The sequence below is a fragment of the Camelus bactrianus genome, chromosome 27 (assembly GCF_048773025.1).
Source record: "Camelus bactrianus isolate YW-2024 breed Bactrian camel chromosome 27, ASM4877302v1, whole genome shotgun sequence".
Taxonomy (NCBI): domain Eukaryota; kingdom Metazoa; phylum Chordata; class Mammalia; order Artiodactyla; family Camelidae; genus Camelus; species Camelus bactrianus.
This window is the reverse complement of record NC_133565.1, coordinates 32,820,294-32,888,327: the sequence shown is the minus strand read 5'-3', so window position 1 is coordinate 32,888,327 and position 68,034 is coordinate 32,820,294. Positions and strand designations below refer to the sequence as shown.

At 54.8% G+C, this 68,034-nt stretch overlaps 3 protein-coding genes across 12 annotated transcripts in view; all 3 read left to right on the top strand.

Moving 5' to 3' along the window:
- CYP1A2 (cytochrome P450 family 1 subfamily A member 2) overlaps positions 1 to 3,562 on the top strand; it is a 5,825-nt gene extending 2,263 nt beyond the window's left edge. For both annotated transcript variants that reach the window (XM_074353965.1, XM_074353966.1), the window contains exons 3-7: positions 224 to 344; positions 812 to 901; positions 1,172 to 1,295; positions 2,124 to 2,210; positions 2,900 to 3,562. In XM_074353965.1, the coding sequence (XP_074210066.1) occupies positions 224 to 344; positions 812 to 901; positions 1,172 to 1,295; positions 2,124 to 2,210; positions 2,900 to 3,197 (720 nt within the window). In that variant the 3' untranslated portion in view covers positions 3,198 to 3,562. The remainder of the gene's footprint in view (positions 1 to 223; positions 345 to 811; positions 902 to 1,171; positions 1,296 to 2,123; positions 2,211 to 2,899) is intronic.
- Positions 3,563 to 26,089: 22,527 nt separating this feature from the next.
- Positions 26,090 to 44,366, top strand: CSK (C-terminal Src kinase). Of its 2 annotated transcripts, none has more exons than XM_074353886.1 (13): positions 26,090 to 26,751; positions 39,154 to 39,233; positions 39,587 to 39,700; positions 39,804 to 39,916; positions 40,272 to 40,491; positions 41,297 to 41,390; positions 41,579 to 41,644; positions 41,728 to 41,827; positions 41,925 to 42,015; positions 42,704 to 42,777; positions 42,864 to 43,059; positions 43,167 to 43,253; positions 43,497 to 44,366. In XM_074353886.1, exons 2-13 carry the CDS (start codon positions 39,219 to 39,221, stop codon positions 43,677 to 43,679), a joined length of 1,353 nt encoding a protein of 450 aa, XP_074209987.1. In that variant the 5' UTR covers positions 26,090 to 26,751; positions 39,154 to 39,218; the 3' UTR covers positions 43,680 to 44,366. The 2 variants fall into 2 exon arrangements, with proteins under 2 accessions (XP_074209987.1, XP_074209988.1); XM_074353887.1 differs by lacking the exon at positions 26,090 to 26,751 and adding an exon at positions 30,183 to 30,542.
- Positions 44,367 to 48,974: 4,608 nt separating this feature from the next.
- LOC105069188 (complexin-3) lies at positions 48,975 to 66,781 on the top strand. 8 transcript variants are annotated; one of them, XM_045516849.2, is made up of 14 exons: positions 48,977 to 49,216; positions 51,450 to 51,604; positions 51,719 to 51,826; positions 51,916 to 51,974; positions 53,460 to 53,559; positions 53,941 to 54,061; positions 54,844 to 54,899; positions 55,502 to 55,634; positions 55,940 to 56,091; positions 57,158 to 57,225; positions 58,097 to 58,220; positions 58,786 to 58,913; positions 62,513 to 62,600; positions 64,258 to 66,748. In XM_045516849.2, the coding sequence occupies exons 1-14, from the start codon at positions 49,039 to 49,041 to the stop codon at positions 64,480 to 64,482; spliced, it is 1,695 nt and encodes a 564-aa protein (XP_045372805.1). In that variant the 5' UTR covers positions 48,977 to 49,038; the 3' UTR covers positions 64,483 to 66,748. The 8 variants fall into 8 exon arrangements, with proteins under 8 accessions (XP_074209990.1, XP_045372805.1, XP_074209989.1 ...); XM_074353888.1 differs by having other exon boundaries at positions 48,980 to 49,216; positions 58,097 to 58,238; positions 64,258 to 66,745; XM_010955246.3 differs by lacking the exons at positions 62,513 to 62,600; positions 64,258 to 66,748 and adding an exon at positions 59,963 to 60,263 and having other exon boundaries at positions 48,985 to 49,216.
- The last annotated feature ends 1,253 nt before the right edge of the window (positions 66,782 to 68,034 follow it).

The following is a 68,034-nucleotide window of genomic DNA, read 5'->3' as shown; positions in this document are numbered from 1 at the left end:
TACCCACACCAACCTCCTTTGAAACTAGACCCCTGGGGTTATTGGGAGGAAGGTTCAGTGAGGCATGAAATGATTCTCTAAGCCCTACATAGAGCTGCTACCAGCTCCTGCTGTGAGCTCAGCCCCCTGCCCAGAGGCCAGCAGTAGTGCCAGATGGGATGGGGTACGGTCCAGCCTTACACCCCAGAAGTGCTGGGGTGCCCCTAAGCTTGTGCCCTCTCAGAACAGGGTCCAGGACATCGTAGGCGCCCTGTTCAAGCACAGCGAGGAGAACTCCGGAGCCAGTGGTGGCCTCATCCCCCACGAGAAGACTGTCAACCTTGTCAACGACATCTTTGGGGCCGGTAGGAGCCAGCCCCTTGCCTCTTAATCCCTCAGTGCCTGCTGTTCACCCACAACCTTGCCCAGCCCCCAGGTCCATTAGAAACTCACCAACCACATGCCAAATGGTGCAGGACACAGAGACCTGACCCAGACTCGGGGTCTGAGCCCAGGCTGTACCCCCAACTCCCAGTGAAAACTCAACCAAGTCTCTCCTCTGCGAGGCTTGCTTCCCATCCAAACAGTAAAGCCCTTTCTCGTCTGTAAGTCCAGCCCCTCATAATTGCAGGGGCTAATTATGAAACCAGGGACTCAGGCTGGTGTGGAGACCCAGCTTCTGCCCTCAGAAGACAGGGGGGATGTAAGAAGGTGGGGACAGCGGGGGAAAGGGGCAAAGAAAGACAATGCTTGGTACATACATGTACTCAGTAAATGCTGGCTTCTTGTTCCTATCTTCCTTTCTTCCTCACCTTGCCCCCCTGCTACCCAGGGTTTGACACGATCACGACAGCCATCTCCTGGAGCCTTATGTACCTCGTGACAAATCCTGAGATACAGAGGAAGATCCAGAAGGAGCTGGGTATGTGGTATCCCCCAGTCCTCTGGCAGAGAGAAGCCTTGGGGTCCCGGGTCATTTGTTCAGTCTAAATATAGGTGCTAAGTGCCTACTAAGTACAGTCTGGGCATGCAATGGTGCCCGCCCTTCCTAGAAGATGCTGGGGGTCAGTGGGTGTCAGATCTGTAACAGACATAGTGCCACATAGAGTGACACCTGGTGTAACAGGGAACACAGATGCCTTAGAGCAGTCAGAACGGTCCCTAAGCCTGGTCTGTCCTCTGTGCTCTGCAGACACAGTGGTTGGCAGGGTGCGGCGGCCCCGGTTCTCTGACAGGCCCCAGCTGCCCTACTTGGAGGCCGTCATCCTGGAGACCTTCCGACACTCCTCCTTCGTCCCCTTCACCATCCCCCACAGGTGAGATCTGCCTATTCCCCCCTCCCACCTCTGAAGTCCGCCATGTTTTCTCCTTCCAGCTCCTCAGCCCTGGCCCTGGTCAGACCTTGGCATCTCCTTCCTGGCCAGGACACTGGGTTCTCCACAGACCCTCAGCCTCTGCTCTGTCCCCATCCAGTCCAAATATGATCCAACTACCTAGCTCTCAGGAGAAACTCACACTCCTGACCTCAGCTCTCATTCACCTCTGCTCACATTCCCTCCCCGCAAGGACAGCCTGGACAGGGTGTCCTCACCATCCCTCACAAGCACAATCCAGCCAGCCTCCAGCTGCGCTTATGCTGGACCTTCTACTTGGAATGCCTTCTGGCCACCAGAATGCTATCCTATCCTATCCTGACACAAACTTACCCTCCCCTAGAAGCCTTTCTTGGCTCATCCAGCTGGCACAGCTTCCTTCTCTGATATCTTATATGGACTTACAGCCATTTGCCCTTGATCGTGTCCTGGGATTTTAACAACGTCGAGAGAGTTAGTGAACACTTACTTCTGCCCATATGTGGGTCTAGTTATTCCCAGCCAGGCTGAGAACTCCCCAGGACTGGCCCAGATGGCCTGCTTCATGGGCACAGCTGAGCACAAACAGAAGTTTAGTAAACATTTGTGGAAGGTGAAGGGGACTTCCCCGAGGAAGGGGAAGTCTCATTTCACCCCTTCCCGGCTCCTGACGCTCCCTCCCAGGGCAGGGTGTGGAGACTATGGTGGGCAGGCTATTGGGGTGGGATGGGGGTAGGAGCAAGAAACTCCCAGAGACACACCCCTGGGCCTGACAGAGCCCTCTTCCCTCAGCACGACAAGGGACACGACGCTGAATGGCTTCTACATCCCCAAGGAACGCTGCGTCTTTGTAAACCAGTGGCAGGTCAATCATGACCAGTGAGTACACGTCCCCCACTGAAAAATGTGTGAAGTTCAGCAGTCAGGAAGGCTGCCTGTCCAGCTAAGAACTGGTTATATAACAAAGTAATGGTGCCTCAGTTGCATACAGCCTGCTCTAAGAGACAAAAGGTAGGTCCACATTTCTCAAACTTTAGTGCATTGACCAGAGGCTGGACAGATTGTGGTGCCCCGTCTCCCAGGATTCCACTTTGGTAGGGAAGCTGGAGTATCGTTAAGTGATTCTGGTGTGAATGGCCTAGGGATTTCTCCTTGGAAAATCCCGCTTTAGTCTCTAGATAGGGGGGTCATGAAATTTAGTATCCAAACTGGGGTACCTCTGAATGTGAAGAGGGAGGCTGTCAATAATTACCCCAAAACAATAAGCATAAAACAGGATGGACTGTTGATCCCCCTTGTATATTGAGTAGGATAGAGACAAGCATGTGTTCCTTCTTTTAATTTCTTTAAGTTAAAGCAGTATTTATTTAAAATAACAAATTAATATTAAAAAGCACTATTTTCAAGGCTAGTTGTTTTAGGGAGAGGTATGTAATAAAAATAAGCATCAAAATACAGTTTGGCCCCTTTGCCCACCCTGCTTTCTTTGCCCTAGCTCTATTCTAACACTGAAGTTGCCCCCCAGGCCTTTCCCCCTAGAGATCCTATCTTCTCCATTCCTCTTGCAGGAAGCTGTGGGGGGATCCATCTGAATTCCGGCCGGAGCGATTCCTCACTGCCTACGGCACTGCCATCAACAAGACCCTGAGTGAGAAAGTGATACTCTTCAGCATGGGCAAGCGCCGGTGCATAGGGGAGGTGCTGGCCAAGTGGGAGATCTTCCTCTTCCTGGCCATCTTGCTGCAGCAGCTGGAGTTCAGCGTGCCACCAGGCGTGAAAGTGGACCTAACCCCCATCTACGGGCTGACCATGAAGCATGCCCGCTGCAAGCATGTCCAGGCACGGCTACGCTTCTCTATCAAGTGATGAGTTTGCTGTCATTCTGAGGCAGATGGAAAGGTGGAGGTCACTGAGGAACCCTTGTTTCTTTCTTTCTTTCCTTTTTACTAACAGCCTTATAGAGATATAATTCATATACATATAATTCACCTCCTTAAAGAATACAACCCAATGGCTTTTAGTATGTTCACAGAGTTGTGCTTCCACACCGCAATCAATTTTAGAACTTTCTTATCACCCAAAAGAGAAACCGATGCCCATTAGTGGTCATTCCCATTTCCCCGTAACCCACCGTCCCTATTCCCACCAGCCCTAGGCGACTACTAATCTGCTTTCTGTCTGTTTAGATTTGCCTGCTCTGGATATTTAATAAAAATGCAATTATACAATAAGTGGTCTTTTGTGACTGGCTTCTTCACTTAACATAATGTTTTCAAGGTTCATCTGTGTAGCAGCCTGCATCAGTAAGCCCTGGTTTCTTGAGTCCTGAAACTAGACCCAAGTCTGTTTTCTCAGTTATTGAGGGGTACATCTCTCACTGCTCTCTCTTCTCTCCTGTCCTGTATGATCCAAGTCTTGGAACACTTGAAGGGAACAGGGAGAGGGGGACTCAGCCTTGTGGGCCAAACCCAGATGGGTGACGGGGGATGTCTCACGTCCAGTCCTCAAAAGGTAGAGAATATCTGCCTTCTCCCAATGTCTGATTTGTTCATCCACAGCTAGGGAAGGATAAGCTCCCCAGAAGTGCTTGAGTTACCTGCAAAAGGCCTGGTTTGCTTCAAAGGGGACTATCAAAAGAGTGAAAAGATAAGCCACAGAATGTGAGAAAATATTTGTGATTCATATATCTGATAAGGGATTAATATCCAAAACATACAAAGAACTCCTACAACTCAACAACAAAAAACCAAACCGCTTAATTCAAAAATGGGCAAAAGAATGGAGATTTTCATTTTGTAATATACAGAATTATCAAATCACTATGTTGTGTACCCATAACTAACATAGTATTGTAGATCAATTACACTTCAAAAAACAAACAAACAAATTTCATAGAAAAAGAGGTCAGGCTGTTTACTAGAGGTGGGGGTTGAAGGGAGGGGGATTTGAATGAAAGCGGTCAAAAGGCACAAATTTCCAGTTATAAGATAAATAAATAAGGACTGCAATGTACAATGTGATTAATATAATTAACAATGTTGTATGATAAGTTGCTAAGAGAGGAAATCCTAAGAGGTCTAATCACAAGAAAAAAAATTTTTCCTATTTCTTTAATTTTGTATCTGTATGAGATGATGGATGTTCACTAAACTTATTGTGATAACCATTTCATGATGCATGGAAGTCAAATTACTATGCTATGTACCTTAAAATTATACAGTGCTGTATGTCAACTATATATCAGCAAAACTGGAAGAAAACAAACAAACAAACATGGGCGAAAGGCTTGGACAGATAGTTCTCTAAAGAAGATATTCAAATGGACAAGCACATGAAAAAACACTCAACATTGTTAGTTATTAGGGAAATGCAAATTAAAACTACAATGAGGTATCATTCACACATACCAGAATAGCTGTAATAATAATAAAAAAAAAAACTAGACTGCTATGAATATAAGTTACTACATGTAAGCCTTATGGTAACCACAAAGCAAAAACCTATAGCAAACACACGAAAAAAATAGAGGAAGGAATTCAAGCATACCACTACAGACAATTAACAAATCACAAAGAAAGACAGCAAGGGAAGAAAGGAACAGAAGAATTACAAAATAGCCACAGAACAATTAACAAAATGGCAATAAGTCCCTACTTATCAATAATTACTTTAAATGTAAATAAACTAAATTCTCCAATCATAAGACATAGAGTTGTTGAACACATTAAAAAAAACAAGACCTATCTATATGCTGCCTACAAGAGATTTCACTTCAGATGTAAGGAAACATAGTCTGAAAGTGAAGGGATGGAGAAATGACATTCCATGCAATATAAACCAAAAGAAAGCCGGAGTGGCTATACCTTGTCAGACAAAACAGACTGACAACTTCAAAGACTGTAAAAAGAGACAAATGTCATTACATAATGATCAAAGGGTCAATCCAACAAAGAATATAATGTTCATAAATATTTATGCACCCAACAAAGGAGCACCTAAATATATACAGCAAATATTAACAGACCTAAAGAGAGAAATAAACAGCAACACAATAATAGTAGGGAACTTTAATACCCCACTTTTATCAGTGGTTAGGTCATCAGACAGAAGACCAATAAGGAAACACTGGCTTAAACAACATATTAGACCAGATAGACTTAACAGATATATAAAGAACATTTCATCCAAAAACAACAGAATACACACTCTTCTCAAATGTTCGTGGAACATGCTTCAGGATACAACACATATTAAGTGACCCAAAAAGTCTTAATAAATTTAAGATAAATTAAAGAGATAAATTAAAATGGGACTACAACATACCAAAACTTACGACGTACAGCAAATACAGTTCTAAAAGAGAGGTTCGGCAGGGAGGGCAGAGCTCCAGTGGTAGAGTTCATGCTTAGCATGCACATGGTCCTGGGTTCAAACAAATGAAAAAGAGGTTCATAGTAATAAAAGCCTATCTCAAAAAGAAGAAAAATCTCACAAAAATACAACTTACCTTTACACCTCAAAGGAATAGAAAAAGAAAAACAAAAAGCCCCAAAGCTAGCAGACGTAAGCAAATAACAAAGATCAGAGTGGAAAACAATGAAATATAATATAACAGGAAAAAATCAATGAAACTAAGAGCTGATTCTTTGAACAAATAAATAAAATTAACAAACCTTTCACTAGATTCACCAAGAAAAAAGATAAAGGACTGAAATAAATAAAATCAGAAATGAAAGAGGAGACATTACAATTGATCCCACAGAAATATGAAGTATCACAAAAAAGACTACTATGAACAATTAGATGCAGACAAATTGGATAACCTAGAATAAATGGATAAATTTCTAGAAAAATACAACCAACTAAGACTGAAATATGAAGAAAACAGAAAATCTGAACAGAATAATTACTAGTAAGGAGATTGAGTCAGCAATAAGAATTTCCCAACAAACAAAAGTCCAGGACCAGACAGCTTCACTGGTGAATTCTACCAAATATTTAAAGAAGAATTAATACCAATCTTTCTCAAACTCTTCCAAAAAATTGAATAGGAAAGAACACTTCTAAGTTCAGTTTACGAGACTAACATTACCCTGATACCAAAACCAGATGAAGACCCAAGAAGAAAAGAAAATTACAGGCTAATCTCTCTGATGAATATAGATGCAGAGATCCTCAATAAAATATTAGCAAACAGAATTCAACAATACATTAAAAGGATCTACATCATGATCAAGTAGGATTTATTCCAGGGATGCAAGGATGGTTAATCACAAAGCAAATCAATCAATATAATACACTACATTTACAAAATGAAGGATTAAAATCATACAATAATCTCAACAGATACAGAAAAAGCATTTGACAAAATTCAACATCCACTTATGATTTAAAAAAAAACTCTCAACAAGGTGCATATGGAGGAAATGCACCTCAACATAATAAAGGGCATGTATGATAAGCTTACAGCTAACATCACACTCAAAGGTGAAAGCTAAGAGCTTCCTTCTAAGATCAGGATCAAGACAAGGATGCCCACTCTCACTGCTTTTGCTCAACATACTATTGGAAGTCCTAGCCAGAGCATTTAGGCAAGAAAAAGAAAGAAAAGGCATTCAAATTGGAAAGGAGGAAGTAAAACTGTCACTAAAAGCAGATAACATAGAAAACCCTAAAGACTCCACCAAAAAACTGTTAGAAATCATAAACAAATTCAATTAAGTTTCAGGATACAAACTCCATATACAAATATCTGTTGCACTTCTGTACATCAATAATGAACTATCAGACACAACATTGTAAACTAATCATACTTCAATAAAAAAAATTATACAAAAAAACCCCACAAAAATGCAGCATAGACATGCAGTGGAATATTATTCAGCCATAAAAAAGAAATGCCATTCTGATGCAATCTATAACCTGGGTAAAATTTGAAAACATCATGCTAAGTGAAATAAGCCAGATACAAAAGGACAAATATTGTATGATTCCACTTGCATGAGGTATCTAGAATAGAGAAATTCATAGAGAAAGAAAATATAGTAGAGGTTACCAGGGGCTAGGGGGTGGGGAGCGGAGAATGGAGAGTTATTGTTTAATGAGTACAGAGTTTATTTGGGATGATAAAAAAAGTTCTAGAAATGAATGGTAGTGATAGTTGCACAACATTGTGAATATACTTAATGCCACTGAATTATACATTTCAAAATGGTTACAATGGTAAATTTGACTTTATATGTATATTTTTTACCACAATGTTTAAAGGCAAGTACACAATAAAATACTGTGTGCAACAAAAAGAAATAAGTATGAAAGCCACAAACAGACATGGAGGAACTTCAAATGCATATCGCTAAGTGAAAGAAGCTAATCTGAAAGGTTACCTACTTTATGATTCCAACTATATGACGCCCTGGAAAAGGCAAAACTATGGAGGCAGTAAAATGATCAGTGGTTGCCAGGAGTTCAAGGGTAAGGAAGGAGGGGTGGGAGGAAAGATGCACAGGTGGAGCACAGAGGATTTTTAGGGCAGTGAAACTATTCTGTATGATACTGTCACGGTGGGTACATGGCGTTACACATTTGTCAAAACCCACAGAATGTACAACAGGAAGAGTGAACCCTAATGTAAACTACGGGCTTCAGTTAACAAAAGTGTATCGGTATTGGGGGGAGGGGATAGCTCAGTGGTAGAGTGCTTGCTTAGCCCCAGTACCTCCACTGAAAAATAAAAGAATAAACCTGGTTACCTCCCCTCAAACAAAACAAAACCAAATGTATCAATGTTGGTTCATCAATTGTGAAAGTTGTACCTACTAATGCCAAGATGTTAAAAATAGAGGAAACTGGGAGCAGGAAGAACAGGTACATGGGAACTCTCAGTACTTTCTGCTCATTTTTCTATGACTTAAAACTGCTCTTCTCAAAAGTGTATCAATTAAAAAAAGAAGGCAAGTAACGAAATACTGCCAAACATTAGAAGAAAAGGCCCAGCCCTACCCTCTCTGCACGTGGCCCTGGGGGTGGAACACTCATTGTGCTCACTTCCTCAGTGGCAGAGCCCCCTACTTTTCAGCTCCGAGGCTCCCTAATTTCACCTCCAGTGTTTCCACCTGCAAAAGGAAGGTAGAGTTGAATTAGTTGATCTCGTAAGAGCCCCCAGCTCTAAGTGCATGGTAAGTTTGCTTTGGTCTTCACAAAATGAGAGAGCTGTTCATTATGTTTTATGTGTGCAAGCAAGGCTCCTGCCACTAAAAAATGGATACAGAAAAGCGGAGCTGGAGGATGCTGAGACATGGGCTTTGTCCTTTCCCACACGTACATCTGAACTGACCACCTGCCTCCTTAATGCCCCTCCAGCCTGAGGCTCTTTCCAAGGACACACCTTTAGGCTTGGAAGGATCAGCCAAGCTGCAGTGTGACTCCGGAGTACTCCCCTGGTGGGCAGAGGATGAAGGAAGGAATATGATAGAGGAATTCTCAGGGAGGGTCCTTGAAGGAGGTAGGAGAGAATGACACAGAAAGAATGGCTGGGCCCACACATTTATCCTGACCCTCTTTCTGGAACAGCTTCACCCAGCCACACGGGCAGTGGAGCAGATCTCCACAAAGTGAGTCCTGTTTTCTATCGCCTTTTATTACTATACTAGAGATGTGTTCTATAGAAAAAACAGCACTAATAGTTCAGATAGAAAATTTAGTAAGAAGATGGTTCCAATGGTGACCAGCCCCGGGTGTCGCAGCCCTGGGAGAGAGCTTACAGAGGTTTGACCCTGCAGCGCCCCTTCCTGAGTAGCCCATCCACGGGGCTGCTGGACCGCACTTAGCACCGCTCCTGAGTAGTCACCGCAGGACTCACTGGGCTGAGCTGCAAGGCCACCCTTGGCCAGTAGGAGCTGCCACCCAATACATGCCATCTGCACTCCCGCTGACGCAGTCCTCGGGTTTGTTGTTCGCTTTCTGTTACTAATCAGGAGCAGCCTTCGCTGTCCTAGAAATCACCCTTCTCTGAGATGAGATGGAAATGAGCCACACCTCCATTTCCCAAGTGATCATCTGGTGGCTTAACTGTCCCAGCATTCTGGAAATGAGCATGGCTGCCTGTGGCTTCGAAGAAAATAATAAATTTAAGATCATAATCAACTGGATTCTGTGCTTAAATCCAGTACAGGGGAAGGACCTCACCTGAGCTCCACCTGTCTGGGTCCAGGCCTGCCCTCAAACCCAAAGCAAACTCTTCAAGGAGCCTCCATCTGAGAGGAAACTCAGCTCACCTGTCAGACGAAGGAGGCACAGCTCTGTCCTAGGGGAGCCCAGCCTGAGGGGGAAGGCAGTCCTGTCCTGAGAACCTGAGGCTGAGCAGGACATGACCCTGTCCCAGGCTGAAGGGGGAGACACAGCCCCACCTGGGCTCCAGTCTGAGGGGGAAATGAGCCTGCTCTGACGTCCCAGTCTAGGGTGGGGGTGCAGCCCAGTCCTGGGAATCTCGGGAAGCATGGTCCTGTCTCAGAAAGGAGACGGGCCTTGTTCTGGGAGCTCCAGTCTGACAGGGACAAGGACCCAGCCTTCAGAGCCCCTACCTAGGGGAAACCTCCGCTGATGCGCCCCGGAGGCGCAGACAAAGACCCCAGCAAACAGCACAGACGTTGCCATACTTTCCGAATCCAAGGCTCAGCCAAGGCCCAGCTCCCCGGGGAGCTTCAGGCCCAGTGGTCACCTGGGGTCGCTGCCCTGGGATCAGGAGTTGGCCTGAGCTTCTCACGCATACCTGGCCAATCTTTAACTCACTTGGGTTGGCTCGAGGCCCCCCTCTGGCCAGAGCCAAAGGAGGAGAAATTGGGCATGGAGACTTTGCCCCCCCACGCACCATTTTGCCTCCCGCAACAGGTGGAGGCAGACGGGAACAGCCCTGTCCTGCCCCTTCCTAGCTGGCCCTGGACACACAACAACCATGGGAGGTAGACACCACTATAAGCCCTTTAGAGATAAGGAACACAAGGCTCGGAAAACCTGAGCTGGGAATTGGTGGAGGAGAGGGATCAGGGCAGGGTCCCCTACACCGTGTGCAGAGTCTCTTCCCCTGCCTCTGCCTCGCCCACCACCCCCCTTAGCCAGTACCATGTGGATAGAACAGGGCAGCTCAGAAACGCAACACGATCTCTGAACCGTGTGGAGAGTTGGAAAGAACACTCAGCTGGAGGGCTGGGAGCCCTGAGCTCAGGTTCTAGGTGTGGGTGACCTTGGGCAAGTCCCTCTCCCTCTTGGGGCCTCGGACCCCCATCTTCAGTTACCTCTGAGGTCTTCCCCAGCACCATAAACGTGAGGATCAGGCCACTGGCAATGACCCCCTCACCTGTTCGCCTCAGTTAAGGCTGTGGGCAAAATCCTGTGAGAATCTGGCAAACGGTGAAGTGCGACGCTCTGGGAGGGGTAATTTCGTGAAGATGAAATGGTGGGAAAAGCCCTGGGCTGGGAATCTCACCTCCACCTCACAGGAAAAATTAACCTCCCTAAGTCTCCCAGCTTTTCCACTTCAGACCCTCAACTCCTTTGACCTCAAGCATCTTCCACTAACCAGCTTCCTTCATATAGCTTAGTTTAGGTTTTTGAGAGAGGAGTCTGACTGAACCAGGCCCTAGAGGCCAGAGGTCACAAGTCGGTCAGTATTGGGTCCCCTGGGAGCAGTGTCCACCTCTGGTCCAAACAGTCAGTGCATACAGGCTACCTTGGCAGGTGGGCCCAGCATATCAGGCCCAGGAAAGACAGCAGCACAGGGGGAAGCTGGCAGAGCCACACGTGAGTCCCCACTCACCATTTCCCTGCCCTGCCCACCCCTCCCCACACCTTCAGTGCAACGCAATCCTGCCCTCACTCTGTCCTCCTTGAGATTCCAAAAGGCTGTTTCTTGAAAGATTAGGGGGAAAAACCACTATTCTTACTTCAGGCCAGATCACCCCTCCTCTGAAGGGAGGTGTGATGCTAGGCCAGGTGGTCCAGCCTGTCCTCTTTTCTCCTCAGGGTGATCTCCTCCCAGGATCCCCTGAGTCCCTATGCAAATGAACCTAGTCACTGGGGACCTCCTCCTCCCACAGGTCTGCCCAGATAAGTCTCAGTCCTACAGCGACTTGCTCCCCAAGGAAGGATTTTCCAATTGACCAAGGGCTCTGAGGAGGGGGCAGACTGTCTGAAAGGAGGGTGGTGAGTGCACTGTCTGGGTGGGGAGACCAAGCACAGGCTGGGTTTTCTTAGTCCAAAGTTTACGTGATTCAAAGAGTCAGTCCATGAGTCAGCCCTCCACCTTATCCCTGTCGTTGGCTCCTGTCCCTGAGAGGGGGCTGCCACCAGAGGCCATCATACCCTGAGCCAAGACCCCCATCCCTCCGCGATCCCCTCTCAGAATTAGCCACCCCCACCCTGCACTTTGGTTACCCCTCTACCACGAGGACATACTGCTAGCTTGGCAGGATGCCCCCCAGAACCGGGGCCCTAATCAAGGATGTGCTGCCGTAGTGATGGGCTCTCAAGCCATGCAGGGGAGGGGACACTTTTGAGTAGGGAGCCTGCACAATGCTCCTCACCCCGCACGAACGAGAGAGGCAGCCTCTGATCCTCACTGAGGCCACCTGCGCCCTCCCTGCCGGCCCTCCGTGTCAGCAGAGTTCTCTGGTTTTAGAGGATGCTATGGTAATACTTGATGTGCTTCCCCAGGCCACCCCTTCACCTCTGCACCCCCCACGCCATCCTGGGCCAGCAATTAGTGATAAGTGTCAAATCCCCAGCCGGGCCTGGGAAATGGAAAGGGGATAAGGCAGGAGGCTCACAAAGAAAGATCTAAATCCCAGCTCGCCCACTAACCCTGGGCCAGTTGCATAACCTTCCTGAGTCTAGATTTTCTCATCTTGCAGCTGGGGATGTTAATCCCACCCCACAGGGTTGGTGAGAGACCTAATGAGATGGAGTGTGTAAAGTGTCAGGTATAGATCAGTGCTACACACACACACACACACACACACACACACACACACACACACCAGGAATGCTGGGAAAGGTGGTCTCGGGGCAGGACTGAAGCCAGGACTCGTATGTGGCACGTGCAGCTCTGCGTACACCAGGCAGGCACATATGTGTGAGCCGGCATTCCCAGGCCTCTGCACCCTGTCACTGGGGTCCTGCCAGGGCCTGGTCTCAGCCCACTTCCTTCCACTGCTCCCCCCACCCAGCAACTGGGGAGGGCTGGGGGTGCTGGCGTGCCAGGGAACAATGGGCCCCGACCCCTTCCGGCCCATTGCGTGAGAAGGAGCTGCCGGAAGGAAACTCACCTCCCAGTGGGACAGGCCACCACCCCACTGATGACTGCCCCAGGGAAGCCTGGAGACCCCCTATGCTGCTCAAGAGGAGGGCCTCTGTGCACTCCAGGCCTGTCATTCTTGGTACATTCTGTCCCTGCCACCTGGACTGGCCTCCCCCACCCTCTCTTTCAGAGGCATTCCTGACCTCTTCCCCAGGGGCTGGGCTGGGTCCTCCTGCAAGAGTCCAGGGCCCTGTTCTCATTCATCTCTGTGTCCGCAGTGTGTGGCCTGGCTGGAGCAGTCTCCATCAGTGTTGACCAACTGACTGACTGACAGAGTGCAGGAAGCCACTCCAAGGATGGTCAGGGCCCAGCACCTGAGCCAGGAAAGATGAGAGAGAGAAGGATCCAGCTCGGGGCTCAGCCCAAACTCCTACATTGCAGATAGGGATGAGGTCAGGGCCCCGGAAATCCCTGCAGAGAGTGCAGGGCATGCTGCTGGGGCCAAGGATGTCCTCCCTCAAAAGCCCTTGCAGTCCTCAGGGCTTCACTTGTGTAGCAGCATCTTCACCTGCACCCCAACTTTCTCTCTCTCTCACACAATCACCCTCACTCCAGGTGGGTCCAGCATCTCCACCATCAGACTAGGAGCCCTCTGACCAGGAGGGAGGGGGAGGCCTTCCACCACACCCGTCCACACCCAGCAGGATGTCTCAGAGGGTTCACACGTGGTGGGCTGCTGTCCAGAGGCTCTGGACAAGTCACACCCTGTCTGGGCCTCAGTTTCCCCACTCAGTAGCCTGTGTAGGGAGTGGACTGGATGAAACTGTCCCTGAGGCTGGGCCCTCCGGGCCTGGCTGTGAGGCAGATGCTTTGACCCAGCACACAGCTGTGTCTAATGTGCTGGCAGAAGCTGCGGCTGCCTGCATCCGGCTCCACTACCCCTTTGCACACCACAACCCCCCAGAGCTCTGGGCAGGGTCTCCATTCCTGCTGTCCAGGGAGGTTCAGGTCTCCAGGTTCTCAGGTGTGACCAGTGCCAGCGAGCAGGAGGAGCAGACACACTTTGTAACCTATCTGATTACTCCACCGGCCTTCTCCCCACAGCCACCCCCACCTGGGAGGACGTGCTAACGTGGGGCCCGAGGGATTCCTTGATTCCCACAGCAAGAAGGACTCTCAGGCACGCGAGCAAGCAGCTCCCGTAGTCCTGAGGGCACAGGAGTCGGCAGGCACACCTGCAAACACATGCCTGGCTGCAAGCACGCACACACCTGGCTGGCGTGCTGAGCCACCTGAACGCACACCTGGCAAATTCATGTACACGTATACACCTGACCATGCCAGGTTCGTGCTTGCTCATGTGCGTCCCCCACCGAGGGTGGGTGCCCCCACATCTGCAGCCTTATACACCCCCCAGGACTAGCTTTGATATGCATGCTCACCTCCAGCCCACTCCCCACCGGCCCACAGTACTCTTGGCTGGGCCACTCCAGGAACTCCACTTTCCTGTCGACCTCACAGCATGTCCCTAGGAGGTTCCAAGGACACTAGGAGTGTGGCAGGGCTTTGGGGATGAACCCCAGGCAGGGCCCGCGGGTAACAATGAGGTCTCATGCTGCATAGCAGATGATAGAGCAGTGAGTCTGTTCCCAGCACTGCTACCAATTCACTCATTCATTCACACAAGTTTTTACTAAAAAGTAACATTTCAAATCAGTGGAGAAAAGATATGTTATTGAATAAATCATATTGAAAATAACCTTTCTCCTAACACCAAAATAAATTCAAATGGATCAAAAGTTAAATGTTCGTAATAAAACCATAAAAGACCAGAAGGAAACATGAAACTGATTTTTTAAAATAATCTGAGAGGAAAAAAACCCTTCTAAATTTGACTCAAGTCCAAAAGCTTTACAAGAAAAGATTGATTCTACTACTTTGCAGGATCACAGTGACCAGGAACAGAGGTAAAGGGGGGGAAGAAGTTAGACGCTCCCCTGGCTCTTTCCGCCATCTCAGGGACTGAGGGAGAGGAAAATTACAGGCTTCATGCATGTGCAAACGTGCACACACACACACCAGAAACACCAACCACAGCCCAGACCGCTGAGCTGCTGACTTACTACGGTCACCCTGCGCCTGGGGTCGGACCCCCTCTACTTGCCCCAGACTTTGAAACGTGCCTCTTCTAAAACACTGCTTCTGTTGTGTGCAAACCTCAGCACAGGCAAGCATGTGTGTCCCCAGGTATCTGCAAGCTCAGGTGTGAGCAGTCTCTGTCTGTCTGTCCTGAGCGCTGCCCGAGGGCAGCATCCAGTTCCCATTTTCCTCGTTGTGTAACAATAAGTGAACCCTCAGGACAGTCCCATGGGGCGCACACTATTAGTTACCCCCTTTTACAAATAAGGAAACTGAGGCCCAGAGACATCACATAACTTGCCCAGCAAGTAAGTGGCAGAGGAAAACTCAAACGCAGTGGTGTGGGATGGCACAGCCCTTGCCCTTAGCTCAACACTAGATAAACATGCCACTAATGAATGAATAAGGAAGCCTCATGGCACAGATGGGGAAACTGAGGTCTAGACAGACACCCAGCAAGCTGATGTGGGCAAGGCTAAAAGACCAGCCTTTCTTCTTCCTGGCCAGGCCCCTACCCAGCCGCCACCCATCCAGGGCTGCAGGATCCTGTCCTCCTCCGGCCAGGCTCCCACACGGCTGGGCAGGCAGGCAGTAGGCAGGACTGGGCAGGGTCTCCTCTTTGCCATCCTGGAGTCTGGCTGAACTCTCTGGCCTCTGACCCATTTCTTCAAATTGGAGCCCAGGGAAGTCCCGGGGCCCTCTGCCCTTCACCCCCAGGGATGCATCTGATGAGTGTGACAAGGGGCTGCCTTCTCCCAAGGCTACTCCCCCACCCCATCTCTTCACCCAGAGAGGACCCCAGGCCCCACTCTGAGAGCCGGTGGAAGTCCTTGTGCCTTAGCCTCAGCCGTGCCTGTGCTAAGCCGGTGCAGGGCCCAGGGGAGCAGCTGAGCTGGGAAGAGGTAGGCCCACCACACACTCTGCTACTCACTACACACAGACCTGCTCCTCCACACATCAGTGCCCCCTCAAGTCTTCTTTCCCTGAGACGTCTGTCTCCCTGGAGGGCTGTACAAGCCCAGGACACTGGACAGCCTGCACCACGGTCTGCCTCCCCAGGGGACGATGAGAGGGGCCCTAGGAAGGGCCATAAGCTGCCAGCTCAACTCCATGCCTGGAGCCCAGCCTTCCTGCCTCCTATCTAGGGGTCAGCACTGCCCCCAGGCTCCTCTCTTCCTGTGCTCTACCTTCCTCCCAGAAGCCAAATGCTCGCATTCTCCTTGCCCCAGAGGAGGGGGAATCTGTCCTCAATGCCAAGCTGGAAGGCTTCCTAGACACTGGCTACAACTGTTGTCTTCAAATTCTGCATTTTTTCCTCACTAGCTTATTGTTCAGAGAAACTTTCCCACCTTCCCCCCAACCAACGCCGCCAAAAAAACGTCAGGCTTGTGATTGGCGGGGAGGAGGGTGGCCCTTCCCCACAAGTGTTGCTCCTCCCCGCAGCTGTCCAATTCTGCGCCCCTCTTCCTGCCCTGCCACCCCCATTTCAGGTCAGGAACCACCCCCATCCTCCTGCTTGGAGCTGGAGCAGCGACAACGCAGTCTTGGCTGCCACCTCGTGGACACTCTGAGAAGCACATGCTTCCTGAATCTGCCAATCGGTCAACCCTCAGTCCTGGAACTCCATCCCAAATAAACAGACAGTCTAAGGAAAAGTAAGCTTCAAGGCAAATGCAGCTTCAAGACAAGTCTCAAGTCCTTCCTACCTAGAAATTCTGGAGGATCCACTAAGAATGGCCAGAGGACTCCCCCCACGACCTTGGTCTTCAGAGACCCACCTGAAATACAAATTCCTTGTCCAGCTTCCTGATAGGAGTTCAACTTCTGTTACTTCCAGAGACAGGGAACTCACTACCCCAAAGCTGACCATCATCTTTTCTGTTCTGGAGGCACCAGGAGCCCTGATAGTATAGAGCCACCCCGATATCCTGGGACTCACACTGCTCACTCACCTGCAGCAGCAGGTGAGCAAACGAGGGTTACAGGTACACTGACTGGCATGGAGATGGGCATGGCCAATGCTACAAAGACCTACGCCCGCATCTGCCTCTTCTCAGGGGTCTTGTAGTCAAGGGAATTAAACCCTAGAATCTTAGAGATGCCTGAAGTCTGGCTGCCCCCTTGATTTTGCTTGAGAATCAGCCAGATTTCACTGAGCACTTGCTCTCTGCTAGGTCCCTCCTGGTGCTTTGCCCACTCAGGCCTCACAACACTCTATGAGAGCAGTGCACTCACGCCTGCCCGGCAGATGGGGACCAGGTGCAGAGACGGAGGTCATCCGTCCAGGATGACATGGCCAGTCGTTTGCAGAGTCAGGCTTGACCTCAGCTTTGCTGGTCAAGGCCTTGCAACCTTGCTGCAGCTCACGCAGGATACCCTGCCCCAACGCATGACATCTGGGCCCAAGCCAGGCCTGCTGAGAAGGTTTGGGGCAGACTGTGAAGCCAGAAGTTTGATCCCAGCCTGCCCCTTTGTGCCCCTCCCTTCCAGCCCTGCCTCCACCAGTGCCCCCATCTTGGGGTCTAGGGCCATCCCACCCAGACCCTCCTGCCCTGCATCAGCCGCTCCTTCATACCCTGATGGATGCCTGGCAGGCAGAAAGTGAGCATCCCCCCAGTTCACTGCCCAGCAAACCTATGGTCTGGGGCCTGGGGCCTCTGGGACTGCCGTCTGAGAGCCCCACCATGGGGCAGGAGAAAGAGCCCAGGTTTTGGGGTGGTTCTGCAAATCACCTTCTGTGGGCCTCCATTGCCATACAGGTAAGATCTAGGTGCTACTGTTTTCCTTAAAGGATAATGAGCAAATGAAAATAAATGTACAGACACCTAGCACACAGTAGGTGTTCAACAGAGCATGACTTCCCTCTTAGTCCTGCCTTGCTCTTGTTATTCAGGAGAATTCCAGGGGTGTCAGCATCACTCAGGCCTATCCAGGCACCCAGGGTCAGCGTGGTGATGGCCTTGGAATCAGAGAGCAGCCCAAGGTGGGGGGCTCAGGGGAATTCTGGCAGCCAGGTGCTGACTGGCTGTCCCCCACCAGCACCCCACGTGGGAAAGCCCTTCCAGAGCCTGACGACAGCCATTGGGGGTGGTTTCTGGAAGGGCTGGATTCTGCCCCGTTGGTCACGGGGAAGGATGACCAACCCCCCGTGCTTTCCGGAAGTGGCCTTATCTCCTCCCCTTCTGGCTGCCCTCGGTTGTCTGTCCTCATCTACTCCAGTCAGCTCTGCTCAGAGCACGACCTGTGGCACTCTCAGTTGGCAAGGGTCAGCTCTGGCTCTGGTCCTAGTTGAGGCTGGGACAGGGTCCGGCCCAGGCTCCTAGCAGCCACCTTTTCCAGAGCAGACACCTGCTCTGCAGGCAAGACCCTGGGGCTGCTGGCCAAAACCCTGTGACTTTGTCCTGCTTCCAGCCCCATCACTTTCTCTTCTGCACTCTGAGACCTGCACTCTGGCCACCAGGAGGCGCTGTTCCCACTCAGACTTGATGAGACCACAAACCAGCATCATCAGAGACCAGATTCTGAGTCCGCAGAAGGCAAGTCACGGTGGGGAGGGCAAGAGGAAGACAGTGGCCTTTGTCTAATCATTGTTATATCGTTGTTATCAATCTGGCAGTTCCCACACAGGACCTTACCTCATTCTCCAGCCGCCACGATGGGGGTGGGGTCAGGGGGTATAGGGCAGGGTTCTAAGTCACAAATGGCAGAAACCAACCTCTGGTTAACAAACAAAAAGTAAACGTTCACCAAAGCAGCAGAAAAGGTAGTCACTCAAAGAAGACAGCCACGAGGAGACAGCCAAGATCAGGCCTCCAGTGCGGTCTGAACAGGATGCTGCCCCCAGCCTCTGGGCTCCCAGCTGCAACTGAAATCACCTCTAAGAGCGCATAGTGTTTGTGCACTGCTGCCCTCTCTCACATGCCCTTGCCCCAGCTGATCTGGAGCCCCACGTTCCCTCTGCACCACAAGCTCAGGGAAGCAACCAGCAACTCCCAAGCTTTGGTCTGATCACCCCAATCTCCACCCTTCACTCACTCAACCAATGCTAGGTCCCTGTCAGCAGCAGGCACCCAGGACTCAGGCAGGCCCGCCCTTCTGCTGAGGCTCACACTCACTGCAGGTCCCGTGCGGGAAAGGGAGTCTTAGAGGGTGAGAGGGTGACCTCACAGCCAGAACTGGCTTTGGCTGGAGAGAGCTGTGACCTGGGCCTCCAGGGGGCTACCCCTATGTCAGAAGAGCACCCCGGGGGACATAGTGGTTAAGAGTAGGGGGTCTAAGAAGATGGGCTGGGGGTGGGGAGGACAATAGGGAGGCAGGCAAAGGCCTTCTCCTGGGACCAGAAGCCTGAGACCTATGGCAGGAATGGTATCCAGAGACCCCGAGGAGAATTCAGTCACTCACTTATTCACTCAACACACATTTACTGCTATAGGCCCTGTGTAACTCGTGGAGAGACAGCCCCCCGAGACAGCCACCCTTCAGAACTAAACTGAGGGGCTTAAAAACCAAAGGGTGGGGCCGCTTCCCTGCAGGTCTCCTGGAGCCCACTGAGCAAGAGCCTTCTGGGCCCCACCCCTGATTCAGGCAGCTTCCAGAACCCCCTCCTCGGCTCACGGAGGGTCTCCTCCCTGCCCAGCTCCACCACACTCTGTCGACAGCCCCCCTGATCTCAGGTGGGGACACACAGGTTTATTCACAGCTACAACACCTGGCCAGGAGGATTTGCATGTGATTTACAAAAGCTTGGCCTGAGGCTCACCAGCACCTAGCTATTCTCTTTTTGAAGCCAGCAAACCTCCTACTCTTTCTCGCCCACCCTTATCCAAAAATCCAAGGCCAAGTTTCTGACCTTTGCACCATGGAGAACCCAGAACCCCCCCCCCTTTTTTTTTTTTTGCTTTCCCCCAAACAGTTCCCATGAGGAAGCCAGAAGAACACCAACTGGGCTTCCCATCTGCGAGGCTGAGCCTGGGGAACTTCCGGGTAGAGGTTGGTCCAGCTCACCTGGCAGGTGAGGGTCTCTGGGCAGCCCTGAGGGGGAAGAATCAACCTGTAAGAGGCTTTGTGAGCCCAGGACTCCAGGTACCAAGACCCAAGGAAGCTCTGGCCCCGCCCAATCCCAGGGCTCTCCCGTGCCCAGGAAATAGTAAACACACCCTCAATATTTGATTAGTGAATGGAGGAGGGTTACAGTTCATGAGCCATCATGAAACTGTAGGCTCAGGAACAGACAAAAGCCTCAGGAAGCTGTACTGACACTTAAGAGGACCGCAGAGGGAAGCCTGGACTATACAGCTTGTTTCAGGAGCCAGAGAAAAAATATTCATCTAACTTCCAGTGAGTGCAAGTGTGTGTTGGGCCAAAGCACTGTGCTATGTGATTAATTTTTCATCCTCTCTGCTTAGCATCTCAAGTGAGGTAAGCCTCTCTTCTTGTTTTAGAGATGTGGAAACTGAGGCTCCGAAAGGTTATGTGACTTTTGCTGATGGTCACACAGCCGGGCAGAAGTGAGGCCATGACTCTAACTCAAAAGCTGTTAAAATAAATAGGGTGAGAATGATACAGTGGCATCCTGGGTCCTTCCTCCTCACCCAGGGTCTGGTGGCTGAGTTCCCTCATGGAACCCCCTTCAGTTTCCTCATCTGTAAAATGGAGAGAATATTATGAGGATTAAGTGACACTTAACGACCCGTAAAGGGCTTAGGACAGTGTCGGGCACATTGTAAGCCCTATATTAGTGTTATCTCTTATTGTTATTACTAATTGAAATTCATGTCACTCATTCATTCAACCAACACCTGAGCACCATGTCTCAGCCTCCAGCAGCAGATCAAGAACCCACACAAAGCAGGCGGTCAAGGCTGCAAAGCTGAGAAAGGGGCCCACTAAGGGGCACAGCCGAGGGAGGTGATTTAGCCTTGGGATTTGGGAAGGGGCACTGCAGCTTCCGGGAGGACAAAAAGCCAGTCAATCCTCCACCCACAAGCAGAAGTGATCGTTTAAAAATGCAAATACACAGCTGAGGCTGTGGCAAAACTCTCAAAGAGCGGAGTTCCTCTGCCCTGAGGAAGAGACCCAAGGACTTCCACGGACACAGGAGCCCTGCAGGCCCTGGCCACGGGCCTCTGGCCCCAAGGCTCTGCCCACACGCCCAGCCTCAGCCCATCCCGGCAGCTTCCCCTCGCTCCCAGGCTCAGCCCCTTCCATCTCCCAGGCCTCTGTGCCCTGTCCTCTCCACCTGCCTCCCAGACAACCCGCCTCCCGCAGGGTCTGAGCTGCAGGGTCTGAGCTCTCAGGCGAGGAGGGCGCCTCTGCCCTGTGCCTGCGTCACTCCTGTGCATCCCTCCTGGTAACTCTCATCACCCTGTTAACATCGGTGCCCCCAAGACCAGGGGCCAAGGAGGAGGAAATATGTGCCACAAGGAAGGCACTAAGACACTGCAGGGATCCCAGGTTCCTTAATCAATTCATACCATGAACCTGGCTCTGCATCTGCCCACGCCAGGGAGATTCCGGGTCAGGGAGCCTAGACACTTGACCTCTGAGGTCAAGGGACCAGCCAGGTAACTCTTGTGGTGTGGTCAGGGAGGCCCCATGTACAGGCTGCCTCAGGCCACAAGACTGAGGTCCTCCAGCTCCCAGTGGCTTGTTGGCTGGGTCACCACCACCACTAACACCACTAAAGCCAAAAAGCCACCAAACCATGACCACCAAGACTTCTGCCGCCATCATTATGGAAAATGGAAACCATCCTAGGAAACCAGCTTGGAGAAAACTGGTGCGGTAAAGAGAACAGAACATCTGACATTTAAAAAAAAAAAAAAAGCAGCTGGTGCATAGTAAGCTCCCAGTAAATATTAGCAATCATCATCAGTAATAAATAATAAAGTGTCTGGGACATAGTAGGTGCTCAGTAAATGGTAGTTCCTTGTCCCAAGGAAACAGAAGTTGGAGGACTTTGGCAGCTGCCCACCGTCGCCATGCCTAGAACCTCCCCTTGTGCACAAGGAACCAGCACTGCAGGAGATCACCAAATGCAACCCTTCCATACACCGGAGGGGAAACTAAGGACTGGATGGGGAGAACTTGCCCAAAGTCAGAAGCCAGCCTGTCCCTAGGACCTGGGTCTCCCAGGTCAATGCCTCGTCCTCGTGATAAACAGCCAGCCCAGGGAGGAGGATTGCAAGGTGTGATGCTTCTAGATTCAAATGGGCAATGCTTCCTCCCAAAGACAGCTTTGTAAGGGCGGAGGTTCAAGCTTCTTGAGGGTAGCACAGGGCTCACCTGGAAGGCCAAGGCTCTGCCTCTGCATGAGGCAAGTACAGCTTCTTGCCTTAGTGGAGCCCAGGAAGCTGGCTCTCCTGGGGGTCAGGAAGGGGAAGGGGTCATAGAGGAGGCCCATAGTGGCCCCCAGTCCCCAGAGACTTTAGCAGCTGGATAGCAACTTGACTATCCAGTGGCCCCTGGCTTTGACATGGCCACTATGGCAACTTGCTTCCTCCTGGCTCTGCCCTCCCCTAGGACTCTCAGCCCCCACCACTGGTCCCATCTCCACTGCTTCCACCCCTTGGACCAACCCCAGGTCAGTGAGACCCTACAGCAAGCAAGGAAGTGGCATTCACACCAGACCTGAGTGATCCCAAAGCCCTGCCTGGTCTCACTGCCTCCCAGGTGTCCCCAGGGGTCATTTCCTATTGCTGCCACCACTAGGCCTCTTCCCCAGTGACTGCTCCTTCCAACTTCCACAGCCTATTTCTGGAGGAGGTTCATTTCCCCAGAGCCCTGGCAGGAGCTCCCCAGTGGGGATGGTGATGACTAGGCTGAAGAACAGCTCCTAAAGTGGGAGAGCCAGCCTTGCAGAGCAACCCAGAGGTGCTGTCAGCAAGGGAAGCTGCTCGCAGGCAGCTCAGCCTGAGCACCTGCTCTGCAGGAAGTAGAAGGGGACTTGGCTGGAAATCTGCCTTTAATCTCAGCTTCCTGTTTTCTGCCCTGGGGGACCGCCCAGACGGCCCGAGTTTCTAACTATTTCACACCAGCTTCTCTAAACTGTCATCTCAGAGCAAAGTGGCTGGGGGTGGGGGTGGGGGGAGGCCAGGTGGAGGGAGGAGAGGCCCTTTCCTTCCTGGGGACCCTGGGAGCAGAGCTCAGTCCACCCAAAAAAAAAAGGCGCTTAAGCTCCGGACTTCTGGCGACCAGTCCAATTTTGCATCAAGCTAGGGAGGTTGCCTTGTGTCGTCAAACGCAGCCAGAGGCCCTGAGCCTCATCCCCCACATCCAGGGGTCTCCAGCCTCTCTTTTCTCCCTTCTCCCAAGGCGGGGACAAGTAGCCCAGACTGGGAAAGCTAGTGCTTGAGCCTACCTGGCGGGGGGGAGGGGGGGTCTTAAATCTCCTCCCCTAAAATCCGAGGACCCTTTTCTGCTGATCTCCCTTCCTCAAGTCTGCTGAGAGGGAGGCTGTTTGGTGCCCCAGGCTTTGAAAGTCCTCAGATGGGGAACCCCAGTTCCCCAGGCAGAACTCTGGGAAAGTCCTTTATGTTCAAGCCTCACTGGCTTGTCTGTAAAATGTGGCTCCAAAAGCTGACTTGACATTTCCATGTCTCACAGGCTCTTAAACTCAGCTTGTCCAAAATCCAGCCCTTGAGCATCACCCCCAGCCTGCCCCTCTCCCAGGTCTCCCCACCTCAGCAAAGAGCGCCGGCATTTCTCGAGGTGTTCCAGCCATACTGGGGATCAGGCCTGCTCTCTCCGGGGGCCTCACTCCCCCCAAGCAGCCCCTCACAGAGAGCTGTCGTATGGCTGTCCTTTGCCCACGGGGGCCCACGCCCATCACCACTGGCCAGACTCTGCAAAGCCCCACTGGTCTCTTGACCTTCTCTCGTCCCTGCTTAAAATCCTTCAACAGCTCCCCATTGCTCATATAATAAAATCCAAACTCCTGTAATAAAACCCTTGGCCTACAGCGCCCTGCTGGACCTGGCCCCTGCCTCTCACACTGTTCTCCCCGTACTTGCTGACCTGGTCACCTTGGCTTTCTGGCTGTCCCTGAAGTTCTGAGCCCCCTGTGCCTGTCTCCCCCAGGGCTCTCTCCCCCCTCAGGCATTCACTGCCCTCATACCACAGCGTCTAATGCTCTGCCGCTGGGCAAGAACCATGGCGCTCTTGCTCACTCCTTCATCACCAGCGTCCAGAACAGTGCCCAGCTCCCAGCTGGTGCTTAATATCTGAGTGGGGGAATGTATGAGCGCATGGTGGTGAGGTTGGAAGTCAGTGGGTTCTTCCAGCAGAGGACGGCCCTGCAGGGCAGGGTCCTTTACTGACGTGTCCCCTGTTCCTGGGTTCAGGGATGTTCAACACAAGTACTTCACTCCGCTGTGAAGAGGTGGGGCCAGGATGCAAATGCAAGTCTATCTGACTCCAAAGTTCACACTCAGGCCACAGCAAACCCAGGGGAAAAAGTCAAATGTGTTTGAGGGTAAAGGAAGATGGGTTGATGAAAAAACTGGGACAGAGGTTGGAGCATTTTCCCCAAATCATCCACAGCCTTTCCTCATTTTGTCTGCTGATTCAGTCAGGGGAGGAGAGATGTCAGCTTCGCCCTTCCAGAAGCCTTTCCAGAGCTGTAATGCTTTCCTTTAGCCTGAGAGGTGGCCCCATCCGGTCCCACTTTATCATTCCATCTTGACCTCAGAGAAAAGAAAGGGAAACCAGCCAAGCTGAGCACCCTTCCCACCTCCCTCACCCCTAGGCCGTTATCTTGCTGAATCTGCACCGCCTCTTGTGAGAGAGGTGCATTTTGAGCTTGATCTTACAGAGGAGGAAACTGAGCTCAGAGATGTTAAGTAACTAACCCAAGGTCACATAGCTAGGAAGTGGCCCAGCTGAGATTTAACTTTACAATTCAAACCCCAAATCCATGCTTTTTCCCATTACAGCATAGCTATCTCAGAGACTTACTGGACGTCTCTTCCAAGGGCAAGATTATGACTACTCCCCTCCCTGAAGGGCTGACTCCTTACTGGAAAGCTGGCCCAGGGGGTGCATTGGTCAGAGGGCCAAGCTGTGGTTTGTCTGGGGAGGCACACCCAACTCTTGCTGTCTGCAATGTGCAGCCATGCTGTCTCCCCAGCTCACTCTTCCACAGGGCCCTTTCCTGCCCCCTATCTTATTTTGAATTTCAAGACTTTGTCAGTATACCTCATCTGCCCCAGCACAGAACGCCCCTCCTCTCTTCCACCCAGCCCTGACCCTTCCTTCAGGCCCAGTTCCTAGGAAGTACCTATCGCCTCCTAATTACACTGGAGTCTCTGCTCTCTCATCACTGCTCCCTCCAACTACGCGCGCGCGCACACACACACGTGCTCCTGTAGCTCAGAGCAGATCACACCCTGCTCCTCGTTAACAGTAATAGATAATAACAGGCCATCCTTAGCTAAGGGCTGACCATGTACCAGCCACTGCACACTAAGCACTTTAAATGTATTAACTCATCTCCTCCCCACAAAACCTTAACAAGTTTGTGCTATTACTTTCCCCATTTGGTCAACTGGAGCACAGAGAGGTTGAGGAACTTTCCCAAGAGCACATAGCTGCTGACAACTTCCTCATTGCTTCCAGGTCGAAAAGAAAGTCCAAGAGAGTCCTCTAGGGCTCCCTGAATCTCTCCTGTCTCTGCGGCTTGCAGGGACCCCAACTCCGCTGCTCTCCTGGGCCCACCCGGCAAACAGCAGCCGTCCTGAGCTAAGTGCAGTCCCCAGAGCCGGGAGGCGCTCCCACCTCTCCCTGCCTGTGTCCATGCTGCTCCTTCTGCCTGGGGCCCCAGTTCTACGAGGCCTCCCCATTAGCCCTTCCCTCTTCCCTGTTGCCTGTGGACCTTGTACTGCTCTTCTTCGCGTCTATCAGTATTCCTTTGCGCTTGTCTGTTGGCCTGTCAGTTCTGAGGACGCCTCGGCAGTAATGAAGTGGTCCAAACAGGGGACTCCAGAACGGGGCCTGTCACACCGTCAGCTCCAGGAAATGTTTGTCAGTGAATGAATGAGCGCTGCTGCGAGCGAGGCCCACACTCCACAGATCCGAGGAGGGCGGCCCAGGCCTGGCCTCAATCGCTTCTACATCGGGGGAGCCGCTCCCAGGGAAGGATTGAAGGTTGCTCCAAGGCGGGCTGCTCGGCCCTCTGTGAGGAACCATCAGGAGCCTTCAACGCGGGCCGGCAGGTGGGGGCAGGGCGTGGACGCGGACACACCCCCCGCGGTGCCCCCGGCGCCCGGCAGAGGGCGCAACCCGGCCGGCCCACGCCCCGCCGCGCGCCCGGCCGGCTCCCTCGCGCAGGCGCGCTGCCGCGGGCGGAGGATCCGGGCCGCGCTTCCTCTCGCCAGGCCTGCGAGCTTCCTCCCAGCGGAGCCCAGGGCGAGCCGAGCTTGGCCGCCCGCCGCCGAGACCGCCGCCGCCCTCCCGCTCCCGCCCCACCCCGCACCCTGCCCGGAGGTCCTGCCGGGGTGGGGTCCGAGCGGGGTGATCGCCCGGCCGCGCCGCCGTCGGGGCCGTCCCCCGGCCAGCCGTCCCTCCCGCCCCAGCCAGCCTGTGGCCGCCGGAGCCTTCGGGGCGTGGAACGCGGGGAGCCCTCGCGGCCCCCGATCCAGCGTCCGGGGCAGCCCCCGGGAGCCGACGCGACGTCCCAAAATCGAACCTCGCTGGCGGCGTTCGGAAGCGGAACTCTGCCGGGGCCGCGCCGGCTACATTGTTTCCTCCCCCCGACTCCCTCCCGCTCCCCTTCCCCCCGCCTTTCTTCCCTCCCCGACCCGGGCCGCGCGGCCATCCCCCTGCCTCTGTCTGGCCGTCCCTCCTCCCCCTCCTTTCGCACCCTTACCTCTTTATACCGCACCACCCGGGGACCCCTGCGCCCCTCCCCTCCCCGCTGGCCGCATGGACTGTCCCGCAGGCCGCTGATGCTGCCCGCAGCGAGGTGGCCCGGACCGCAGTGCCCAGAGAGAGGTGAGTGCCTGGCAGGCCTGGAGGAGGCGGGCGTCTGAGTGCTTCCCGGGGGGGGGGGGGGCCGGTGGAGGTCGCACGTCCCGCTTCTGTTGCAGCTGCCGTGGTGTCCACTCCCATCCCCCACCGCCCAGATCCCCTCCTTCCCGTGTTCGAAATCTCCCGGGAGTCACTGTCATCCCGACTGAGAGGGGAGCGCACGAGGGAGGTACTGCCCTTTGAGCCCCACAGACTTGTCTCAGGCCACTCTGAGTCTGTCCGCACCCCCCCCCCCCCGTGTGGGGCTGGCTGGAGCCTCGAGGGAGGGGGTCAGCATGGGCCAGGGCCCAGGAGATAGGGTGATTTGCCATTCCCTACCCAGGGCCTCTCTGCAGGTTCCCTGGTCTGCCTGGATCTGACCCTTTACTCATTCCCCACCGCGGAGGCCCTGCCGACTCCAGGAAGCCCAGGGCCCAGTCACCTCCCTTAAGCCAGCCAGAGATTGAGCCTGTCACCCTCGGCCTCCCAGAAGACCAGGCCTAAGCCAAGGGACCTCTGACCCTTGGGTGGGGAAACTGGGTAGGGCCTCTGTCCTGGGTGGAGGTGTCACTGGGCATTAGGACCATGCCCCCACTCCCTGGCAGCCTGGTCAGCCCATTCTCCCAGGCTCCTCAGGGCCCAGGCCAGGTGTCAGGAAGGGGCGTGTCCAGCCACCAGATCCTTGGAGCTTAACTAGGGGTTCACCTTCCCTCCTGTTTTGTAGACCAAGGGACTGAGGTTCGAAGGGGGAAGTTGCTATCCCAGACCTTTGGCAGAGTTACACTGTCTATCCTTTCATCCCTCCCACTTCGCAGAGCTGGATGCTTTGGGTAGAGGGGAACTGGGGAGACGCTTTCACCCACCAAGGATATACGCCCCTAGCTTTGCCCGTGGGACCTTGTGGGGTGAGCACGTGCTTCCCCACAGAGGGCTAGAGAGGAGGGAGAGGGCTTCCGGCCCCAGTTCTGCCTGGGTCTGGGCTCAGGCAGCATTGGCACTGCCCATGGGATTTCCCCCTGGTGCCAGAGGCCAAGTCCCACTGACGGGATGTGGTGAGTGTGTAGGTGCACCCGTGGGATGTAGCCCTGGTGCTGAGCTGAAACAGCCTGGTCGTCATTCCAGACCCATCCCTTTCACATCTTTGGCCCAACTAGTGTAAGAGCAGCCGAGTTCAGAACAAGAATGGGATCTGGATGAGGAAGGCGAGAGCCGTGTTCCCACAGGGAGCACCATACAGCCTTGGCACAGGAGCATTGTCAGAGTGGGGACACCCGGGGGTCTCTTCCAAGTTCCACACAACCTGATAGACCCAGTGTCTTTCTTGGTGGGGGCCCAGCAGGAACAGGGTGAAGGCAGCAGGAAGGAGATTGGGAGCGTGGCAGGATCCTCTTGCTCCTGGAAGTGTGGGAGGTTCCCTGGAGGATGCTGAGCCACGTCTGAGGCCCCTTGGGGCTGCTGGCAGTTTTGTCCTGCTGGGGCCTCTGCCTTTGATTTAGAGTTGTTTCCGGTTACCCTGACATGCACAGTGGAGGGGACCCAGATGTGGAGCCTGTGAGGCTCCCCTCACCCAGCCCCACACCCAGCTCTAACTTCCTTTCCAGCCTGAGGGCCTGGAGCTGAAGGCTGACATGCTTGGGTGCTTCTGTATCAACTGTGAGCCTTCGGGTGCAGCCTGAGGTCCTTGGGCCCTTGTAGAAAGGGGTCTGGCTTCAGGCAAGCACATGTGCAGGGATTTGCGTTTTATCTGGCAAATTTGGTGCCCACCCTCCTCTTCTCTCTGTTGGGTCTGGGACAGAGAAGGACCAGGAGACAGGCTCCAGCACCCTAGAGGTAGAGCCACCACGGAGCAGACCGAGGTACAGGCAAGGACAGAGGCCCAGGGCCCGTAGTGTGGCGTGGCTGCCCCAACAAGCCTGACTGGGCAGGACAGCCTGAGTCCAGTTCTGGGCTCCATCTTTTCGGGGATTTTGAAGCCTTGGCACATTGTCCCCAAAGAAACTCCCCCAAAGGTGTTCAGTCTGGGAAAGAGAAGGTAGGGAGGGACCGTCATGTGTCCAAGGGGATGTCCTGAATCAGAAAGACTGTGCTTTGGTAGATGTCCCAGACTCTGGGGCCAGAGCTGGGGTGCAGGCGGGTCCCAAGGAAGTGAATCTGAGCTCATTACGAGAAAGCTACAGGTGTAGGTATGTAGTATTTGTTTTCTTAATTTAGAAAGTAACAAAACAGTGTATGGAAAATTTAGAAAACAAAAAAATCACCCATTGTTTCTTCACCGGCACAGTGACTTGTTAGCATCTTGGTGCTCCCAGCCAGTCTTCCTGGTCTTTTTTCTCCGTGGTGGCTGGTCGCTGCTGTTATCTGAGTGTGGGTGCCATCACACCTTTTCTCATTTGATACTGTATCTGGGCATTTTCTCATGTTGCTACACGGTATATGTAACTTTGTCTCTAAAAAGCTGCAGGATATTATAAACAGCTCAGCCACAGCAACTTCACCCCAGCCCTCTTACCAAGATTGTTTCCCATCTGTTGCTGTTGTGGTTGTTGTTACTACAGGCCCCCAAAGCAACTGAGAGTATTGGAGAGAGGGGGGCAACTTGGCATCCAGCTGGTGTAGTTCCAGGCCCAACCATGCCATTTAGGCTGGATAGAGGGACCTTGGACAGGTCATCCTCTGAGCCAGAGTTCCTTTATGTACACAGTAGGGCCAGTGATACCTGCTTCAGAGGGGAGTGTGCGGACACTATGAACTAACCAAGGTACTAGAAGGTGCCTGGCATTGCCCTTTGCCTTCAGTAGATGTTCTGTAAGAAGGGGTAGGTGTTGTTGACGGAGTGCCCACTGCAGGCTGCCTCAGTGTGTGCAGAAGACACCCGGGCCAGGGTTGGCTGATGGCCCACCCAGCTGAGAGTGGTCTCAGCCCAGGGAACCCCTCTGAAACCCTCTGTCCCTGAGGTTCTGGCTACTCTGGCCAGTGTCTTGTTCCACCTCCCTGCCTTTCTGTCTTCCCATCACCACGTGGAAGGTGGGCTACTGGTTGATGTCTGGGGCTTGGTCCTACCCATCCTCTGTTCTTCCAGCATCAGAGCTGAATGGACATGGTCTTCTCTGAGAGCCTGGCTACCTCCTGTCCCCCAGCTTCAGCTACTAGTCCAGCCCCACATTTTACCAGTGGAGATAGAGGGATAGCCTTGCCAGCCTCATCTTTCCAGCCTTTCCCCATGGCGGGGGGGGGGGCAAGGGGGGGCAGAGAGTCTAGAGCCTCCCAGCTGGGAGCTGGAGGGGAACATAGATGATCCACAAGTCACTGGGGAAGTCTTGTGTGTTAGCGTCATTCTCTTCAACAAGTGCTCCCCGGGTCTAACCTGAGTGCGTACTGCTATGGCATCACTTACTTCCTCTTGTTCTGCTTCTGTGGACACCAGAGAACTGGGAGTGCCCTCCTAGGGCCACCCCATGGACAGTGGGAGGAGACTAGTCTCAGCTTGGCACTCCCAGGGCCTAAGAGACCACAGCCCCAGACGACCCGGTATGGCTCAGCACTGAGCTCAGGACTGCTGTAGGCAGAGGGCCCTCCCTCAAGTGATCCATTCAGTGCAGAGTTCTCCCAGGCATGACCTTGGGCTCTGGCTGCCAGACTTTTGCCTGTGGCGTGTCTCCCTCCTCCCTGGTCTTGGTGCACGGGAAGTGGGCATTACAGCTGCCCTCCTGTCCCACAGCTTGGGCTGGGATGAGGTCACAGGGTGCGGTCTTCTCCAAGATGCTGGCCTGGCTGGGGTGAGTCCTTTGGGTGTTTCTCGGTGCCCCCATCCTTGGTCGGGCACAGGATGGGTGGAGGAGCAGGCCACCCCCCACACCAGACAAGGAGCACTGCCTCCCTTTCTCCTCTCCTCTGGGTCCCTTCATCCAAGGGCTGGAAATAGAATCCGCTAAGTAATGATTAAAGTCAAATTCAGAACTAAAAATAAAGAGCTGGTGAAGGAAGAGCTAGTGTGCTCCCTGCGTGGCTGAGGAGAGGCGAGCAGGGTGAGGCTGGCTCCGGGGGGCCAAGCAGCTGCTTCTTGGGAGGGTCCAGAGCCCACTGGGGGCTCAGGAGCACTGTGCACTAACTGGGGGGAGCGGGGCTCTTGTTTGGGGCGTGATGCAGCCCACACCAATCAGGGTAGACCGTCAGGACCAGGTAGAGAGTCCTGGTTTCCCATGGGGAAACCGAGGCCCAGAAGGTAGAAGAGGTTTGTCCAGCAACTATCTAGAAGCTCCCCTTGGCAGACCCCGGGGACCTGAGGGCCCCACGCAGCCCAGCTTGCCTTGCTGCCTGCTCAGTTTCTCTTCCTGGTTTTGAGGTACTGCGATAAGAGGGGCTCCTCGTCACACACTAGCTTTGTACGCCTCAGTGGGGCTGGGCCTCCAACCGCAGCTTCCCTCCGCCTCCCCCTCCCATTCTGTGGTCTGGGCCCTGAGAAGCAGAAGAGAGGCTGCCTGGCGCCCCCCCTGCTGGTCCTGCTCTCCTCACTATTGGAAGCCTTGTGGGTGGGTGAAAACCTGGGTGTCATCTGATGCCTGCACACCCTGGCTGCTGCTTCTCAGCCCTGCCCAGCCCCGCCCCTGGTCCTCACCCAGGCCTGGACGTCTGCGGCCTATGCTGTCCATGCTGCAGGCAGCCTGGAAGGGAGAGGGAAGAAGGAACCCTGAGAGCCCCGCTACCAGCCAGTAGAGGAGACCAGAGTCAGAGAGGAGTCAGTCACGGGAGGCCTGTGGTTCCAACTTCCTGGCAGGGCGGGTGGGAGCTCAGAAGCTGGAGATCTGCGTAGGCTGGAGCAGCCAGGAGGGCTTCCTGGAGGGGAAGGGCCATGAAAATCAAGAAGCAGTTGTGAAAGAGGGAGGGTAGGGTCAGAGGTCTTTGCTTGGAGCTGAGGCAGGGTACAGCAGATGAGCAAGGAGTGGGCACAGATGGTAACCCACGCTTCCCAGAGCAGGAGGGCCGATTTCTGGGCAGACCTCTCAGCTGCCCTCCCCACCTGTCTGTCCATTTTCAGGGTTCATCTCTCCTGCCCAAGGAAGGGGTGGAGGGTTTTCTCCCTACCAAGTACAGACAAATCTGAGCTCAACTCCTTGCTTTATATCCCTTGGAAGCTGGGTTACCCTCCTCAGCCTGCTTCCTCCTCTGTCAAACAGATCAGCAGTGAAACCCCATGGGGTTTTTGAGGGTTAAGTAACTAAGGCAGGATTGGGTCAGTAGGCTCTCCCTCCCATGCTTTCATTTTTAGTCTATTCTGTGGGGGCAGGGTGTTGGTAACTCCTCTCCCTCAACTCAAAGGCTATGAGTTGTGTGTCCCTTGAATTTGGCCCCCATAGCTTTACCTTCTGAGTTACGTGTTCTGTGGGTCCCAGTTCTGAGATGTGGAGACCAGGAATCTGGGGAATCTAAATAGCCCACCAGCCTTAGGGGTGAGGGACAAGGACACTCTGCTTTTTAAGGGTTCATTGGAGGTCAGTGCTGACAGGCTATATGTAATGTGGGCAGATGAAGATGCAAAGACCACAGCCTATGTAGAGGGGGGGCGGTGGAACCAAGGCCTGGGTTAGGGCCCTGGGGAGGCCTGGAGTCCCCACTGCCCAGTGCACGTAGGTAATTAGGCTCCTGAGCGGTAATTAGAAACCTTTCTGGGCCAGGAGTGTCAGCCTCAAGCCGCAGTGGTGCCTGGGGGAGGAGGCTCCCCGTTAGCCTCCTCTGACTCCAGCCCCCACCTCTCCCAAACCACTAGACGGGATTTCCGGTCCCACTGAGCCGCTGGGGGCAGGAAGAAAGCCAGTGAGTTGCTGTAGTTTGGTTCTTAACATTTTTCAGCCATTAAACTCACCCCTCCCCTTAGGGCAGAGGTGCTGAAGGCTGAAGGAACCCTGGGGGTCGGGGGGTGGGCAGCACACTGGAGATAAAGTGGGACTGTCCTTCCAGCCCTCTTCTGACCCCCAGGGAGGTTCAGGCCTCTATGCCCAGTTCTGCGGCTGCCCGACCCTGAGACATCTGTACAGTGGATATGCTGAGGGCCCTGGGACCACCTGTCTGGCTCAGTGGGAACCCTCCAGCCCATGGCCTGGTGTGTGGCCAGGGGCATCACAGTGACCTCAGCCTGGGTGCCCTTTGCAGAACCAGAGGTGGGCTGATTTTAGGCCACCAAACCAGCCTAGCTGCCGGCAGTTCCCCGCCTCCTCAGGTGCCCTGCCCTCGCAGAGGGGCGGGCCCAGGTGGAAACTCACTTCTGCTTGTATCTGCCCCGGGGACCTGCCAGAAACTTCTGGCCTGGCTGGGTTTAAAGCCTCTGCAGACCCCTACCCTGAGCCTTCTTCAGCCTTAATTAACTCTCCGGACCACAGTTTGAAATCCTAAGCTTGACCTGATCTAGTACAGTTGCATCTACATGAAATCCTCCCAGTTCCAGGTCTCTCCTAGGAGCCTTCCCCTCCCCCCATCCCATGGTCTCTCCTCCCCTGAGGCTGGCTGTGACTGACCATCTAGTAGCCAGGAGGGCAGGAGCAGGGCTGCATTTTGTTGGATACCTTGGGCTAGGCACAGAGAGGCACTGAGTAGCATTCTTAGGGTCCCGAGGGCCCCTGGTCCCTTCCCCCCCCCCCGTCCATCCCGGCCCACCACACATGGGACTGGGCCCACAGGAAGGCTCCTGAAACAATGGCTCCAAGAATGAGGGCAAAGTGGACCTGCCTGTTGCTTCCAGGGGCTGCTCTGCCCTGCAAAGCCTCCAGCTGGGTCCTGTGGCAGGACCAGAGTGTCTGGGGGCTGGGGCCCCGAGTTCCCCCAGATCTCTTGTGCACTTCCCTTTTCAGTGGGTATTTTTAGCTGGGTGTAAACAGTTACTGAAGGCTCCCACGCCCCATTAGGCAGTGGAGTTTTGGTGAGGGAGGCAGGGCAGGAGCCCCTTGACCTACCCTGGCCCTCAGCACGTGCTTGGCCCTGGGGGTCTACAGCTGCCCCAAGCCAGGGAAAGGGCAGCCTAGGAGTTTCTGGGCTCCCCCCTCCCTGCCAGCCTGGGATCCCAAGAAAGGCCTGCCTGAGGCTGTGGCCACTGACCTCAGCGCTTGGGCACAATGCCCAGCCTGTTCCCGGGACCCCAGCACAAGGGCCGCCAGGAGCAGGGTTTGGGGCAGGAAGTCAAAGAGAAAGCCCCCTGTCCCCCAGCCCTGTGGGGGTGGGGTGGCAGCTGCCATCCCTTTGGGGTTAAATATAGTCCTGTCGGTTACGGGGCCTCATCGTGGTGCCGCCAGCCTAGCTTCCCCTTGTTGTCTGTTGACTCGTTCATTCATTTAGAGCCACTCACTGAGCAGTGTTCCAGGCCCCAGCCCCTGCTGAGGTGTGAGTCAGCCACCAGCTCTCCTCCTGCAGGGCTCCCAGGCCAGGGTCAGTGAGGTTCTCACTGGAGCATGGGATGTGAGAGGCTGTGGAAGCCCGGAGCAGCCCACACGGCTGGGGGACCACAGCAGGCTCCTGGCAGAAGTGGTTTTCAAAAAGTTATATATTTCCTTATTCATCTTGTTTTTAGGGGGAAGGTAATAGATGCATGTGGTTAAAAAAAAAAAAAAAGGTCAAAAGAACACAATAGCAAATGCACAATGAAAAGTAAATCTCCCTTCAACTTGATACTCACTCCTTCCCATTCCCAGAGGCAACCTTGGTTATCGGTTTGCTCTGTCTTTCGGAGATCATCTCTGCATATCTGAGGTTAGGGATAAATGGCGTGTCCTTTGAAAAAACAGCAGTTTGTAATGTGCCATGGATGATCCTGCACTTTGCTTTTTTTTCAGTCTTTTATTTTGAGTATTTCAAACCTACCAAAAAGCTGAATACCCGTGTATACTTTACCCAGATTCACCAGCCCTTAACACTTTGCCACATTTGCTTTACTTTTTTTATATACACGGTCATATGTGTGTCTGTATTTTTATGCTGATTTATTTGAGTGTTAGCTGCAGGCATCATACCTTTCTCTCCTAAGTACTTCAGTGCAAATCTCTTACATAATCGCAGTACCATGATCACACTTAAGATAATTAACATTAATTCCATAATATCTAACATTTTCATTTTCCCAGTTGTCCCCAAATGATCTTTATTGCTATTTTTTCCCTTTGATCCAGAATCCAATTCAGGATCAGTCATTGAATCTTGCAGTCATCTGTCTTTTCTTTCTTTTCCAGCTTTATTGAGATATAACTTCTGTTTGGTATTGTGTAAGTTTAAGGTGTACAACGTGATGATTTGATATACGTGTACGCTGCAAAACAATTACCGCAGGAAGGTTAGTTAACACATTCTTCACTTCACGTAATTACCATTTTGTTGTGTCCTGTTTAATCCAGAACATTCTCCAGCCTTTGTTTGTTTGTGTTGTCTTTTATGACATTGGCTCTAAGAATCCAGGCCAGTTGTTGGGGCTCCATCTGCCTGCGTCTTCCTGATGGGAGCCAGGTTGAGCCGCTCTCCGGGACCATCGCACAGGGGTGCTGTGCCCTCCTTGGTGCAGGAGGCGCTCAGTGTGCTTCTCTCGTTATTGGTGATGCTTAATTTGGTCACTTGGGTAACGGGGTGTCTGCCAGGTCTTATTGTGGAGGTGCTTTTTCCTCTGGCTGGTTAATCTGGAGGGTGGTACTTGGATGCCGTGTCACGGTCCTATTCCTCCAGCAACGTTTCCTTCTTGACTTGAGCTGGCTTTTTGCTACTTCTGCTTACTTCGTCATGGGGCAGGTGCTGTATCAGCACATAGAGCTCTGTCCTGGCCTTGTCATAGCTGAAGAGATGTTGTTCCCTTTTAGGCATATCTGGTCATGTTTACTCAGTGCCTTATTGATGGGCGTGAAGGTTGTCTCCCAACCTCTTGCTACTACAAACAGTACCACAGAGACTGTCCTGCGATGTTTTTTTTTAGACATATGTGCAACAGAAGTGATTTCTCAGCTGCACCCCAACGGTTGAGTGGAAGTTCCTTGGGTAGAGAAGGGGCAATGCCAAGGCAGGGAGGTGGGCAGGGCACTTGTGTCCTAGGACCAGCAGGTGAGAAACGGGTCTGGCTCAGGTGCTGGAGAGCCAGCAAGTCCCAGAGAGGTCAAGGGACTTGCCTAAGGTCACACAGCAAGTTGGTGGCAGAGCCAGGAGCTGGACTCAGAGCCCCTGACTCCCAGAACAGTGTTTCTGTACTTCTTTCGCAAAGTGGCCTGAAACCAGGTTCACACAACCTGGAAGGGCCCCTCTGTGCCTGACCAAGGCAGACTAGAGGCCTAGGTTTGTAGAAGCCCCACCCAGCCGTTCTGGCTCTTAGCCTCTGACCTGGAGGGGGATAGCCCAGCTGGACCTTCAGGGCCCTAAGGAGGAGGCCACCCTAGCCTTCAACTTTGGCAGGGAGGAGCCATCAGGGAAGGTCCACAGCTTGAGGGCTGGCAGGATTTCTGTGCGAAGAAGGTAGGCCTCAGAGCAGCCCTGGGAGCTGCAGGATTATCACCAACCCATTGTGTAGATGGGGAAACTGGTCCCAGAGTCACAGCCAGTAGAGCAAAGAGGAGAGGTTAGCCACTCCCTCTCCTTCCCAGGTCTGTCATCCTCAAAACCCAGCCCCTCAAGGAAGCCCACCCTGACCACTCCTGGGCTCAGCCCTTCCTCTGAGCACCACTTGCTTCTCCCTCCGCCCGTGTACTCTCTTTTCTAGGCCAGTGTGGTCCTGGCCTCCCGGCAGCTCCTGAAGCCTGGTGCAGGCACGCAGGGCAGGGAGGCCTCCAGGGTCGGGGCCAGACTGGCCCGCTGGCGCAGGCGTCTGACACCTGCCTGGGGCAGGGTGCTCGCTGGAGGTGCAGCCTCACGCAAGGCTGCTTGGCCTCCTGGCGGCTTGGGGTCCTCATCTGTAAAATGGGGATAATGATAGCCTCTCTCTCAGTTCTCAGAGAATTTGATGAGCCATAATGTGCCAAGGACAGGGGCTGGCGTAGAATAAGTGCTCAGCAAACAGGGCCTGTTATTATTTTTATTATTATCATCAAGTCAGTGGGGAGGCGGCGGCGGCAGCTGCAGGCCGGGAAGGGAGTGTTTGCAAACTGACAGCTGGGAGGGTGACTAACGGTGCCTCAGCCCCCGGGCCCTCCCACCTTCCCTGGTGTCGAGTCTTGAGAGGGAGGGGGAGGGGGAGGCGTGAAGATGCGGAGAGCTGGCAGAGCCCCTCCTCTGAAGGGCCTGAAGGTTGAGGGCCCAGTCAACCACAGAAGGACCCCAATTCGAGTTCTAGATTGTCACCCCTAACTAGCTGTGCAACTTAGAGCAAGTCATTCAAACCTCATGAGCCTCAGTTTCCATTTCTGTAGAGTGGGTGTAAGTAGGCTCCCCACACGTGGTCCTCGGGAGCCCAGGGGCTGCTCCTGTACTCATGGCTGCTCAGTCATGTCAATGTGTGTGTGTGTAGGGGGTCCAGACTCCTCCTTCGGCCCCAGGCTCTCTGTCCAGATGGCAGAGGGTGACGGGCTGACCCTGGGACAAGAAGCACTGTGTGTTCTGGGAGGAAGGGAAGCCCTTTTTTCCCAGTGGTGTGGGAGTGGAGGTAATGCCAGGCTGTGCGCCAGACACTTCCAAGTCTGGGGTCTCATCCCACTCCCTCCACAGCCTTCTTGCAGGGATCCCTGCCTCTGCCTTCAAGGTGAGGGATCTGAGGCTCGGAAGGGTTGAGTCATTTGCCCGAGTTGCATACTCGGCAGAGCCTGGTCTGTCTACCCTAGAGCCAGGAGTGAAGCCTGGAAATGGTGATGGTTCTCCCCGACTCCTTCTGGTCTCCAAGACCACACACTCCCCTGCTGAGGCCCCCAGGCCCCATGGCAAACCCTGCTTCCTCATGTTGGCGTTAAAAGCCCCGCCTCCCTGCAAGGTTTGTGCCAGGCAGGCCCAGCCCACACCATCCTTTGCAGCAGACTGATGGGGTGCTCAGACCGTCAAGGATGCTTCCCACCCTCCTCACCGTGGGCTTCCAGCCTGGGCTGCCTTTCTAAGCCCTCCAGCCTTCAGGGCTGGGTTCCAGCGCTCCCTCCTCCAGGAAGCCCACCTAAGCTCTGCAGTCCCTGCTCACCTTACACCCCTAGGCACCCCTTTCACTCAGATGCCTTCTCCCGCTGCCTGGCCTGGGGTAGGTGGTGTTTGTGAGCGTCAGCCGGTTCCCCAGACCTGTCCGTCCTGCAGGTGAGCCTGGGAACAAGGCACAGAAGAGTTTTCCTTCACACTATGAAGTATGTTAGAGGAAGAGGAGACGTCTAAGCCTTAACTGCCTGTCTCCTCATCTGTAAAAAGAGAAGAGCAGCCCCAGCCTCTCTGCTTCCTGAGACCGGAACACGCGGGGTCTGGGCTGTGTGGGAAGGTGGTGGTGGAACTGGGGGCTCTGAGCTGGGGCCACAAAGAATATGTGTGCAGGACGGGTTGGCCTGCTGCTCTTGGGGCATGGGGTTGGCTGGGGTAGCTTTTGTTGGGGGGGCCAACTTCATTGAAATAAACATACACCAAAAAGTGCACCAACCCTAAGGGTACAGCTCCGTGAATTGCCACAGAGTTGAACTCGCCCCCTTCCCGTCACGGCCCCCACCCAGGGCAGTCGCCGTGCTGCACTGGGAAACCCCCAGATTTTGAACTTTATACAAATAGAATCATGTGGCATGTGTGCCTTCTGTGGGCGTCTCGGTTAACGTGACGTTTAGAAATGCATTCGTGTTGTTTCATAGCTGTCGTTTATTCACGTCCGCCGCTGGGCAGTGTACGTCCTGTGAATACTCGGCTCACGCTCCTCTCTCGCGATGGGCGTCTGGCCGGTTCCGAGTGTGGGGCTTGCTACAGGCTGTCCTGCTGTGCTGGCTCCCGTGCCTGTCTTGGCGGCGCCTGCCCTGCTTTCTCCTGGCTGTGTGGGGAAGTAGGGTGGCCAGACTGTGGGGTCAGCACACATTTGGCTTCAGAGGTACTCCTGGGGCGAGGTTTTCTAGGTGACTGAACTTAGAGGCCCACAGAGGACAAGTGACTTCCCCAAGCCCCATAGCACCTTCCCAGACTCACCGCTGCCCTGTGAGCCCGGTGGACCCCCAGACCACTTAGCTAATGTCCGGGTGTGAGGTGGGCAGGGCAGGGGCTGCCCACCCTACGCCTCCTTAGCCTCTGTTGGTCATCCTGTGGCTGTAAAGGCCACGACAGGCTCAAGGTTGAAGGCCCTCTCTGTGCCTGGAGGTCCTCAGCCCTCATCTCCTGCCTCCTCCCCATCTAGTGCCCTCAGCTCCTGGGGCGGGAAAGGAGTGGGATCTCAGTGACTTGAAGGAGCCATCTCCTCACACACACACACACACACCTCAATCTTCCCCTTCCCCGCAGCTCTCATGGTACCAGGTGACAGGTCGGCCTTCCTGTGACACGGGGACGCCAGATCTTCTGAGAAGATGTCGGCAATACAGGTACTTCAGGGGCAGGAGTCTAAGGCAGAGGAGTATCCCCACCGCCACCACGGCAGTGCTGAGGGAAGAGAGGGAATGAGGGTTCAGATCAATTCACTTCCCTTTTCCCCAACCCTGGCTTTCAACAAGGTAGAATTCCAGGGTGCACTGTCAGACACCGGGCCCTCAAGATGGGAGCACAGGTCTGGGGGCGGTGGGGAAATCTCAGCTGGAAGGCACCGAGTATTCTGGGGTAGGGGCACCTCACCCAGGTTCATGGAGGCCGACCAAGAGTCTGTGACCTCGAGGTTGTGCAGACAGGTGTGTGGGGATGACCTTGGGCTGTACCCACCCACCTGTCACCTGCCCTGCAGGCCACCTGGCCATCCGGTACAGAATGTATTGCCAAGTACAACTTTCACGGCACTGCTGAACAGGACCTTCCCTTCTGCAAAGGAGATGTGCTCACCATTGTGGCCGTCACCAAGGTAATGAGGGACCTTACACCCCCAGCCCCTCCTTCCTCTGCGTCCTGGTTCCACCGCAGGAGAGGGTAGGCCTGAGAGTGTGTCTCGGTGTCCCTCTCCCCAGGACCCCAACTGGTACAAAGCTAAGAACAAGGTGGGCCGTGAGGGCATCATCCCAGCCAACTACGTCCAGAAGCGGGAGGGCGTGAAGGCAGGCACCAAGCTCAGCCTCATGCCGTGAGTACCTCTGAGAAGCAGCTGGGGTCTCCCAGTCTGGGGAGGAAGGGCGACAAGGAACCCTGGTTCCCCCGGAAGAGAGTCAGAGGAAAACAGGGAGGCAAGAGGAAGGGGCTGGGATGTCTGCGAGGACTTCTTAAGACTAGGAGAAGGGTGTGGGTGCTGGACCTCAAAGGGGAGGACAGGGCTAGGACTGAAAGATGAGGGCTTCCAGTGCCTGACCGAGCCACGGAAGCGTGGGGAAGAGCCTGCCAGCGGGAGGGCCTGCAGGAAGCGGAGCCTGGCAGGTGCATGGGGAGGCTGCCGGGGGGCATGCCTTTGGGCCACCACGACCCCAGGCCTGGCCTCCCCCCAGCTGGTTCCATGGCAAGATCACACGGGAGCAGGCAGAACGGCTCCTGTGCCCACCAGAGACAGGCCTGTTCCTGGTGCGGGAGAGCACCAACTACCCCGGGGACTACACGCTGTGCGTGAGCTGCGACGGCAAGGTGGAGCACTACCGCATCATGTACCACGCCAGCAAGCTCAGCATCGACGAGGAGGTGTACTTCGAGAACCTCATGCAGCTGGTGGAGGTGAGCGGAGTGTCCGTGCCGCCCAGATTCCCGCTCCGGTCCCACTGCTTCTGGCCGGGAGACCTTGGGCAGGTGGTGCAGCCTCTGCGAGCACCTGCTGTGTGCCAGTGTTGATCTCTGACCCCGCAGTGCCACCACAGGGAGGTGGCACCCCAGTTCATAGGCCAGGAAACAAAGGTTCAGAGCAGTTAAAGGACCGGCCTCCAGTCCCACAGGTGTACACTGGAGGTGGCAGGACTAGAACCTGAGTCTTCCTGATCCCAGAACTAGCTTCCTTCCAGCCACTCATGCAACTAGGTGCCCAGATGTGTGTATGTAAACATGGCCTTGTGCGCTGTGCCTTGATGGCCCACATGTCCCCCCAGCTCCTGAGGCCAGCTCTGCCCCAGGCAGCCTCCCAGACGCCTCCTGCACTCACTCTCAGTGCCTTCCTGTTGCTGTCCTAGCTTGGCCTGTGGCAGGGGAGGGTCCTGAGCACACTTGGCTAGAGTCTGGTGTCTGGACTGGGCAAAAGCTGACCTCTGCCTCGGGATGCTAGTGAGGCCCACAGTGGTAGCAACACCAGAGTGGTGTGGGGTGGCATGTGAGATGGACTGCGTGTCTGAGCCTGGGGCCTCCTTAACGCCTGCTGGAAAGGGGAAGCCCCCGAACTGAAAGCAACTCCGGGCTGAGTGGGACCAGCCTCTGCTGCCCTCTGGTGATCAGACCTGGGCAGTGCATGTGAGACGCTGGTGGGGCACGAGGGTGGGGGCGGGGCGGGGCGGGGCGGGGGGCTGGCCTTTAGCGCCTGCCCTCCTCTCTGCAGCACTACACCTCGGATGCAGATGGACTCTGTACTCGCCTCATCAAGCCAAAAGTCATGGAGGGCACAGTGGCAGCCCAGGATGAGTTCTTCCGCAGTGAGTGCCACCCCCATCCCCAGTCCTCACTTGCCTATGCAGCTCCTCCCACCCAGGCTCCCTAGCATTACCCCCACCCCAGAGGCTCTGGAGACCTCCAAGGAGCCCCACACACACAGTCCAGCCCGCCTCTGCTGTGACCCCGGCTCCAGCTTCAGCACCCCTCGCTGACCACCCCCTTCCCCCAGGCGGCTGGGCACTGAGCATGAAGGACCTGAAGCTGCTGCAGACCATTGGAAAGGGGGAGTTTGGAGGTGAGCCAGAGAGGGTGGGCGCCCTGGGAGGAGCCGGGGACTTCGAGGAGTCCGGGGAACAACCCCCAACCCTCTTCCCCCAGACGTGATGCTTGGTGACTACCGAGGGAACAAAGTCGCTGTCAAGTGCATTAAGAATGATGCCACTGCCCAAGCCTTCTTGGCTGAAGCCTCAGTCATGACGTGAGTTGGGACAGTGGGTGGGTGGGGAGGTCACCCCAGGGCTGGGAGGTGATGGGGAGGCTTGGCAGGCTCTGACCACCCCCACCTCCTGCCCCAGGCAACTTCGGCATAGCAACCTGGTACAGCTCCTGGGCGTGATCGTGGAGGAGAAGGGCGGGCTCTACATTGTCACAGAGTACATGGCCAAGGTGTGTGCCTGCCCTGCGATCCAGCCCCCATCCTGGAGCCTGAACACTGGGGCTCACACTTTCCAGCTGCCCCAAGCCCCCCACCACACCCTTGGGCCCCTGCTCCCTCCATCCCTTCTCCCCAGCTGAGCTTTGAAGTCACCTGGGCGTGGCTTTTGTCCTGGCTCATCATTTATTCACTGTGATCTTAGACAAGTTGTGTCGCCTCTCCAAGCCTCAGGTTCTCACCTGTGAGTGGAGATAATAACAAAGTTTAGCCTTTTCTCACTCCCTCCTCGTCGGAGATGGCCCGCACTCTGTCTGGAGTATGTACCTACTTTTACTTTAACCTGAGCACCCAACCCCCACACCTCATGGCCTTTCTCTCACTTTCTGAAACAGCCTGCACTCTATGCAGTATGTTATCTCTCTAAACAAATCTACCTTTACCCAGCTGTTTAAAAAAAAAAGTTTATCTCAGAGATTTATGAAAATTAAGAGATAATGCATGAAAATTGCTGAGCACAGCATCCAGCTTGTAGGACCTAATATTCTTTCAGAAGTGATGTCCTGACTCCTCCCCTGCCCCTCCCCTGTCCCTGCCCCTCCGCTGAGTGTCACCTTTTACCCAGCCCCAGGCCCACTCTTCCTGGGGTCTGGAGGGCAAGTCTGATCTGTGGGGCCTGTTGGTCTGTCTGTCCTGCCCCAGGGGAGCCTGGTGGACTACCTGCGGTCTCGAGGCCGGTCAGTGCTAGGCGGAGACTGTCTTCTCAAGTTCTCACTGTGAGTGAAGCAGCCCCTGGTTGTGGGGGGTCCCGCCCTGCTATGGGAGCCCCATCTGAGGGGACATGTGGCTGGCTCGCCCCCAGAGACGTCTGTGAGGCCATGGAATACCTGGAGGGCAACAACTTCGTGCACCGGGACCTGGCTGCCCGCAACGTGCTGGTGTCTGAGGACAATGTGGCCAAGGTCAGTGACTTTGGCCTCACCAAGGAAGCTTCCAGCACCCAGGACACGGGCAAGCTGCCGGTCAAGTGGACAGCACCTGAGGCCCTGAGAGAGAAGGTGCGCGGGCCTCTCCCCAGGGCCTGAGCCGCGGTGGGTGGGGTTCCTGGGTCACCCCCAACCCCAGTTCCCAGGATCTGACACTGCTTCTCCCATCCATGGGGCAGAGGTTCTCCACCAAGTCTGACGTTTGGAGTTTTGGAATCCTTCTCTGGGAAATCTACTCCTTTGGGCGAGTGCCTTATCCAAGAATTGTGAGTATGGGCACTGGGGCGAGGGCGGCGGTTGGAGCAGGGGGCCAGGTGGCTGGAGGGGCCTCGCTGGGCGCTGCCTCCCCAGTTGGAGGCCTAGAAGCTGCAGGCCTGCCCTCGGGACCTTCTAGGCCATGCCCCAGGCCCGGGCCTGGGGCAGAGCTGGGGGATCCTTGGAGAGGAATGCTGAGCAGGGGTCCCCTTGGTCGAGCCTTGCTCCAACTCCTGCCACCCATGTGCCTGCAGCCCCTGAAGGACGTCGTCCCTCGGGTGGAGAAGGGCTACAAGATGGACGCCCCCGACGGATGCCCACCTGCAGTCTACGAGGTCATGAAGAACTGCTGGCACCTGGACTCTGCCACGCGGCCCTCCTTCCTGCAGCTCCGCGAGCAGCTCGAGCACATCAAAACGCATGAGCTGCACCTGTGACCGCCGGCCTCCGCCCAGGCCGTGGGCCTGCGTGGACTGGACCCGGACAGATTGTGGACCTGGTGCCTCCACCTGCTGGGCCCAAACCCGAACTGAGCCCAGCCGGCCAGTGGGCCTCATTCCTCTGTCCTAGCCTGCGCCCCCTCTGGCCCCCAGGGACCCCGCCTAGGCCTGGCACCTTCTCTCATGGACCCACCTGTGGGGCTTCGGGAGCCCCGCCCACGGGCCAGGAAGGGAAGAGGCTGAGGAGCGGGAGGCAGATGCCCCTACCGTGGTCAGGCTCCCCCTGGCCTCCCATCTCTCGCCTTCTTAGAGTTTTATTCCTTTCCTTTTTTGAGATTTTTTCCGTGTGTTTATTTTTTATTATTTTTCAAGATAAGAAGAAAGAAAGTACCCAGCAAATGGGCATTTTACAAGAAGTACGAATCTTATTTTTCCTGTCCTGCCCAAGAGGGTTGGGGAGACCAGGCCCCTCTCTAGGGACCCATCGCCCCAGCCTTGTCCCCCACCCCATGTTCTGTGTCCGTGTCGCCTCGGTCGCCCTGTGTCTGCGCTTGACCGTGTTGCACTGTTTGCATGCGCCCGAGGCAGACGTCTGTCAGGGGCTTGGAGTCCGTGTGCCGCTGCCGCCCGCCCACCTGCCTTGTGAGATGGAATCGTAATAAACCGCTCCACGAGGACACCGCTGCCCAGCCTCGGCGCTTCCTCCGCCGAGCCTGCCTGTCCCACCCAGCCCCCACCCCGTGCCATCTTGTCCCTCCCCCTGTCTCTGTGATTGGGGCTGTGCTTGCCCGGTGAGTGCAGCGGGGAGGGCAGCACTGCCGGGAGATGTAGCCGCCGCTTTGTGTCAGCTGCACGAGCGAGTGTCCTGTGTCTGCCGGGGAAGCTCTCACCGCCACCTCCCCCAGCGTCCTTCTGCTGCCCGGGCTTGGCCCTGGGGCTCATGCATCCACAGGGTGATACCTGGGAGGTCCAGGCTGCCTCTCCTGCGTGTTGTTTAAGCCCTCAGCACAAGGAGGGCTGGAGCCAAGGATTGACCTGCTGGAGATGGGACCCCCTTGGCAGGAGGCAGGCTAAACGTCTCGTGCTTCAGAGGAGACCCTGGATAGGGATGGGGAGGGAGGCTCTGAGCTGCTGGTGGTTCTCACGATTCATCTAAGATGTAGCTTTGCCACCCCATCCCGACCCCTTCCCCACCCCCAGCTGTGCCCAACCCTGTGCCTGGGGATGCGAAGGTGGGGGAACCTCCCTGCCCCACCTTGGGGGGCACAGATGGGGAATGAGGATCTGCCACAGGATTTTCTCCCTTCAGGTTCCCAGGGCCGGTGGTCAATGCAGAACCTCTGAGGGTTGGGGGAGGTTCACATCATTCACTGAGACAGGCAGCTGGGGGGTCCCCTTGTCCAGTTGGGGTTCTGACTTTGCAGTGAGCCTTGTGTCTGTTCCTCAGCCCACTGTGGTCTGGGGTCACCACCTCGCTCAGCCCAGTGTTGCTGCCTCCTCACTTCCCCAATCTGTTCTGTCTGCTTACTGGCACACTCACTTTTTTCTAAAACGAGACCATTTATTCAACAAATATTTGGATACCTAGTATGTGGTGGGACTGGTGTTCAGCAGTGAGCAAAACAGGCCTGTGGAGTTCACAGTTGAGAAGACAAATAATCACATAGACAATTACCAATTGATAAGTGCTATGAAAGAAACGTAATTTGGGAATCAGACCTTGTCTGTAGATCAGGGAGGGCTTCTCAGAAGAGGCAGCATGTAAACTGAGATCAGAAGGATAAATGGGAGGTTTGGGGGGATGGGTAGCAACATTCCAAGAAGGAGGAGCAAGCAGGTCCCCGCTTCCCAGAAGACACAGGAGAGGGAGACTGAGTCTGCCATTAGTTTTAGCCACAAGAATGTCACTGGTAACTGTAGCAAGACCTAAGTTTGGTGCTGACAGATTCCAGATTACAATGGCTAGAGGAGGTGTGAACCATGGAGGAAGCTGGGCAATCTTTGGAGAAATCTAGCTGTAATGAAGAGGAGGGAGAGGATGAGAGGATTTTTAAGAAGGCAGAAGCTTGAGCAAACCTGACTGCCAAAGGGAAGGATGTCTACCTTTCGATCGTGTCCATGTCCTGAGTGGGAGGCAGAAGATAATGGAGGGGAGGGCATGGTCGTGAGCAAAGATGGAAACTTCCCTAGAGCGAGGACGGGCGGCTGCTGTCCTGAGAATGAAGGGCCGTGGGCCTGTGACGGGAGAGGGACTGTCCTGGTAAGACTGCAGAGGAGAGGTCCCCAGAGTGGTGCTCTGGTGAATGCTAACTCAGACAGCTCAGGGAGGGGTGGGAGCTCTGACCTACAGTGCTGGTGTCCGTGGGGTACCTTCCGCCACGACCAAGCTCACGTTACCAACCTGACTTCACTGAATGCAGGGGCCGGAGGGATTTCTGACAATTGGCTCTCACTAGCCGGTCCGAGCTGCCTCTGGCTCAGAAACCTACAAAGATTCCTGAGGCCATGGGACCACAAGAGGGGCCAGGCAGGCGACATAATGGAGAATTGGACCAAGTGTGACAAGCGAGAGTGAAGGAGCAGGGTCGGCTGACGGGGCCCTGCGGGAATGTAGGCTCAGGTAGCAGGGTGCCCCAAGTCTTTCCACCCAGTGGCATGCACCCTCCTGCCCCCATTCCTTCGTTACTTCCCCCCTGTTTACTTGGCTTATGGTTTTTTGTTTCCCCCCTCTGTCTTTTGTCTCATCCTTCCCTTCTGCCTTGCTGGCCACTGGCATATCACAGGTGAGCAAGACAGAGTCCTTCCCCAAGGAGATCACAGACCTGGGGGAGTCCACTCAGAACTCAGCTTGGTGCCCAGAACTCTGGCGAGTGTCGCCCACTGCCAGCATTGAGCCCGTGAGGCAGAGGAAGGAGGCGCAGGGCAGCTCCCCAGACACCAGGAGGACAGTTGAGGACAGAGGGAGGGTGAGCCTGGCAAAGGAAGGACCTTGTCTGAGCAAAGGTGGTGAGGTGACGGCCTGTTGAGGTGCTTAAGTGTGGCCGGGGCTAAGGTGCCAAGGGGTGCAGTTTGGCAGCAGGTGAGGCTGAAGGGAAAGCAGGGCCCAGGCCCCACCTGGCTTTGCAGGCCCTGTGAACAGTTTAACTTCATGCAGAGATGGCCAAGAGCAATTGAAGAGTTTAGGACAGAGGAGTGATGGTCAGATCTGCGTTTTAGAAAGATAATTCTGCTGCAGGCTGGCTAGAGAGGATGGTAGTGTCCCAGGTGGAGACAGGGAGATGGGGGGGAGGCCGACAGGCCAGGCAGCAGGTGGCTGACTGACAGTGGCCGGGGCTGGGGAGCCAGCAGGACGCGGAGAGAAGACAGCCCCCTTGACGCTGCGCTGAGCTGAGCTCCGCCGGGCCCTGCTCTAAGCACAGTAGGTGTATTACCTCATGTAACCCTCTGACAACTCTTGGAGATACTGTCTCCGTTCCACAGATAAGGGAAGTCAGGCTCGGAGACATGAGAGCATCAGGCACGAGAGTGGCAGGAGCAGCTGGGGGAGCTGCTGTGGCTTCTGAGAGGGCGAGGCAGAGGAAGGGGCCCAGCGGGATTCCAGTCTCCAGCTCCGTGAAGTGGTTGAGAAGAGGAGTTTGGTTTGGACATGTTCTCTGGAGGCCTTTGTGACATCCAAGCAGAGATGTCCCCTGCAGATTAGACATTCATTCAGGCCTGCAGCTCCAGGAGAAGCCAGGCTGAAAGGAGAGATTGGAGATCATGGGCCCAGCGATAGTGTTTGAAGCCACGGCCGTGGGCCAGATCGGGCAGGTAGCACGTGGAGAGTGAGAAGGGACGTGACCCGTGACCAGTAGGGGGCCCCAGTGTGAGGGGCCAAGGAGGGAGCGCAGTGGCAAAGGAGCAGCTCCTGGGGCATCCTGGGCTGGGCTGCTCAGAGCAGGGAAAGAAGGGAGGGGTGTCCACAGCATTTCACTTTGTAAAGACCAGATTGAGACTCGTCCACTAGGCATGGGGAGCAGGCTTTGTCAGGCTTTGCTGGGGCAGTTTTGGTGGAGGGTGGGCGCACTTGGGAGGGGCAGGAGCTGGAAGGACTTGGTGGGAGGCAGGGCCGGAGGGGAACCCACCTTTCCACAGCTTGGCTGTAAAACTGAGGCAGGAGGCCGGGTGGAGGTGGCTGAGGGCTTAGCATGGAGGAATGAAGAAGTCCTTCTTTCAGCATGTCCTAAAATTTTCCATTTACAGCCTTGGTTTTAATTAATTTGTGGAGCTTCAAAACCTCAATCCTACTGGGGACTTAAAAGTACAGTAAAACTTCAGCTATCCAGAATTCTTGGCAAACAGGCCACTCTGGGAAATCTAAATGTATTTGGATCCAATATTTGAAAGATAGGATTTCTTACTTATTATGGAAACTATCAAACATATAAAAGTAGAGAGAAGAATGTAACGAACTCCTAGGTCCCCACCACGCAACTTTAACAGTTATCAACTCAAGGCCAACCCTGTGCCATCCACACCCTGTTCCCCTCAAGCTGGGGCACAGCTTCGGAGCTGGGATGTTCCCCTGGGATAGTTGGAGGCAAATCCTAGGTGTTATATCAATTCATTCATGACGTGTTAAGATGTTTCTCCAGAAGACAAAAGACTTTTTTTAAGTTTCCACAGTACCATATCTCTCCTAAAAATTTTAACAATAATTCCTTAATTTAATCAGATATCAATTGTTCAAATTTCCCCAATTGTTTTATTCTTCCCCCTAGATAATTGTTAAAATTAGGCTCCAAACAAGGTCCAGGTGTTGTATTTATTTGCTCTGTCTCTTAAGCCTCCCTTTCTTTTTTCATACAATTTATGTTGAGGAAACCAGATTGCTTGGAGGCAGTAAGTGTTCGGGAATTTGGGAGAGAGCTGAGCGTCACGCCAGAGACAGTGGGACAGAGACAGATGGGGTGGGTGGGTGATGGTCAGACAGTGCAGACAGTGGGGACATCCATCTACGGGAAGGAGGCAGGATGTGGGGGCCCGTCCAGAGCAGGGAGGAAGGTCAGAACTGATGAGGGTGGCCTGTCCCCGTGATCCCTGAGGCCCCTCAGCCACTGGAGCAGAGGGAAGGTGGAAAGACTGCCTGAGCCAAGGAGCAGGGGCAGAGCTCAGGCTGGAAATGAGAGGAGGGGCGGGATCGAGGTCAGGTCTGAAAGGAACAGGATATCTGTGCTGGGGAGGGAGGGCTAGAGGAGTGCCAAAATCTAGCTCCCGGCCCATCCCAGCTCCTCCCACCTGGCCCAGTCCCAGGAGCCCCTCCCTAGCTTCCCAGCTACAAATCCACCCTGGGGCCCGGATACCTGATCCCTTCACAATGCTGGTGGTCCTTGGCCTGGATCCCCGGCTCTGCCTTCTCCTCTCGCTCCTGAACCTCTGCAGCCCTGAGGGGGGCCATCCTCCTCCTCGGCGAAGGTTTGAGTACAAGCTCAGCTTCAAAGGACCAAGACTGGCATTGCCTGGGGCTGGAATACCCTTCTGGAGCCATCATGGAGGTGAGGGGTGGAATGGGGACCAGGGTTCCTCAGAGTGCTGCCGGATCTGACCAGCTCTGGGACCCTGTGACTTGCTGGGGAGTGGGCCTGCCAGTACCAGCTTCTGCCCAAGACTGGGCCCCAGCACCCCTCCCAGACCTATCTCCTGCTCCACCACCGCAATCCCATCCCCACTAGCCTCAGTTTCTCCTCTCTGCCTCTCCCCTTCGCTGCCATGGGACTTCTCTCATCTCCTCCTTTCACCTCTCCTTAGAGGACCCCCACCCTGCCTCTCGGACCCGTGAACACAAACACATATGCTCAATGCTGAGTCCCAGACGCACAGGCACAAGGTAACTTGGACCAGCACAAATCTCCACTCTTTCTCCATGCTGTCAGGTCTGTGGCCATCCATGAGAACTGGGGGGACTGCCTGGAGGAAGGCATCCTCATGGCCAGCCAGAGAGGGCATCAGTCCTGCCCTGTGTGTATGCTGAGTGAAAGCAAGCTTGAGAGCATCTTAGCCAGTAGGTTGTGTTCAGGGCCTTCCAAACTCAGACCTACAAAGAGTCTATCTTCTACTTGGTCTTGTTCTAAAAATATTTTCAAAGATGTATAAGGACTTAAACAATAGAGAGGCACTTAAATTAGGAGTGAGCAAGAAGAATAAGACTTAGGGTTAGGACTGAGGCATGAAATGAGTCCAGGAACAGCGCTTGTGCCAAGACATATGCTGTGAAGTCTGCCCACCCTTCAGAGTTGGGCTATGGATCTGGTTCAGAGCCTCCTAGCAGGCAAAGTAAAGAGAGAAAACAGATCCATTGTGTATTTCTGTGTCTGTGAGTTTTAAGTTCTGAAAAATGGCATGATTCCTAACTAAGGCCAGAACAAATATCCCTTTAAGGAGACAGGATTTTTCGGTAGGGTCTTAGGTCCAGTCCTGCCTCAGAGAGGCACAAAAGGTAAATGAAGGAGGGGGCTGTTCCTCAAAACAACAAGCCAGGCCTTGCCTCAGAGCCAGGACGGCAGGGCCTGGACCACACTCACTGCTCAGAGTCATGCCAAGTCTGGGGTGTCACAGACCATATCGGGGAGCAGAGGCATATTCTCCAAGATCACTCAGTCATATGCTCATCATCTATTCAGTCATCCTTTTCTCAGACTCACCCCCATGCCCTCTGCCCAGCAAAGAGACACAGGGCTGAGTCAGGCTCAAGGAGCCCACAGTCTGGGGTGAGTTCCCATGAACAATCCACATTAGGCAGAAGACACAAGTGTAATAGGCAGCGGGCAAGCCTTGCCTCCTGCAAGTCACTTCAGAGGCAGTGGTGGCTCTCCCAAGGGCCCCAGCACTCCTGGCCTTGCCGCCTTTGAGCCTCCCTGCCCCCAGCACTGGCCTTTGCTGAACAAACAGGCTGGATTAGCAGTCTCCGGAACCTCCTGGCAGGGACTGGGCTCTGGGCCAGGTTCCAGGCTGGCAGGACAGAGGGGAGGGCGGTCAGCTGGGATGGGGCCTCTGATCTCTCTTCCTCCTTTTCTTGCCACCCCTGCCTCAGTTTCTCTCCCTTCCACCGTCCCCTCCACCCCCACCTGCACCAAGGGCAATTCTCACACACACTCCATCCCTCACCCTTTCCTCAGTCCTGCGGGCCAGTGCCCACCTTTGCTTTCATGCTTTCCTCACCTTGGGATGCCCCCTTGGTGCCCCACCATGAAGGCCCAGCCTGGTCTGGCCACACCCAGGTGTCTCTCTGTGCTTCCACAGCGTGGGGTCCTCACCCTCCGCGTGGTTATTCTCTCCATCTGCTCCCCTGTGTCCTGTGGTCTCAGGCACGTCCTTTTCTCATCTGGGAAACAGAAAGGGTTGGACACAAATCTCTCATGGTGGAACAATCTTATACTTTGGAGACAGTTGGAGCTGAGTTCCAATTCGTTTAGTTCCTTAACTTTTCTGAGCCTCAGCTTTCTCATCTGTAAAATGTGTCATAAAAGCAGACCGCACAGACTTGTGGTGAGGTTCACATGAGAGTGCAGGCAAAGTCCACTGTGTGGGTCTGGCCTTCGCTGCCCTCCCCTGGCAAAGGCCCGACCAGCCGTTCTGGGCTCCGGTTCCCACTTCTTCGGCTGGCCTGCTATTTAATGGCTGTGATGACACCTCCTTTCTCCTCTCGGAGCCCAGCCCAGGCTAGTGAGAGAGAATGATGAGGGAGCAGGGGCTGGTGGGACCCAGGCCTTGAGCTGCCCAGGTCCACAGATGCCATCCCGGGCCTGGAGGAGGTGCGGCTGGCCCCATCCATGCGGAACCGGAGTGGCGCCGTGTGGAGCAGGACCCCTGTCCTCTTCTCTGCCTGGGAGGTGGATATGCAGATGAGGGTGACCGGGCCAGGGCGCCGGGGAGCCCAGGGCATGGTGAGTGACTCCCACCAAGGTCCAGCAGAGGGGGTGAGTCAGGGAGGCTAGGGGAGGAGACTGGGGTTCCCGTGCCTGCAGGAGCACCTGAGCTGAGCAGCTGGGGACCTGCAGGCTGTGTGGTATACCCAGGGCAGGGGCCAAGTAGGCTCTGTCCTGGGGGCGTTGGCCTCGGGGGACGGCATCGGGATCCTCTTCGACTCCTTGGCCGAGGATGTCCAGGTGAGTCCTGGTCCCCTGTCCGCCCTCCTGCCCACACCCTCACCCTCCTCCCTGTGCCCATGGCTCAGGCTGCTTGTCACCTTCCACAGAATAGCCCCGCCATCCGTGTGCTGGCCGGTGATGGGCACACCCTCTATGAGCCACTTGGGTAAGGTCCTGTCTAAGCTGGCCCCTACCCCACTCCTGGGCCGCGAGGGGCTCAGCAGTTACCCACACTGCCTACTCTGCCCCTGCCCCAGTCTCTGGCGGGGAGCCCACCCTTCCGAGGGCAGGGTCCTCCCTAATGGCCTGTCATCTGAGCTGATGGTGCTGCCCTGGGACTCCCTCCCACTTGGTCCCAGCTGTTTCTTCTCTGGGGCCTGGGACCAGTTGCTTGCTCTTCCTGGGAACCACCCCACTGAGCCCTCAATCCATTCAACCCAACAGCCCCAGGCCAGTGGTGGGGAGAGGTGAAATGACGTCGGGTGGGGCCTCTTATCATCTCATCCTGACATTCTTGACAAGCGGAGACTGTTAGTTCCCAATTACTGGTGAGCACATTGAGGCCCAGAGAGGTAAAGAGACTTGCCTGATGTCACATAGTTGTGCCCAGAGCTGAGATTTAGGGCCAGATGTGCCTGTGGAGGGTCCACGCCCTTCCCTGGGCCAGCTGCCTGCCTGTTGCCAGGCCGTCCTTTTCTCTCAGAGGATGTGGCTTCCCCTGCCAGGCTGCCTCCTCAGTAGCTGGGACAGTTCATCAGTGTCTTTCAGCAAACATCCTTTAGCTCATAACAATCAGAATAATTGCTCACATTTATGACCTGAGCTCACTGTACGCCAGGCACAGAGCCAAGCACTTCACATTCATTGCTTGGTTAACCCTCATAACAACGTTATGAGGTAGTTTCAATTATTATCCTCATTTTAAAGATGGGGAAGCTTGGCTTTAGAAAGGTGAGGTAACTTGCCAAAGGTCACACAGCTCGGAGTGCCACCACAGGCAGCCGCTCTGCACTGCCTCCCTCTTGGCCAGAGGTGGTGGTGCCGGGGGCACTGGTGTGAGCAGCTTCTGTGTGTCCATAAGCCCAGAGAAACTCAGGACCTCTGGGGCTCAACACTCCTACATCCCAGAGCCAGCTGCACCGTCCCTGCACTGGTCATATTGTCCTTGGCTGCTAGGATGGTTCTGGTGTTGTCTGTCCTGAGTCTGTCCTGCTTCAGGCTAAGCTTGGCAGAAGGGAGAGGAAAGAAGAGCTGGACCCAGAGGCGCAACGGGACTTGGAGTTTACAGGGAGGAGAAGGAAGCCGGTGGGAGACAGTGGGAGGAGATGGTGGGCCTGGGGGGCTGTGGGTGGAAACCTCACTGTTCGTCCAGGCTCTGACCCCTCCTCTGGAAGAGTCCCAGGGAGGCCCTTGACCTCTTGGGTGAATTCTAAGTCCCAGCATTCTGCAGGCAAGGCTGGCTTTCCTGCTCCTCTCTCTTCTGCTACAGGAGCAGACGACACAAGGGGGGATCAAGCGAGACAGCAGGGACATGTCCTGCATCAGTGGGGGCGGGTGGCACTGCAGGCCTGAGCCCAACGGCCTCAGGGATTGCCCACACTGGCTAGGCCTCTGGTCCTGTGTGGCCTGGCTGGATTCCAAGTGTCCACAGGGATGGAGGCAGCCGGGTGCTGGGTTCCTGCCACCGGGACTTCCGGAACCGGCCATACCCCTTCAGAGCACGAATCACCTACTGGGGGCAGAGGCTGCGTGTGAGTCACCCGTCCTGCTTTCGCGAGTCCACTGAGTGGGGAGTACAGATTACAGGGCTTGGAGCTTTGTGAATGGCCATGACCCTACAGACATACCTGCGACACCACACAGGATCCCTGGTACATGCAGGCAACACCCACAGGGGTCCTCCTCCCCACACAGACTCCTATCTGGCCCCGAGCACATGCTTAGGAGGCTAGCAGGAGACCAGATGTGGAAGCCCCTCCACACCACTCTGACACCAAGCCCTGTGGCTGCTTACCTTCCCTCTGGGCCAGAGGAGCCAGCGAGTGGGGACAATCCCCCTGCTGGGGTCAGGGGAGAGGAGTGATCTCCTGCTCAGGGGAGAGCGAGGGGCTCACACCCTCTGTGCCCCTCAGGTGTCCTTCAACAGCGGCCTCACTCCCAGCGACCCGGATGAGGTCTGTGTCGACGTGGGGCCCCTGCTTTTGGCCCCTGGAGGTTTCTTTGGGGTCTCGGCAGCCACTAGCACCCTGGCAGGTGAGGGCCTTCTGGGCAGGTAGGAGTAGAGGAGGGGTACCTACTGAACACCCCTTCTAAGGAGCACTGGGTGTGGGGTCCTCACCGTGTGACCTGGGCGAGGCACGAGCCCTCCCTGGGCCTCCGTTACCACTGGGGGAAGGTCAAGTCTGCCTTGCAGAGTTGATGATAGTCTCAAATAGGATAAAACACGAGAAGCTTCTATTCCAGTGTTGGCCCCACAAGGGCCCCTGGCTGGGAGCTGTGGGTGAGAGGAAGAGAGGCAGCCATGAGGGACATTTGGGGAAGTGGAGCAAAGGGGTGTGATGCAACGGAGAGCCCACGGAGACCCAGCTGGAAAGCAGGGTCACCAGAGCAGGGAGCCCTGGGATGCCAGGGTTTTGGTCTTCAGCCCAGGCACCAGGGAGCCATGGAAGGTTTCTGAGGAGGCTGATGGTCAGAGCCATGCTGAGGAGGTGGCCTCTGTGCGGCTGCTTCTGCTGGTAGCAGCCAGCTCTGGCCCTGAGAGAGTCTCGGGCTGTAGCCATGCTCTGGCTCAAGGCTGTCCAGTTTTCCCCCTCACTGGGGGCCCCACTTCTGGCTCTGTGTGGGGGTCAACCTTCACAGCCCCCGCATCTGCTTGTCTGATCCTCACACCTTTCCTAGGAAGTGAGCAAGACAAGGGTCAGAGCTGCCCAAATTCACCCAGACCTCTTGCCTGCCTGGAACATAAGTGAGGATGGGGGGCAAAGGCTGAGTGAGTGGGCTGCTGAGTAGGGTTCACCTTCTACCCCTCTTTCCAGATGACCATGATGTCCTGTCCTTCCTGACCTTCAGTCTGAGTGAGCCAGGTCCAGAGGTGATGCTAGCTCCTGGCCTGCCCTGAGGGAAGGGCTGGGGGAGAGGCAGCCCAGGGGCCCCCTCCCCTCCCCAGATGCTCTGCTCCTGTCCTGCTGCCAGACCTGTCATTCCAGCCATTATCTCAACCTGTGCCTGGAACTCTGCTCAGGCCAAGCCTTGTGCTAGGCAGTGCTGGGGGCCGGAGGTGACCCAGAGCCGGGCCCTGTCCTCAAGGAACTCCCAGCCTGGCTAGGAGCTGTGGGAATACAGAGGAGTTCTAACCAGCCAGGGGAACAGGGAATTGCATGGAAAAGACGAGCTTGAAGGAGCAGAGGGAGCAGCATGGACAAAGGCCTGAGGCCTGAGAGAGCTGCTGGGATCTGGGCAGCAGCAGGAGGGAAGGGTGTGAGGATTGGCTGTGCCGCAGGGCTGGGAGGACTGGAAAGTTCTGGACCTGGTGGCTGAGCAGAGGGAGAGCCAGCCGTGGGGTGGGGGGAGTGTCTTCCCATGCTGGGGTGAGAGGTCAGGGAGGGGGGCTGGGCTTGTGGGGGGCCGTGGGAAGACTCCTCTTGCCCCCAGATCTCCCATGGGTTTGAAGCCCGAGTTTTTCTCTTCCTCCAGCCTCCCCTGCAGCCCTTCCTGGAGGCGGAGCATCTCCGCCTGGCAAGGCAGCTGAAAGGACTGCAGGCAAGGCTGGCCCTGGGCACCAAGGAGGACATGATTCCAAAGCTGAACTCTGAAGTCCAGGAAGAGGGTAGGGACCCAGAGAGCAAGCAGGTGGGGCAGGGGCCCACTTGAGTGTCACAGAATCCTCTTCCCATCGAACCACGAGTCCTTTAAACAGTGGGGAGATAGAGGCCTGAGGAGGTCATACCTAAGCAGGCTCTGGGGCCCAGGTGCTGTTTCCAGTCCCTGCCCCACCACCCAGACACATCTTTCCAGGGGAGAGTCTTGGAGGCAGAAATCACACCTTTCTGGCCCTCCAAGAAGCCTTTAAAAGGTAGGATCTGCTGCCCCACCGCAGCTGGCTGCCTGCCCTGGCTCCGCCCCAATCCCCAGGGGAAAGGATCTTTGACCTGGAGGAGACACTGGACAGACACAGACAGATCCTGCAGGCTCTCCAGGGTCTCTCCAAGCAACTGGCCCAGGCTAAGAAGCAATGGAAGAAGCAACTGGGGTCCCCAGGCCAGGCCAGGCTTGAGGGAGCCTGGGTGAGTGGCCCCTCAGGCATCCAAGAGTCTGCCCGCAGGCCTGGAGCTCCCTAGGCACCAGGTCTGATGGCACTAGCAGGCTCCCTCCGTCCAGAAAAAGGAGCAAGCACTATACTTGGGAACTAGTATGCCCCCCTCCCCCCAGGGACTGGGGGGAAAAGAGGGCGGAGTGCAGTGCTGTAGGTCACGGGACGGCACGGCCCTGCCAAGCAGGGGAGTGTGTACGAGGGCGTTCTACACAAGCAAAGGCCCACAGAGCCCCGGGGCTGGGGCTGGGGAAAGAGTTGCCAGGTATTTGATGTGGGTCTCTAGACAAGTGACAGAAATAGACTGAGTGCTTATTTGCATGTAGCTCCACATGTGATTTGATTCACATACGCTTGCTTAATGCTCAGATGCACCAGAATCCTCATTTCTCCTCCACTATTGTCCTGGCTTCTCCCTCAGGGACTCATGTCCCATGGAATACCAAGCCTGGAACCTGAGAGCTGAGATCAATCAAGGTGTTAGGTGGCCAGTGGCTCCTGGGGGCTCTACTGGGCTCTGGCAGCTCGAGGTTTGAATCATGTCCTCAGGCCAGAGCGGCTGAGGCTGGGCTGCTGGAGTAGGGATGGGGGCAGGGAGGCCACACTCCAAAGCTAGGCCTCTCTGATTCTACTGCCAGGCCCAGGACTCCTTTGCCAGATTCTACCCACTGCAGAGAGAGGTGGCAACCTCTCCGGGTCATTCAGCAAGACAGGGGCCCAAGCACTGGTAGCTGCCTATGCCCTGGGGGAATGGAGGAGGAGAAGACCCAACTAGGCCACAGGGGCAGAGCCACTTCTGGAAAGGGGAGGGACTTTGAGAAAGCCCCAGATTGGCCACTACCATAAGGGAGAGGGGTTTGAGAGGAGGGGAAAATCAGAAGCTCAGATGGAGAGGGTCAGATAAATCTACATATCCAAAATGAGAAGGGCCCAGGTACAGCCTCTGGAAGGAAGAGGGCTGCAAATTCCTGAGGAAGGTAGACTCTGAGAAGACAGGGGCTGTGACCTGGGCCCTAGAGAAGAGGCTGGCACTCCTGCAGGACTCAGCCAAGGTCAGTGCCCTACTCCATGGACAGCGGACTCTGCTCCAGGACCTGCAAGAGATGAGGTAAGGGTACAGGGCGAGGACAGTCCTGGGGGAGGAGAAGTCTCCAACCACCAACTTGCTTCTTGCCTAAAGTCCCCCCAGTAGCCCTTTATTCCTTTCACCATTTCCTGAGCCCCCAGCACAAATCCTGCAGCATGGGAAGGGGCTAGGTGCAAAGTTAGGTTTGTTAAGTTGACCCAGATTTAACTGAGTCAAGTTTAATTCAGTTAAACTAGTTTAAACACAACTCCCCTGGACATTTTCACTCCAAGAAGGGTTGGTAAATCTGAGCCTTCCTTCAGTGACAGCTCCTGAAAAAAAAAAGCAGGGGACATTTTAATGGAGTTCTTGTGGGGAGCACAAACAAGATCAGGCCCAGATGGTGGGGGCAGGGGACTTCCTGACTTCACTTTACCCTCTCTGGCCTTCCAGCATCCACACTGAAGGCCAGGCCTCTGGAGTTACCCATGGAGCCCTGGGGGCAGGGGGTCACCTTGTTGCCATGAGAGCATGAGAGGAGGGTGGCTTCAGGCTGGAAGCTGTGGTTGCAGCCCAACCACTGCCTCCCTCCCCCACATCTAGATGCCTGGGGGTGGGAAGATGGGAAGAGGAAGAGGACCTAAATCCCTGGGGGCTAGGGACCAAAGGCAGAGCCTAGGGAGCCTGCGGCTGAGATAGACAGCTTCAGGAGGATGCTTCTCTGAGCTTCTCTGAGCTAACGCTGTCTCAGGGTCCAGGGTCAAGATTTGGGCTAAGGAAACCAGCCCAAAAAGGGGCCCTATTCCCCTGTTCCCCACCCAGGCACTGCCTTTGGGGATTATGAGAAACAGTTGGGTAGTTTGGGTGCAGAAGCAATAATGCGTCCTCTTCCTTGGTTTCCTCCCTGCGCCAGGCATGCAGCTGCTCACATGGCCTCAAGAGCCCAAGTCTTCTACCTGCCTGTGGGCACCAAGCATCACTTCTTAGAGCTGGCCCAGACCCTGAGCCTCCTGCAGAAGGACCTTCGGGCCCCGGCTGTGAGGGGGAAGGAAGGGGTACCATGGGGCCCTGTCCCCTTCTTCCAGAACTTCTGCAGCCCTAGGCCCCTCCTGCCTTTGCCCTCCCCTCCCAGGACCCCTGGCAAGCACACCTGTGTCTGAGTCTGTGTGCTTATACATGTGCATGCAGGGCCCTGGAGCCCACAATGACCAGAAGATAAATGGGAGTGAGCTGTGCCCAACATCATTCAGAGATTAGTGGCAAAGCTTGCTCTTCCCCGTGTCCCTGCCCCATCTTGCTCCTTCCCTTGCTCTCCATCACCCTGTCTTTTGCTCTCTACCTTTCTCTCTTATCTCTGGAGCCTTTGGCCTGCTGATGATCCCAGGCCCCAGACCCTCCCAGCTGTTCCCACAGATGGAGCCATGGGAACTGGGGTGGGAAGGTGGCTTTGTACTCCCCCCACTTCTCTAAGTTCCCTGGATGAGAGCTAGGGTACCCCAAGCCTGGGAGAGGGAAACAGAGCCCACAATGGCCCAGATTCCAGGTCCCCTCCCTCCTTCTGGGTAAGAAGCTGATTCAGGATCTTAGAACATCCCCTTTCAGAAACCAGCAGCCAAGGATACCTACCTACATGGCCGGCCCCCAGGGGTCTCCTCGTGCCTGCAGCCTGGCTTCTTCCTGTTCATCCTCCTCATCCAGACTGTAGGCTTCTTCTGCTATGTACACTTCAGGTGGGCCTTCCCTTGGGCAGGACCTCCCATACCTACATGGGAGTCTCTTGGGACTGGGCCACAGCCATTCAATTTGAGAGAGGAAGCACTGAGGCCCGGGGTGGGGGTTGGGGTGGGGGTGGGGCCTGCCTGGTCTACCAGCTGGCAAGACAAAGTGCCCAAGTTAGGGTTCATTTTTTCAATAGAGGCAACTGACTACCTGCTCAGCCACTGGTCCCATCTGGGTCTTATCCTCACAGAACTCACTCTCTAATGTGAGAAACTGACAAGCAACTGAGTCACATCTTTGTGGTCAGTGCCATGATGGCAGGAAACACAGGAGATATGAGTGCAGGAAAAAGCACCTGATCCAGCTTGGGGAGATCAGGGCATCACCTGGACTGGACATTTGATATGTGTCATCAATGCAACTAGGAGTTTTCTAGCCTGACCAGATAAGGAAAGGCATCAATACAGAGGGAACAGCATAAGAAAAGGCGTGGAAGCATGGGGAAAAAAATATTTTGGAGAAAAAGTGGCAAGTTTAGTACTATTAGAGAAAAGGGTGGGACTTTATGAAGCTGGGCAAAGAGAATTTAAAAGGTTGGGGGGGAGTCACTGTTTTTGCTTGATGAATGTTTGTAAATAAATAAAACATTTAGAGACGTAAGGTGTGCTAAAGGGCTCAGAAATCGGACAGTCCTTGTTGTGGGTATTTCCAGTCAAAAGGAATCAGTGCGGGCTGGGATGGTCCTGGGGTAGGAGTAGAGTGTGCTGAGCTTTAAAAGCAGAGTGGGAATGGGGCCAGCCTCCAGGTGAGGAGAACAGCAAAGGAACGAGGTGGAAATGATGCCAGGCTTATGTGTTACGTAGGAGTGCTATGGTGGCCATAAGGCTAGAGCCACCTGGACAGACCTTGAATGCCAGGAGGAAAGTGTGATCCTGATGGAGCAGGCCAAGGGAGCCATAGAAGGTCCCCGAGCAGAGGAGACTGTGGTGCAGTGAGTGTAGGAAGCCTGGTCTCAAGGGCCCAGAAGGGAGAAACCCAAGTAAACTTCTTGTCTCCCTAGCAGCAAGCAGGAGCTGGACAAGAACCTTCTGGACTATCTGTCCACAGGAAGCTTTCCTCTGAGTCCTGCACCACAAATCCCTAAGGCCCTGGGGGTTCTGAGGAGGCAGCCCCCCTCCCCCAGCATACATGCATAACCTACCTCAAAGCCCTGAAGGATTGTCCACTTCTCATCACTTGGAAGTTGATGATGTCTTGGGGGTGGAGGGCTTGACCAGTGTCCTCTCCCTCTTGGTACCCAGCTCCTACCTACATTTTAGCTTTTGGAGAGCTCCAATCTTATTAAAGGTGATTTCCCCCGCCTCATGCTTTGATACGTTTATTTACCTTCCAGCTTCTCCTTAATCTCTCTCATGGCTTCAACCTCCTCTGGATGGTAGTTGGGAGTGGGATCCAAGCAGGCAAGAAGGCCAAGGGCTGGCCTGACTGCCAAAGACCTGAGCTATGATGGGTGAAGGAGACACACCTGTGTATAATTCTGTCCCCAGATTCACCCAGAACAAGGAGTGGTGTCTCCAGGCGCCCTTCCTGGTCCAGCCCAGGCAGCTTCACCATGAATAACTCTCTCTCTCCCTGCTCCCTGTAGCTCCAGGGCTCAGCAGGGCAGACGCGTGACAGAGAACTCTTTGAGAAGCAACTCACAGAACCATAATTGGGATTCCCTGCTCTCTGGTCTCCCTCCCTTTCCCAGCGTCAAGCTCTTTGGGCAGCTGCTGGGGCAGTGGGTTGAGAAGGTTGGGGTAGGGCCCATGGCTACTGGCATCTCACAGCCAAATCCTGGCTATCAGCGACCTGGGGGAGGAAGAAGTGGGGGGAGAGCAGGGGTCTGGACTCATAGCAGCACAGCTCATTCCCCTGGGGCGCGACCACCCCGACTCCCCTGCCCCCTCCGCAGGCCCCAATCCGTTGTCGGCAGTGCACAGCAGAGCTCGGCATTGAAGGAGGCACGTGGGGGAGGCGGGAGTGAGGAGCCGCACGTGGTGCCGCCTCCTCAGCCCCGTGCATACCTCCAGCCCCCGCCCCCTGTGAGGAGGGGTTTGGGGAGGTGGAGGCGGGCTTCGGGCAGGGGCGGGCAGTGGGCGGTGCAGAGTGTGGGGCGCCTGCCTGTGGCGGGAGCTGTCCGTGAGACCTAGTGCTGAAGTAGGCGCGGACGTGCCTGGGTGCCCGGCGCATGGTACCCGGCGCCCAGTACCGGGCCAGCCGAAGACCATGGCATTCATGGTGAAGACCATGGTGGGCGGCCAGCTGAAGAACCTCACTGGGAGCCTAGGGGGCGGCGAGGACAAAGGGGACGGGGACAAGTCGGCCGCCGAAGCGCAGGGCATGAGCCGAGAAGAGTATGAGGAGTATCAGAAGCAACTGGTGGAAGAGAAGTGAGTGGGATCCCTTCCCGGCTCCAACGACCCTCCCCACCCCTCAAAAGCTGCCCGGCCCACCTTTAGGACAGTCTCAGACCCTGAACCCCTCCTCTACTTTTCTAGACATGGTAAGACGCTGGGATGTGCCCTCTAGGCTGCCTCCAGGGCCACCCTGTCTCAAACCCAGGACCCCGCACCAGTTTCTCATTCGGGCGGAGAGGGAGTGGGGGCAGGGATGACAGGGGCCTGGGACGGGGTGGGGGCACGTGCATTTCTGACGAAATAAATAATCCCTTAATCCGATCTGGTCCCAGCCGTCTGTCTTCCAACTGGAGCTTCTCTGAGCCTGAGGCTCTGAGAAAAGCAGTGCAGCTGAGACGGGCTCAGAGTCATGGAGACAGATCCTGAAATGGGGGTACTCATAGATATTGAGGCTACTTGTGTGCAGACAATGCTGGGACAGAGGCAGCTGGAGTGGAGTAGAGGCTGAACTCCAGAGTTAGGCTGCTTGGGTCAGATCATGGCTTTGCTTATTTTTAGCTGGGTGACCAAATTACTTATCTTTTCTATGCCTCAGTTTCTTCTTCTGTAAAATGGGGATGCAATCATAAAACATGCCTTATATATTTATGAGTTAAATTACCTAATGCAGATAAACCACTTAGCAGAGTGCCTGCCACATGGTAAATCATTAAATGTTAGCTATTATAATTTCACTTAATTGTAACAGTTTGGTAAGTTGCAAAATCTTATCCCCATTTTATAAAAGAGGAAGGTAAGTGACTCACTCAAAGACATACTGAAAAAGCAGTAGTGGAGCCGGGACTTGAAACCAAGTCTGTCCTGAATACTTTCCCCTACAAGACACAACCTGTCAGGGAGGGAAATCACAGACCAGTTGGTGGCTGTGAGGGACATATATTAGGGTCCACAGAGAGAGGCAGACTGATGCCCCCCACCCTGATAGCTCTGTCCATTTACAAGTGTGGAGATGATAAAGGGCTCTGTGATGGGGGGAGAGACAGCAAAAAATAATCTCAGCTGGTCAGAGCTCCAAGCCCTAGACATACAGACCTGAGGGTGGGAGCGATGCGAATTGTGGCCAGGATGCAGAGACCCTTCCTGCCCCTTCCTCGTAGACCCCACCCGTTCTCTCAGACCTGGCAGTAATTCCACCCCTGGTGCCCCTGCAGAATGGAGCGGGATGCGCAGTTCACACAGAGGAAGGCTGAGCGGGCCACACTGCGGAGTCACTTCCGAGACAAATACCGGCTGCCCAAGGTAAGCTTAGGAGCTGGGGCTGCGAGGCACATATGGGACCTAAGCTCTCGGCTCCAGGCTCTCAAGGAGTGTTTGATTAAATCCTTGGTTCTCTCACTTGTTCATTCATTCACGGTTAACTGGCGCACACCAAGGGCCAAGACTTAGTGCTGAGGGGTAGTCCATCCTCCAGAGACTGGTAAGTTTGTGTTTCTGGAGCCAGTCCAGGCCCCTTCTCTCATTTAACCTCCATTTGCCTAACCTAGAGTCAGGCCAGGGCAGATGAAAAGTTGGAAGGCAGTAGATTTTACCGCAGGGGTAGAATCTCTTGGGGCTTCTAAGCACCCAGGGAGTGGGGGTGCAGAGAGAAGGCAGCACCCTCTGTGTGCCAGGCACTTGACCTTTAACACCCTTGCCTAACCCCTCAGTAACACTGCCAGGCAGCTATTACCCACATCTACAAATAAGGAAACTGAGGCTCAGAGAGATTAAGGGACTTGGCTAAGACAATACAGCCAGCAAATGATGAAACTGGGATCAGAGCTCAAGCCTGTGCATGCTGAGCCGCATTTGCTCCAGGATCCCTGACCGCCTTCCAGGGTATGGAGTCTGTCTGCAGAGAACAGAGTACTCCCTTAGTTGGCCAAGCAGTCAGAAGGATGTCTTCCCTAGGCGCTGCAGCACCAGATGGGCATGTTTACTTTGTTGCCTAAAGAGGGAACTGAGGCACAAGTCCCTCGCAGTGCTCAGAATTGTGCCAGATTCTGGGGAGAAACAGAAGTGCAGGCTACAGTACACCTGACTTTGATCTTTCACTTGAACTGGAAGATCAGATATGGGAACATCACATTCACTCATTCAACAAATATTTACTGAGGCCCTGGCTGCCTCTGACTCCCCACAGGGCATTTGTCTTTTGAAAGTCTTTCAAAGGGAGAGTTAAAACCAGCCAGGAATGGAGTCATTCCTCAAATGCTTCTACTACACATATAAGAGACACAACTCCTGACATCAGGGAACTCTGAGTCCAGTAGGAGAGAGAAGACTTGGCTGTAAGTGAGTAGGACATAAAGGGACAGGGAAGTACAATGACACTCAGTAGCCAGGTGCCATGCAAAGAGAACACAGATGTTGGAATCAGGGACATAGATTTAAATCTAGCTCCCCCACTTCCTAGTTGTGTGCCCTTAGGCAAATCACTCAGGTTATCTGAGCCTCAATTTTCCTTATTTGTAAAATGAAGAAAACAATACTGACCTCACAGGTTGTTGTGAGAATGGAAAGCGCTCAGCTCAATGTCAGTCACATAATAGATGCTTGATGAACACAGCCCATCACTGTGCCTGGTAACATCCTCCGGTGTACTTAACGACAGTCAACACACAGCTTAGCTGACTCGGTCTGACTCTAAGGTATTTTCATGCTGCTGTTACTCACTGTGCTAGTGTTTTACCTTCAATATCTCAGAGTGAAATAAGGTCACGTAAAAGTGCAAGGTCGCCATATCCAAGTTTCAAAAGCTTGCTGCTGGGATGGGAGAGGGGAAACTGAGCCCCCTGGAACAAGGAGCTCCAGAATCTAGGGGCCTGAAACCCAGTTCAGGCCTCCTCCCTGCGCCTCAACTCTGGGTTCCCACAGACCTCCAACCCCACCCCACCCCTTTCCCTCTTCCCTTCAGAACGAGACAGATGAGAGCCAGATCCAGATGGCAGGTGGAGACGTGGAGCTGCCCCGGGAGCTGGCCAAGATGATTGAGGAGGACACAGAGGAGGAGGAGGAGAGGGCCTCAGTCCTTGGGCAGCTGGCCAGCCTCCCTGGCTTGGACCTCGGCTCACTCAAGGACAAGGCCCAGACCACACTGGGGGACCTCAAGCAATCAGCTGAAAAGTGCCACATCATGTGACTACTTCCCCTGGGGTTGCCCATGGGGGTGACCAGAGGGCTGGGCCCACATAAGCGCTAAGAGCATGTCTCAACCTCCAGGGTTCCAAACCCTATCTTGGCTTTGTTCCTCTGCCCCACACCAACCCCAGGACCCTTCTCATTCATACCTCCAGCCTGCCTTCTGCTTTCTCCCTCTCCACTGGGAGCAAAGTCCCCACTCCTCACCCTACCCCTTAGGACCCATCTTCCCTACTCAGCCTGGGGAGGCTTCCCAAGATTGTAGGAATAGGTCCAACCCTCTTTGGCCATGGCCCTGAGTGTATGCACAGAAGAGCACCCACAGACAGACACACAGGGACATAGAGACCCTGGCATGTGTAGAGGCATATGCCACAGATGCATCCTGGCACACATAGACATACGTACACAGGCCAGCTCCCCTGGGTGCCTAGCTCTTCTAGACACCAACACTCAAATATGCTTAGACGGGGCTTAAGGGGACACCCTCAGCAGACAGGAGGCCTGAGTCCAAGTTTCCAAATTTATTCTCCTTGAAACCGACTGCCCTTTCTGGGCCTCATTTCATCACCTAGAAAATGGGGATAGACTGGGGGATTTCTCAGACTTTTTCTAGCTTGGCCTTCCTGGCCCCTCGGGGTCAACCCCAGCCCCTCCTTGCGCAGGGCAGCAGCTGCAGCCAGAGCCTCAAGCGGCTGCCACTGTGAGCTCTGGCTCTTGGAAGCTGAGCGATGCTATGTGAGGGGCCCAATGCCAAGGATGTAGCTGGCACCGAACAGTAGCCCAGGCGGCTCCAGGCCTTCTCTGGGCCCAGGGCCCAGCCAATTTCTGTTCTGTTCCTGTAGAACTCTCTCTGGATTCCATAGCTGGATTTCCTCTCAGTTCAGTGAAAAATAAAAATTCCAAAAGACCTGCCTATTCTCCCACTTCTTACTGACTTCTTACTGACTTCCAGGAGTCTTGGGGTTCACAGGACCCTAACCCTGCCCTTGGAGGGGTGTCCTCGACCTCCTCACCCACAGCTTCATAGAAGCGCCACCCTCTATAATATATTCAAGCTCTACCCTCTTAGGGGCCTGGGTGAGGGCAAGGTCCCTGGAAACCACAGCTGAATCTGGCACCTGTGTCTACATCCCCATCCACACCTTGGAAATGGAACCTGTAACAAAAAGAGGGCAGGGCCACTGAGTTCCAGCTCTGGCACTGCTGTGTGACTTTGAGCAGGTCCCCTTCCCTCTGTGAGCCTGTTTTCCCCCCTCTAATAATAATATGTTTGTATGTTTCAAAGGGTGACCATTTGTAATACTCTTGGCACATGATAGATCATATCAATAAATGGTTACTCATTCTTTAAAAAAAAGTGAAGGGTCCAAATCTCATCCTGCTCACTGGTAGGAGGTCCAGGAGACCCACCCGGAGGCTCCACAAGCAGACCATTCCAGGACTCCAGGAGGAAAAAGGTGCTACAGGCCAACCCTGGTGCCTCCACTTGGCACTGGTCTGTGAAGAAGCCAGCCAGGATTTACAGGTGGAACAGCCATCTGAGTGGTTTCAAGGGCAAAGCTTCCATTAGGCCTCCTTTGTAAAATAAGGACAAGGAACATAAGCTTGTGCAATAGGTAATGTGGGGAGGGACAGGTGGAAGAGAGAGAAGAAAGGACGAGGAGTTAGGAGGGTGAGGAGGGGAGCAGGCCCAGGATCTGGGCAGTGCTGCTCCAGCTGCCTCGCTGGCCGCTCTCTCTTGAGCATCCCTGGGGGAAGGGGCCTGGGCCTCTGAGCTGCTCCTAGGCTGCTGCCTGGGGTGGTCACTGGACAAACCCCAACCCCCCGACCTTCCTGGAGCTGGAGGAGACCAAGCTCCAGCCCCAGGCTGTGTAAGGGGGGCCATGAGCCCCCTCAGCAGCGTCAGCAGCAAGGCCCACGTCAGCACTCCACCCTCCAGGGGCCTTCTGCCTAATGGGATTGGACAGACCCCTTTCCCCTCAGTGGTTTGCAGGACCTAGAGCGAAAGAGGCAGGGATGTGGGCCGTGGGCAGGCTTGGGGAGTTAGCACTCACTGAACCCTAACAAAATTGTCTGACTGGGGCCTGGGGTCAGGAAGTGGGAGGAGCTGAGCCCCTATCTGGTTCCTTCCTCAGCCTGAGAACACTGAGAAGCCTTGACCCATCTGTAGGTCCTTGGGATGGGAAGAGGCAACTCTAGGGCAGAAGGAGCCGGCTCTGGGGCTCAAGCAGAGACGGGCAAGGAGGGCAGGCTGAGGAGTCCCCAGGCTCTTCTTTCCCCTGCTCTCTGGGCTCGTTAGTCTGCGTCCCTCTCATGTGTCCCCTCCCCCTCTATCTCATGCCCACCCCCATGCCCTCAGAGTGGGGCTCACCTGCTGGAGCCCCCTCTTCACTTGCACCACTCCCAGCCCTCAGGGCCTGTCTACATCCACTACTAGACTGTTACTCTCTTCCCATCCTATTTCAACTGCCACTTAGACAATCACTTGCTCCAAGACTAGTTCACCCGCCTGCTGTGATGTGAAGGAAGCAAGGAAAGCCTCTTAACGCCATATCTTCCCTTGTCAGACGGATTAAAATCCCATCATTAGGGCACCATAGTTTAGAGTAAGGCGTTTGCCTCTCCAGGCCCCTCCCTCCTGTTCTCTCTTCTCACTCTGCAGGCAGTCTGAGGATACAGGAAATGTTGAAAGATGATGAGACAGCCCCTTCGAGCCCTCTCCAGTCTTTCAGGAGAAGACGGACAGCAAAGGTGGCCGGCCTGGCCCACCTCACTCCCACCCTCAGGTTCTCTGGCCCAGAAACAGGGAATTTCAGGGAGACTGGTGGTGAGCCCTGGCCCCTGCCCGGCTCAAGTACCCTTCTGCCTTCCACCCCTCCAGAGAGCTCAGGCCTGGTTCCCAGAGGAAGGAGGGGTGGGCAGAAAACAAGGGACTTTCTGGAGGCCAGTTGGTCTCCAGGGAGGGGTTGGGGAAGGTGGCTATGGGTTTGGAATTTAGAAGATGTCCCCTTCCCCCAGTGGCCAGATGGTCTCCTGTCGAGCACTGGAGGCCCTGCGGGGGCAGGCGCTGGGACATCTGGAGGAAATGTCCATTTGCTGAGCCTGAGCTGCTGGCAGTGCCTATTGACCTAGCTGACTCCTGAGGCTGGGCTGGGGGTGGGGAGCCACATGTGAGGGGAACGGGAGGGAACCACAAAGCCTGCTGCCCTGCCTCCCACCGGGTGCCCGCCAGACATCGCTGTCCCAGAATCCGTGTGAGGCTCGGCACAGCGAGGGAGCCTGTGTGGGCTGGGACTGGGGAAGCAGCAATTTTGAGGCTGCCTTGCCTTTATTCAACAAGAACTGTGCCTCTGTGTGTATGATCATGAGTGTAAGTCTAAGTGTGGTCTGCATGGGCCTGTGAGCTCGTACACTGCGGATATTTGCATGTGTCTGTCTGTCGCCTGTGGCCTGTGTCTGTGAGATTTCGAGTGTATAGGTGTGGGTATATTACTCTAGGGAAAGTGGTCCTTGACCTGCCCCCTTCCCTCATGCTCCAACCTCAGGGGCG

What these genes read in the sequence shown, in the direction of transcription:
- CSK (XM_074353886.1), top strand. An exon ending in CCATTGTGGCCGTCACCAAG is followed by an intron (nt 39,701 to 39,803) that starts GTAATGAGGGAC and finishes CCCTCTCCCCAG; the next exon opens with GACCCCAACTGGTACAAAGC. An exon ending in CTGAGGCCCTGAGAGAGAAG is followed by an intron (nt 43,060 to 43,166) that starts GTGCGCGGGCCT and finishes TCCATGGGGCAG; the next exon opens with AGGTTCTCCACCAAGTCTGA.
- LOC105069188 (XM_074353888.1), top strand. Translation starts at nt 49,039, where the DNA reads ATGCTGGTGGTCCTTGGCCTGGATCCCCGGCTCTGCCTTCTCCTCTCG. An exon ending in AGCCACTAGCACCCTGGCAG is followed by an intron (nt 54,062 to 54,843) that starts GTGAGGGCCTTC and finishes CCCTCTTTCCAG; the next exon opens with ATGACCATGATGTCCTGTCC. An exon ending in TTCTGCTATGTACACTTCAG is followed by an intron (nt 58,914 to 62,512) that starts GTGGGCCTTCCC and finishes GTGCCCCTGCAG; the next exon opens with AATGGAGCGGGATGCGCAGT.